The sequence below is a fragment of the Micromys minutus genome (genome assembly GCF_963924665.1).
Source record: "Micromys minutus genome assembly, chromosome: 27".
NCBI classification, from domain to species: Eukaryota; Metazoa; Chordata; class Mammalia; order Rodentia; family Muridae; genus Micromys; species Micromys minutus.
In genome coordinates, this window is record NC_137962.1 from 35,970,918 (window position 1) to 36,041,694 (window position 70,777).

The following is a 70,777-nucleotide window of genomic DNA, read 5'->3' on the forward strand; positions in this document are numbered from 1 at the left end:
GAATGTATTTAACTTGGCGTTTGGAGTATTCTGTATGACTGGAAGTTACCTCCCTGTGTAGTTCAGTTATGCTGTCTAAGGGCACACATGGCTTCCAGATCATTCCCACTGAGGCATGAAGGAAAGAAAAATGAATCAATGGGCGGGATGGAAAGGATTTAAATTTCTTGCTGGTTCAGCGTGAAATGCTGACATCAACAAATCTAACAGAACAGGCTCCCACAGGGAGGTTTCAAAGCAACTCTGGGTATAAGCAGGATCCATCTAAGGGATTTTAAGATTCACACTCATTCAGAAAACCTGTCAAGCCACAAAGCCAGACTCTGGGCCGCTCCTCCATGAGATAAACTGGACCTAAAAGTTAAAACCCTTCCCATGGAATGTAATGTGGCCGTTAAGGGAATGCTCAGCGAGCTGGTGGGAAGCCCTGGGTTCGATCCCCGGCTTTGTAAGAACCAGGCTTTGCCAGCACACACCTGTGATCTCAGCGTTTGGAAAGCAGAGGCAGGAGGACAGATGTTGAAGGTTGTCTTTGGCTACACAGTGAGTTTGAAACCAGGATACATGAATACATGAGACCCTGTTTTTGTTTTGTTTTGTTTTCAGTTTTGAGGGTTTGTTTTGTTTTTAAAGCGGCCAGGGGGTAGTGATATACATAATATGAAGAGGCGTTGAGAGTATAAGATGAGACGGGTCCCTTGTCCGAATTGCTTTATCTTTTATATTATTGGCCATCTTTTAAACTTTGTAAAGTGATTTCTATGATTTCTATTCCTGTTAGAACGGAATGGCAAGATGATATTTACTGTGAGGGCCTATAGTCATATTTGTTTCTTTTTTCAAGACAGGGTTTCTCTGTGAAGCCCTGGCTGTCCTGGAACTCGCTCTGTAGACCAGGCTGTCCCTGAACTCAGATCTATCTGCCTTTAGAGTGCTGAGATCAAAGGCATGTGTACTGCGCTTGGCTGTCTTTTAATTTCTCCTGCTGTGCTGTCTGCCCAGGCTGCCTGGCCTGTGAGCTTCTGAGAGGCTCTCCTGTCTCTTCCTTCACCCTGTGGAGCACTGGGTTTACCACAGGCTTTTCCCACACAGTCGGGGACTGAAGTCAGGTTGATAGGTTTTAGTTCTCCAAGCCATCTCCCCAGCTAGATAATGGTTGTCTGTTTTTTTTTTTTTTTTTTTTTTCCTGAGTCAAAGTAACAACTGTCAATCTCAGCATGCAGGGGGTTGATTTAAGGTTGAACAGCAGAAGGGAAGGGGAGGGGTCTTCTAACACAACCCCTCTCCCAAGGGCCACCCTAATGGGCTCTCTAAAGGGCAGGACAGCCTGCCATGTGGGAAGTACACATGACTAAAGGCCACCCATGTCTGCAGAGGAAGGAGGGCTTCAAGGCACTGTAGATTTCTACAGCTACTTGGCTCCAGCCCAGGCTCAGGGGAAAATGGAGCTCTGAAAGCATTCTAGGGAGAAAGTGTGACCAAGAGTGAGGGAGATGCCACAGTTCCGTGAGCTTCGGTCACCTTCAGACCCCAGCTGGACATCAGAGAATGTGAGCAAGAGAAGGGTTAGGGGTTCAGGATACCCTGGGAAGGTAAAAGAGGGGTGCCAGGACCCTTTATCCTATCTGTGGCAAGAATGGAGACCTTGGTTGGTGGGCTGGGAAGAAGGGCCAGGGCTTAAGATCTAAGGAAGAATTCCACCCAGCCAGGGCAAGAGCATCAAGGGGCACTAACATGGAGAAGTTTATTGGAGGGGCAGGCCGCAGGCAGCTCTCCTTCCAACTCTGCCCTCTGCCTGTGCCTCAGTATCTAATGGGTAGGTACTTCTGTTGGAAGTCTAAGAGGGGGTGAGAGAAGAATGGGGGTTGTCTTATATCCTTCTGAGGTGCACACGCACACACACATAAATGAATGTAAATACATTTAAAGAAGAAAGGACAAATATACTGGTTGCAGACAGAAACAGTAATAGTTTCCCCTGCTTTTAGATACTCAGATACTAGACAGAAGGCAGTCTTCAAAAGAGGTGCAAGGAGCATGCCTGTTCTGGCTGCCTTCAGCCCCAGCCTCTCAGCTCTGCCTTTTGAGAGCACACGCTCGCACGCATGCTCGCACACACGCTCACACACACGCACAGTTTGGCTAGGTACCCTGGGCTGGCCTTGAACTCACTCTGTCCTCCTGCCTCTGTCTCTTGAGTTCTGATGCAACTACTGTCTTGACTTTGGCCTGGAGCTCCGTGGTTTGGGCCTTGTTTGAGCTGTTTCCTACAAGGGGGGTGGGTGGGTTCCTAGGGAGTTGTGACTTAGGTGAGGTGTCAGGCTCTGCCCTCCCTGGTAGGTGATACTTACTGAGGATAGTGTCCTGAATTAATGAGTGACCCAGAATTCCCTGTGGATCGCTGAAAGGGCCCCTGAAAACAGTTGAGGTAAGGCCTATCTTTGCCGGCGTTGGACTTAAGGTTTCTGAGGGTGACACAGATGTGCATGGTGCAGAACACTCTGCAGCCCTGGCAGAGAGGCTGCCCAGCCATAGGGAAAGGAATGAGGGAAGTGGAGAGAAGGGGAGGGGGCAGAAAGGAAGAGCAGGAGGGGAGACAGAACTTTCCTGAGGAACGAGGCTGAGTCGGGGGACAGTCCTGAGAGAGGCCCAGCCTCATGAATCTCACCCTCATGTCTTCTTGATGAACCCTTGTTAGAAGCAACTCCACCAGTGCCCTCCCCAGATAGGGACCTATACAAGAACCAGCTGCCTGCAGAAGGGACAGGGTTCCATGTGGCCTAAGCTGGTCTTGAACTCTTTTGTTCTTTGTTTAATTTTCCCCCCAGACATGTTTTTCTCTGTTAACAGCGCTGGCTTTCTTGGAATTCGATTTGTAGATCAGGCTGGCTTCGAACTCATGGAGATGCACCTGCCTCTGCCCCTGACCACCACCAGCAGCAGCACCACCATGGACCTCGAACTCTTAATCCTCCTGTCTCCACTGGGATCACAAGTGTGCTTTTGTTATGATTTATTTTTGCCAAGTGATTTCACCTTCTCTTTAATTCTTTCACCAAACAGGTTCAAGGTGGAACACACACACACACACACACACACACACACACACACACAGGTCCTGTACCCACAAGTCCCACAGAACCAGAGTGCTGTGGGTGACAAAGCATACCTCAGGGGAGGCTAATCGATTCCTTAATTGTCTGAGACTGCCCCTGGAAAGTCCCCAGTTGCTCCTGCAGAAGGTGGGAGGGGCTTGCCTGGCGGCCAGTGAGCAGCTGGGAAGGAGGCTCCCCTAGAAGAGATTAGAAAGTGCTTCCAGTAGAAACAGCTGTCTGGAAGAAGTAAATTGGCTGCCTGCCCCCAGGAAGGGATGAAGAGCCTCAGAAAGGCACTAGGGGCTGGCTCTAGGTTCCGCAGCCTTCCTGACACATTGTGTACTGCCTGGCCCTGACCTCTGTTCTACTACTCCACCCTGCTGCCATTCACGTCATGGTCTAACTTGGCAAGTTGTTGGCCTCTGTGTGGCCCAGGTTCCTTACAGAGGCAAGGGACACGGGAGTCTTCTTTGAGGGCATTCCCATGCCAGCCACCAGGTGGCGCCATCGGCACAGAACAGTCCTGGGGCTGTCCATCATGGCCAGAAGAGAAATCCCAAGACAGAAGATTCAGTAGGTTGACAGCTGCTCCCTAAGACCTCCAGCAATTAAGTTCCTGGGTGGTGCTTGTTTTTTTTCAGTGACAAAGCCATCCCAAGAGTCCCACAGGGTGCATGCTGTTACGTGGAAGAAATGTTGAAAAGGGAGCCAGCTACCTTTGTCTTTCATTACTTCTCAAATACCCTCATTGAGGGTATTTATCTAACAGGCAAACCCTAGGTGCTGGTCCTCAACGCTCAGTTACCACCTCCAAACAAGTCATTTGTTCTATCTTTCTCATTATATGAGAGTCAGGAGGGCTGCAGGATGCAGGAACACAGAGGGACTAGGAGCCCGAGTTCCTCTCTGCCTGCTTCCTTGCTCTGGAACTTGATTACAGTTTCCTAAACTGTAAATTGGGGGCAATGATAACTCCTCCCACACGATGTTTCTGTGAGAATGGAAGTAGCTCGTAGATGAAAAGCCTTTAAAACTAGGTCTCAAATGGAAGGAACAGCCAAAGATATAGGGCAGCCTGGACTGAGGTGTGATCTGGAGATGGGCCAGCCTGGGCTTCTTGCCAGGGCAGAAATCTCCCATCAGCATTCAGGGGGGATGGGTTCCAGATGGGTTTGCCTGCCTCCAGTGGCAGAGTTCATTCCCTCCTAGGTAAGGAGGTGGCCCAGTGAGGGTCAGCTCATGACTGTTATCCGTGTTTATCCTGGAGTCACGGATGGTTCTTTTGCCTTGTTTTGGTGAGGATCCGGTCAAATGCATTGGCCCGGTGTGCAGCTCAGCAGGAGATCTGCACATCAGCTACACGGGGCTGGAGAGCATCCTCCCAAAATGTGAGCCCAGTGTTCCCAGGGTGGGAATCTTCCATTGCCACTGTTGGACACGTGGGGCCCAGGAAGGACAGGTGAGTGTACCTCTGACACCCTAGACAGAAATGTCCCTGGATCACTCTTGTTTTAATCATCAGGTCAGGACAGAGGGTCACTGTCAGCTGGGGCCTCTTTGCTGATAGGTCTCTCTGGGAGCTGGAGTCTTGGGGAGAAAGAGTGACATGAAGCTGGGTCTGGTCCTCTTGTCCCAGTACTTCTGTGTCTGCGAGGGGACTCTCCAAGCCCAGGTCAGGCAGAGCAGCGGCTGGGTCCAAGCTCCCTTTCTGGGGCACTCTGAGGGCAAAAGTCTGACTTTGGTTTCTTATCTTCACTGCCTGGCACAAAAGAAACATTGGTGGAAGTAAACTTACCATGGAGACTTGTCTTGTTAGGGAAGTTTTATTCTAAGTTTACAGGAGCCCTGCCCCCTCCTTTCCCAGGGACTGCAAGGGGCCATGTGCTTTCAGCCTCCCCATTCTACTTCCTCCTTCAAGGCTGTTCACAAAGCCCTCCTACGAGCCTGCCATCCCCTCCTTCCCTGACATCTCCGCGCCTGAGTCATGACCTTACTGAGGCTGTTGAATGGCCTTTTCACCAGGGTCTCCGGAAGACCTTCAGAACATACAGAAAGTTACATTGGGATTCATAACAGTAGCAAAGTTACAGTTACAAAGTAGCCACCGCTCTATGAGAAACCATCTCAGAGTTTGAGCATGAGGAAGGCTGAGAGGCACTGCTCTAGAGTACTGGTTAGAAATCACATTGTCTTCCCTGTGCCTCAGTTTCTGCACCTATAAAATGGAAGTATTTTTAGATACCAGCTGTGTAGGATTGTCATGCACATTAATATGGAGATGAAGAGAGTTCGGCCCCAACAGCTAAGGTGGACCCTACAGTCACACTGAGTCGATCTGGGTTATCTTTGTTCCCTTTAGACATGCCTCCTCAAGGTGGCCACTGATTCATGGCTCCTGCGTGGGGCACAGGCCAGGAAAAGAAGCCAATGGAATGGCTCCCAGTTGGTCTAAAGCTCGAAGCACTGGGCGCTGGAAAGTCATGGTGACCTTTAGGTTTCTGAACGTGCCTTAGTTTAACTTCCTTTGTATTGTCACCTGGGTTAGAGGGGCTCCTCTTCCCTGGCCTGTCCCTGCCTCTTCTCAGTAGCTCAGGAGCCCCACGGTGATCCAGTGCCTCAACCCCCTCCTTTGCTGTGTCCCATGGCTCTGGTGGAGGAGAAGGCATCATCAGCCCCACTCAGAGTCCGGGCAGTGCTTGGCCTCTGAGCAACTTCTTGTACCTGAGACAAGACAGCTTGCTAGGTGTCCAGCAAGGTCCCATGAGGCCCCACTGGCTGCAGCTTAGATGCAGATGTGCTGTGTGGGACTGACATTTATTTATCTGCCTGGGATGCCCAGCCGTACCAAGCATAGGCAGGAGCAGCGAGCTGGTACCTGGGCTGGCACGGGGACAGCGTTGATGTTGGGGAAGCCGGACTGTGTGTTTCATGCAGCCTGGCACTCAGGCATCTCCTGGTGCCAAGTCATGAAGAGACTCACGGAGGCGCAGGCCGATGCTTTAGAATGCTCCCTCTGTGCACCGAGGCATTAACATGACGTCTATCACCATGGTACCGGAGTGCTTAGACAATCTGCTCCCCGCAGGAGCTGGGGAGCGGCGTGAAGCAGATTATCTATGCTTCGCTGTGACACTTGTGATCATGTATCACCTTGATGGATCAACAGCCAATACTGCCTGGGTCCCAGCCCGCCCCTTTGCGCTGCATCTTTTCCTGTTCATATGTCTTCCTCAGCGGGTGGGTGGCCTGTGGCTGCTTGCCTCTGCACTCCAGCCTCAGGGTTTTTGCTCCCAAACACCCTGCAGCTTTTACTGTTACTGTGCAGAGACCGAGGGGAAGGGATTTAGGCATGGTACTGACAGAAGCACCATGATGATTTGGGGGTGGGGGTGAAGCTCAGCCGCGTGCCCAGCCTCCATCACGGTGACAGAGCAGCAAAAAAATTTCAGGTTAAAAATCTGTCTGTCCTTCTACTTTATGCCCCACAAATTTGTCCGTGTTGTGGACAAATTGCTTCACCTCTTCATGCTGGGGTCTCTCATTGGCGTGGGGGGCGGCTAGTCAGGGCTCTCTCCGGTTGGTGGCTCTAATGAGAAAGGTCAGAACTCAGCAGGTCTGGCCCTCAGCTTCCTTCCTGCTGGTCCCCCCCCCCCCCCAGTCCACTCAACCCTTACCATTCAGGTCACAAAACAGACACTGAGCTCTAGGACATTAAGAGTTCTCCCCAGAGTCTGCTAAGGATTGGCTCATACAGTAGGGCCATCACTGTCCCCGCACTGAGACCTCTAGAGACATGGGGGCTGGGAGAGCAGAGCTGATTAGGAAGGAGGCAGTCAGGGCCTGTGTCTCCTCTTTGAGGGATGGGGGTGAACTCAAGGAGGACCCCCAGGAGGAGGAGGGTCAGTTATGGTGGATCAAGAGGAGTTTTTCCAAAGAACTGTCTCTCTCTCCAGGAGGTATAAAGTCCCCTCTGGAGGCTGGGACAAATGGTTTAGGTCGCTCAATCTGCCACTCCTCTGCCTCATTCTTCCCCTTCCCTAGGCTCTGTCCCCTCCCCCTCCCCCTTCAGGACCCCTTATCGAGGTATTGTAGAAATGTCTGAGCAGGTGGGATTATGGTCATTTTTAGGGTTTCAGACCTAAGGAACATGGGTACCCCAGCTTCCAGGACAGGCTCCTCTACTGCAAGGGACTGAGGAGGACATAAGCCCTCCCCACCCCAAGCTCTTTCCTACTGTGTGGCTTGGATGAGTTGGAGTTCCACGATGCTTATCGGTTGGACAACCCCCCACCCTCCCCCAAGTCTACTTCCACTATTTTAGGGGGAAGTCAGGGTTTCTGAGAAGAACAGCCTTGAGGAAGCAGAGGGGTGTCCAGAGGAGGAACTTATGGGTGCACAAAAGGGAACTGTAGCGTAGGCAGGGGCCTTGTTCTCCAGTGATCTAAGGAGGAAAGAGGAACTTTTTTTGATCAGTGTCCGGTTCATGGTTGCCATGGAGAGCTGGCTTCTGTGGTGTGGGACCCAGGTAGGATACCCCTCCAGCCTGCTCCCGGCCTGGTACTTCCTCCGTTTGCTGCTGGTGCCCTGGACCCTGCAGCTAGCAGGCAAGTCTGTCTCCTTCTCCCGTCCTCTTGTTCGCAGACATCAGAGTGACTTTCATTCAGCGGGAGCAGCTAATTCTCAGGACCTGTCTCTGGGGGATTTGCTGGTTGCCTTTGAACATTGTAGACTTCATGTGGGAAGCCTTTGGGGACTGAGTAGATATTTAGCTAATGCCTTGTCAAGGTGGCGTTTGAAGGGGTGGGAAGTGGGGGAGGGGAGGCAATGCTGTGTCTTCACCGCAGTGTTAACAGTTTTTCCTGACAGCATAGCTTGGGCCTCCTGGTCCTTGAACAAGGAGGGTGTGTGCTGTGTTTGGAGGTCAGGTGTGTGTGAAGTCTGGAAGAGACAGCTCTTACAAGGCTGTTGTGAGGAGGCATTGTGTTGAATCTGACAGGTGGTGGAGCTGCCCTGGGTACTTTTGTTGGTGGTTGGTTAACACAGAGAGGAAGGCAGCCAGAGCATGGCACCCTGGGGCCACTAGAGAGGGTCACACTTCCCACTTTCTAAAATACAGCCAGAGGCCAAGGATTTTATGACCAGCAAATCTCCCCAGGGCCAATACTGGTCCCAGGCTCCCTTGGAAGCTGGGAGGTCTGGATTCAAAACGGGCTGTAGGGTAGGGGCCAATTTATCCAGGCCAGGGCACCTCCAAGGGCGTCGCTCTCAGGATAGCTAGCAGCACTTCCTGGTGGTGCTGGGTAATGTCTGTCAGACCCTATATGTCCTTTTAGTGAAGTGACTAGCAGCTGGCCCGTGGCTGGCCCGTGGCTGGCCCGTGGCCACTCACCATGGAGGCTGAGTATTAACCACTCTCTATTGGACTTTATTTATTTTGTAAATGTGTGTAGGTATGTCTGTGCGCGTGCACTGTAGTGAGTTACAGAGGTCGGAGGCCAACCTCAGGCAAACATCCTTGCCTTCTGCCTGTTTGACATAGCATTTGTTTGTTGGTCTATCTGTCACTGCTGCGTGATACCAGGCTGGCTGGCCTGCAGGCTTCCGAGGGTTCTGTCTCTGCTTCCAGTCTCGCGGCAGGAGCAATAAGATTAGAGACACAGACTACTCTGCTTTATGTGAGTTCCGGGGACTCGAACTCTGGTCCTGAAACTTACACTGCTAGCACTTTGCCCTCCAAGGCCTCTCCCCAGTGCTGCTTTGACTTTGATGAGGTGACTGGGAGTTCTTTCTACCCGGATTGTGTTACATCCCTCTTTTCATTTACAGTAGTTGATCATCAGGAATTAGCATTCATTGAGCCTTTAATGTCCTCAGCATCATTTCACTGACAGGGAGACAAACTCAGGGAGGTCTGCTAACATGTCATGCCCAGTGGGCTCAGCTGATCCTGTTACTTTTCTTTGCGAAGAACGTTCTCCACAGGAAACTTCACACTGAGGAGGCAGGAGCCAGCCTGCAGCCTCTATGGTAGTTTGAGGTTCAAACCTTGTGGTCTGTCACCTTTAGTGTCACCTTTGCTCATCCCACACTGTCCGCCCACCGCAGTCCCACGGAAAGACAGCCAAAAGACAGAATGTACCTGTTGCTCACCGTGTTTGAACTTCCACTAATGTACGATGTGGCTGGTGCCTGTCATCCCAGGACTTGGAAGGCTGAGGCAGGAGGTTTGCTATTAGTTCCAGATTAGCTGGAGCCACAAAATGAGATTGTGCCTCAACAACCATCATCCCTTGATAAACAAAAGAAATTCCCATTTAGTTATTTGAACCTAATGTCCCTCCAAATGCCAAGGCACTGGTTTAGAGGAGGCTTTTTGGCTAAGCTACTGAAACTTCGGGGAAGCTGTTTTGAAAGAGGATGAGCTACAAACAAAAACCAGATTTTCCCCCCTTGTATTGCAACAAACCCTCCACTACAGAGAAGTTCTTCCTGCTCTTACATGGGAGGGGAAAGCCTGCTCCCTGCCTTCTGGGGCCCATCTAGCCTGAGGGAACACACAGCCTCCTCTCTTGCTCCTGCCCCTTGTCCATCACACCCCTGTCTCAGGCTTTAAGAGTTCTCACATATGTGTGATCTCTGTCTGTCTGTCTGTCTGTCTGTCTGTGTGTCTCTCTCTCCCTCTCTTCTGCTTGCTTTAAGACAAGAATTCAATGTGTAGCTTGAACTTGGTTGTATAGCCAAGGCTGGCCAGAAGTCACTGTACAGCCCTGGGTGGCCTCAAACTCTCTACCAATCCTCTTGCCTGGATGTTTCAAATGCTGGGACTGCCACTGTCTTTTGACTGGGGTAACCCGCTTACCCTTTCTGGGCCTCAGTGTCTTTGACTAATGTCGGTCTCTTTTCTCTTTCTGTTTTCAAGCTCAGAGCTTTACTGAGTTCTCTCTCAAATACCCATGGAAGAGGAAGTGGCTTGCAAGGCCTCCCAGGCCACAGATCTCTAGACCCTTCGGGGAACAGAGGTGTACAAGCCCCAGGCCCACTGTCTCAGTTGGGTAGAAATCATGAGATGTGTTCCAGGGAACAGGACCCAGATGGAGCTCACTCGAGCATCTGCCTGTGCTCTCTGGCCTCAGATGTCACCACTCCCTTTGTTCCCAAACATGAATAGTTGCTCTGCCTTCTGCAAGCCAAGGCTTCCTGCCTCCCTTCCTGCCCCTCCAGCCTCTGTCACTACTGGGCTCTGCCTTTTATCTTCGTTTAATCCTAATAAAGAGCTTGGGAGGCAGAGGCCTGCAGAGAGGCAGAGAAAAGTGCAGTGCTGAGGTGGGCTCGGGAGTGCGGGCAGGCAGGCAGGCGTGTGTTGCGGAGAGGCTGCCTGCCGAAGAGGCTATGGGCTGCGGGCTGGACCCAGAGGAGGACAGAGCAGGTGAGGCTGCACACAGAGACAGCATGGACAAAGGCTGGGGACCAGAAGACAAGCTGGGGGAAGAAACAGCGAGAGGTCCTATTTGACTGGAGAGCTGAGTCTCTCCGAGCAGTGGGGTGTGAGACTACTTCCAGCGGATTATAATGCCTGTCAAGTGGAGGTTCAGACACTGTCTCCATAGGTCCTCTTCCTGCTGCTTCTTCATGGTAATTGTAAGTACAGTGGTGGATGATAAATACTTCCAAACACCCATGCTGCCTAAGGCAAGAGAGAGAATATTCTGGAACATTCCAGAACATTCTTCCAGAGATGCCGTTTTCCACCTTAGAAGTATCAATCTCTTCTGCAAGAGTGTGGATGTGGGGGTGCTGGGTAAACCTGGACCTATTAGTGTATCCTGTCAGCACGCAGCACAGCCCAAGTCACCAGTGTGGATGCCCTGAGCCTAGACTGTCTGCTTTTGAACTTGGTGAGACTGAAATGCTGTATATATTCTTCTGTGAGATGTCTCTTTAATTCAACATTATGCCTTTTACGGTCTATCCAGCAGCTGAGAGGTAGGCGACCTTTGTTTCCACAAGGAGCAAGGGTAGAGTCCATGGCCCCCAGGCTAAGCCTAGCCTTCGGCCTCCTAGCTATGGCCCGAGAGTTGTGAGTGGTTTTTCATATTTTTCAAGTGGTCAGGGTGGGACTCAAAAGAAAAATATTTTGTGACATGAAGATTGCATTCCAAGTCCAAATCCCCATGCCCATAACTGAGTTTCCCTGAGACACAGTAGTGCTTCTTCACAGAGTATCTATAAGGACAGAGTGTAGCTGGGACAGAACCAGTATGTCCCACAAGCCCGAAATGTTGTGTGCACACCTACCGTAGAATATCCTGCTAAGTGAACTTGATGCGGTTTTTATAGTCATGCTGAGCATTTCGGGAGCAACCCGTTTGAGGCTCTGAGTATGCACATGGTCTCAGGTGAGTGTGTGTGTGTGTGTCTGTGCCTCTGTGTGTGTCTGTGTATGCCTCTGTGTATTGAGCTCCTGGGCACATGTTCCCAATGAAGCTACCCACTCCTGTCATCCCATGTGGCTGAATGTTGAGTGTCCACAGAATAGCAACCACATGCAGGTCTCTGACTTTACATCTGTGGCTCCCAGCACAGTGCTCTGCACCCAGGGCAGCCTCAGAACAGGGTAACAACAGCAGTGAAATTAAGCTCATCTGCCCCAGATATAGCCCCAGAAAGATGGAGATTTAACTGTTCATCCTGGTTACACATCGGGCTAAATGAATCTCTGGCATAAGGTCTCTTGTGTCTTATGACCGGGAGTTAACAGGGTGTTGGAGAAACACAGAAGTGAGAATGGAATCTGCCCTTCCCCTGTTCCTGGTGATCCTAAACCAGGCTTGTTGTGACAGGATTGTGACCATCAGACCCTGCAGTGGCGGTTGCAGCCAGGGGATGGGGTGGGGGAATTCCAAGTAAGCTTGAGGAGGTCAGGAAAGACTTGAAGCTGTCAGATGGCTGGGCCAGCCTGGATTTGAGTTCTCAGACATCTGGGCCAAGTTACCCGACCACTCTCCACCTCCCTTCCCATCCTGCTGAAATATTCAGCAGCTTCCCATGCAAACCCCTTGCTAACTATGACAAGAGGTCATATCTGGTGCCTCGGACACTCTCAGTGTCAGTGTGAGACCTCAGACACGCTCAGTGAATGGTATAGCTTAGTGCCTACTTCCCAGGGTGAGATCACTGTATACCCTGCCCAGTGGAGTCCTATGGGCCCAGTATTTCTCCCTTGATACCCTGTCATCTGTGCCTGAGGTTTGGAAACCTCATGGTCTGAGGTCTCATTAGAGTCTTTCCAGACCTCCTGCAGGTGACAGAGAGTCAGTCTGTATACACCCATATCAGAGCAGAGGCTGGGCCAGGTCTAGTGTTCTCTCTGAGACTGTCCCCAGACAAGGGCTACAGGCCCAGGATGGAATGGCTTTGATCTAGCATCCTGTGGAGACTCTTGGCTTGGGTCTTGGGAGATCAAGGTTTACTGGGTCTATTTGATGGGTTGCCATACTTGGTGGCTTTGTTTTAGGTGCTGTGGTCTTGCAGGGTGCTTGGAAGTGGTTGACCTGGTTGGATAGCTGCTCCTATCCTGCCTGAAAATGTTGCGTATTCTGGTAGAGACAGAAATGGCAAATCATAGCCGGTCTGCTGCTGGGTGAGCAGAAGCGGGCCATGGAGCCAGGCAGTGGTGGTCTCCATTATGTAGTCTGAGTCTCACCAAGTCAGGGTGGGCAAAGGCCTACATTCAAAATGTACGGCCTTTAACTAACCCTTGTTAGACCTTCTCATGCTAAGGAGCCTGGGGGCCAAAGGACAGTGGCTCTTTTCACAGGCACAATTCCAGGAGTTGGTCCCTAGGGGGATGAACTCAGAAAGAACCGTCCCTTGACTTTCAGGACCCAGCTGAGCCCATCTAGGGCAGGTTAGGCTGTGCCAAGCAAGGATCTTAAGAGGATTCTGGGAGGTGGCCAAGGTAAGAAAAGCTAAGGATATCAGAGACAGCAGAGCAGATGGGGAGCCCAGGGGGAAGGGAAGCCACGGGGGGGGGGGGTCTACAGGTCAGGAGTCAGGACCAGAAAGAATGAGAGTCTCAGAGAAGCGTCATCGTCTTCGTCATCTTCCTGGTTCTCCTGTCACTAACAGAGATGTCCTGCACGGCTGTGGCAAGGGAAGAACAAGAGGAGGCCCCAGGCTGGACACTGAGGACACCGAGGGAGTGGTGGGCGGCAACTGAGAGTTGCAGGATACGGGGTGGGGGTGAGCGGAGACTTGGGAGTCAGGATGAGACTTGTTAAGGACAGGTCTCGGGAAGCTCAGGCTGTCCTTACACTTGTCCTGTAGTCAAGGATGACTTTGAACTCCTGACCCTCCTGCCTTCACGGCCCAAGTTCTGTGATGACAACTACAACCCACCGCACCTGGTTTATGCCATGCTGGGGCTTGAACCCGGGGCATGCAAGGAAAACACTCTGACAGCTGAGCTTGTACTTTAAAAGGAGACCGAAGGGAAGGAGTCCAATGAACTGCTAATGCTGGGGAGGTTTTAGGTGGCCCAGGTCTACAGGTTGGAACTTGGTGGTAGTCTCTTGTCTTCTTTCTAAAATGCAAGGACATTGTCCTTCGAATGTAAAAGCTCCCAGAGGCTATGCCTGTTTATAGCTGCCCCACCCTCTGCCTTCTCCCAACCTCTACCAACCTCTTAAGGACCCTGATGCCCTATTCATCCTACCTGCAAACCTTTTTTCTCTCGCCACCTTCTCTTAGGTGCCCCGACACAGTGCCCTGTGGGGAAACTTCTAGAAGCTTTACCCAAGCTCTTTCTTGTGCATGAAACCTTCCTGCCCGCCCCTCCCCCACCGGGCTGCCTCCCACTCTTTTCTCCCTTCAAAGTTCAGCCTGGTAAAGAGATGGGAAAGAAAGACATCAGAATGTTCGCAGCTGCTCTGTCAGGGTGGTGAACTGCAGACAAGTCCGCCTTTCTTCTTGATCCTTCCCTGTGGTTTCCAGGATTTCTCCGGTGAGCCAGTGAGCCGGTTTCACTTTTATGGAGGGAGGAGGTGGGGAGGAACCTGAGGAATTGTAATTCAGAAAACAATGACCCAGTCCAAGGATCTCCTCCCAGAAAGCTCCCACCTCCTCTCAGACTTCCCCTCTATAGTTTCCTTTTCCAGCTCTGTTTTTCAGCCCCTTCCCAGGACCCCTGGGGGTCCTCACACCATTTTTACCCATCTCCATTCAAGGACAAGCTGAGTTCTGTCACCATCTCTACCCACCCTTTGAAGGTGGATGTGTGTGTGGAAAGGAAAACCCTGGATCCCCAGCCGACCCAGGTCTCACCCGCTTGCCAGTAAAGGGGCTCAAAGGGAGAAAACACTCCAGTGAACACTTGTGAACTTACACCAGGCCAAACCTTCGACAAAGCTCATTTGTTTTATGTCTCCGTGAGGCTTTCCTGTGCTCTGGGGTCTGGGGTCTAGAGCCGAGAGATGAAGCCAGGCTGTGGGAAGGGCCTGAAGCCAAGCCACATCTGCATGCAGCTGTGCTTCAGAGGTGTTGAACAACATGACAGCCCATCCTGAGCGTGCCATTTGGAGAACATTAGCACTAAAAACTCCATAAGACTCCAAAGGTCGCCTTCCAATGCCTGCGCCAGCCACTTGGCAACTGCTTGTCTTGTCATGAATGGCTTGCCGACTGCCCTGAGGTGCCCTGAGATTCACACTCTGGCACATGCCTGGGACTAAGAGACAAACCAGCAGTCAGCAGTCTGTGTCTTCCTGAGGACCCTCTTAAGAGTCGTAGCTCTCAGAGCTGCCAGAATAGATCGGAGGGCAACCCCCAGGCCTCATATAAAGACCGTGGGAACGGCTTTCTTTTGGAGCCTGAAATCAAAGTGTTTTCCTTTAAAATCGACCTGAGTCGGGGCGGATCCCTTTGATCAGCACGCCTGGGCCCTTACTACTCTCTCGCTCAGTGCTGTGGGAGGGATTGAGTTGCAAGCAGAGCTGGGAGCCAGCCAAGGCTCAGAAGGGGCTGGTGGATTCTGGAGAGCTCACCAGAGGTCAGGCAGCTGGAGCAGAGTTGGGGTGAGACAGTGAGGTGAAGCCCTGAACTCTTATTCTCTGCCCCTCGGTAGACATTTTGCAAAGGTATTCTCTCTCTCTGCTTCCTCCTTAAAAGAGCCACCGACTGCCCCTGAGGACTCTTGGTTAGCCTTGTTACAAGACTGCAGAGGGCTCACTGGCTCACTCCCTGTAGGGTCTCCTTGAGCTGAGCTGACAGTAGTAGCTCCTCCTAATGCTTAGAGGATCCTGGTCAGTTCTAATCAGGCCAGTGCGCTCCCTTCAGCTCCTCCATGTTGTCAGCCCTGTCTGACTATGTGATAATCCATCTCTCTCTCTGTGTCTCTGTGTGTCTCTGTGTGTAACAGAACCCTAGCTGCCCTGGAACTGGCTTTGTAGACCAGGCTGGATCCTCCTGCCCCTGCCTCCCAAGTGCTGGGGTTAAAGGTGTGCCCCGCCACCTAAGAATGTTTCTTTCTTTTGAGTTTTGCTTACTTAAATAGTTTAGAAACTAGCAGAATAGGGACTATGAATTGGCAGAGTGGGGGGGTGTGTGATTCAGAGGTAACCAGCATGGGGGTGGGGGGAGGGGAAAGGAAAGGGGGGAGGACAAGGAGGTAACCAGTTTACAGTGCCATCTTTACTTCATAGCCCTGCTTCTCTTGGGCAAACATCTTGTCTCTTGAGCCTTTCTTACTTTGTGAAGGGGGACTATGCCCTGTATCCAGAAGCCAGAACCTGGAAGCATAGCTCAGAAAGTGGACCTGGATGTGAAGAGGGTCACTCCAAAAGCAGGGCCTGTAGGGCACAGTAACCCCGAATCAGAAGCTACATGTTTTAGGGTGACCCTGTCTGAACCAAGTTTAGAATAACTGAAACCCAGTCACACGCAGAGGCCCAGCTCCGTGTGAAATGTGCCCTTAACAGTCTGTCCTTAATAAATTGCCTGTCTTGACCCTGTGAATTGATTTCAGATGCCTTCCTGGGCCTCCTCCAGAGGGGAGGCCCTTTTTGATCAGAAGGGATCAAGGATTAGGGCTAGAATGAGCTTGTGACTCTCTGGGAAAGCCAGAAGGGAGGGTACCCCTGATCCTCAGGGAAGTGGTCGGAGTGGGGTTTAACTGACCACACCAAGGAAGACTGTCAGAATGGGTGCTCTTGGATGAGGATTTCTGATTACAAATTGTTCTCCATCTTAGCACAGAGGTCCCTAGTGTCTCCACCCAGCCCTGACATCAGATAAAGTAGTTACAGAGTTAGAAGAACCTAAAGGGGGAAGGAATCAGGTGCCAGGGGTGATAGGCTAAGTCCTTCCCAACCAGGAGACTGAGCACAGGCAGGGATGAGATCAGGAGACAGCTGTGGAGAGACTACCCTTCCAAAAGCTTGTCCCTGACACAAACCAGACTCGTCTGGATGCCTCCAGGCCCGGCCAGCAGTTGACACTTCAGGGGACACTCACCCCAGTGTTCAGTCAAAGAAAAACCTGAGGTCATAAAACTAGGTCAGGACAGGTCACCTCCTTCCTCTTGCTCTGCTGTGGTTGTGTCTGCAGGGAGCATTCTGTCCCACCATAGCCCTACCCTGTGAGACTGGTGCCCTTTTCCCCTGCTGGAGAAGAGCTACTGAAGTTCAGAGAAGGAAAGCTGCCTGTTCAAGGCTGAATAGCTTTTAAGTGGCCGAGCCAGTGTCCAAGTCTGAGCCTGTTGTCTCTAGGACCTGGGCATCCATACCCCCACCTGTGGCTCTTTGATTCTTTGTGGTGCTTGGAGCTGCAGAGAGCTGAGTGTTCTTTGACTTGCTCTGGGAAGTGGAATGTGGGTGGGCTCAGCAGTGGCCTGTGCTTCCTGCTTGGAAGTGTGGGGGAGGACAGGGAAGGGCATAGAAGACATAGAGACCAAATGAGACAAAGCCAAGGTGAGCACAAAGCCTACGCCAGTGGATCTCAAACTTCCCAATGCTGCAACCCTTTAATACCCCCCCCAGCCACAACATTGTTTTCATTGCTACTTCATAACTGTCATTTTGTTACTGTTATGGATTAAAAATGTAAATATCCTAGGTAACCCTTGTGAAAGGGTCATTTGACCACCAAAGGGGGTCACAACCCAGAGGTTGAGAACCATCAGTCTAGGCTTTTCCTGTCTATGACCCGCTTGTCTACCTCCCTCTGTATGTAGCCAGAGACCTCACTCTCAGGGATACCCCCTTCCTTCCCTGCCCTGTATCTTTCCATCAACTTTGACCAGGCTCACAGGCTTCTATCCAGAACCGTCCCTCTACTAGAGTAGAGGGACATCCTACCTCACCCAACTTGGTTTGTGGTTTCCCCTGCCTCTATCTTTACTGAGCTCAGGGGTTCTCATCCAGAGACCTATATCACCCCCACCCCCATATATATACACACGTATACACACACCTGACCTCCAGTTCTTCCCTCTTCCTGACTAGGTCACCATCACACAGACTGCCAGGCTCCCATCCAGAGACACCCCTACCCGGCCTTTGGTTCTTCCTGCTTCCCCTTTCCCACGTGGGTCAAAAGGAGGTGTCCCTAGCAGCTGTGAGGTAGAAAGCTCATTATCTTCCCCTACCTTCTCACCTACTGCCCTACTCTGCCCTCATGGAACTCTGCCAGGCCCTGTGCCAGAAGCCTTCCTGAGCTCTCGGAAGCAGAAGCATTGAGTCGCTTCCCTTACATGGAGACACGAAAGGTTCCCGGGACTGTCTGCCTAGAAGACCTGTGGAGCTTCGAACATGACCAGAAAAAGCCACTTTGGCTTGTGTCAGGGCCGTTTGGACCCTCAGCAGCTCTGGTCACTCTGAGGAAGTCACAGCCTTTGGTCACTTGAAATCATCAATGATTCCTGTTTCTTCAAATGTCTAACCCCATGACAGCCATGCTGACCTTGACAGCTGCCAAGGATGCTCTCAGAAGCTGGGAGTCTGTAGAGGGTGGGGCCAGATGTCCTCACATCATGTCGCTCCCATTTAGACACCTGCTCCTGCCTTCCACATAATCACCCTGAGAGGAAGTAGAGAGAGGCCAGGGTCACTGTGTTCTGGGAAGTGTAACGACAGGCCATTCCACTCAAGTCAGACAGTGGCAGTGCACACTTTCATGTCCTGGGAACTCCCTAAGTTCAAGGCCAGCCTGGTCTACAAAGTGAATTCCAGGACAGCCAGGGCTACACAGAAAAATCTTGTCTTGAAAAACCAAAACCAAAGCAAAGCAAACCAAACAAACAAAGGAAAAGGAAAAAAAAAAACCAACAAATCAAACAAGCAAAGAAAGCAAAGCAAGCCACTCAAACACACTTCATGGGCTTCTCCCTTCTCAGCTTCTTGGAACCCAGGGTCCACTTGGTCCTACTCCAAAGACAGCTGTATGAACAGAACTGCAGAGGATGCCCAGCCGCTCCCTGTTCTGCCCACATTGTCCCGTGAGTGACGGGCTGCCAAAGTTCAAAGATCCATGAGACATGAGCCAAAGGGCACGCACATAAACACGTGTCCGTGACTGGACTGTGTAAATATGATCGCTGCTGGGATCTGACAGACTGCCTTCAGACGCCGATGGCTATGATGCCCAGCTCCTCCGTGAACACTGCCCTCTCCTGTCCTGTGCCGATGGCACCTGCCCTGCCCCCTCAGCAGATGAGGTGTAGTTCCGAGCACCACTCCACTTTTCTTCATGACTCCTGTAGCTTTGAGCGTATATGACCCCTTTTCTCTTTCTTCTAATATGTGATTACTTAGCGTGCATGCGTGCGTGTATGCGTGTGTGTGTGTGTGTGTGTGTGTGTGTGTGTGTGTGTGTGTATGCTGTATACATGTATGTGCATTCTCTAGTATGAGTTTGGCTGTCAGAGGATAACTTGAGGGAGTCTGTTCTCTTTTTCTACCATTTGGATCCCAAGAATCAAACTTGGGCTATGAGGCTTGGTGGTAATCATCTTCCCCACTGAACATCTCCCTCCCTCCCTCCCTCCCTCCCTCCCTCCTTCCCTCCCTCCCTTCCTTTTTTGTTTTTTTGAGACAGGGTTTCTCTGTGTAGCCCTGAATGTCCTGTAAACGCTCTGTAAACCAGGCTGGCCTCAAACTCACAGAGATCTCCCTGCCTCTGCTTCCAAGTGCTGGGATTAAAGGCATGCACTACTGCTTTCTTATTTTTGAGATTTTATTTTATTATTATTATTTTTTAATTTACAAGTGTCTACCTGTCTTCGGACCCCTTGAATGCAATGCCCATAGAGACCGGAAGAGGGCACGGGATCCTCTGGAACTAGAGTTACAGAAGGATGTAAACTGCCATGTGGGTGCTGGGACTTGAACCTGGGTCCTCTGGAAGAGCAGCCAGTGCTCTTAACTGCTGAGCCATATCTTCAGCTCACACAGAGCTATATTGCCAGCCTGGCTCTCCATCTGTTTGCTTTGTTTTGCTTGTCTGTGTAGTTACTATAACTGCCTCATGTGAGTATGCCTGTGTCATGCCTGCCTAGGGTAGACTTTCCGTCCATGTTCTTTCCCTTCTATTTCTGGATATCCATTTATAAGTCACAGAAGTCTTTAACTCCCAGGTATCTCCTGACCTACCCAGAGAGCCTTGGTGCTCCCTTCCCTCCCACCCCAGGCTTCTTTACACCCATCCATGCCTTTCTCACCACACAGGATGCTGACGGCTGCCTGGTACTTCTTCTGAGTTTGTGTGTGTTTGGGGCCCAGCAAGTGCTGGAGGAGAAGGTTCCATGGATTCAGAATTTCTCTAAGCTCATCCCCAGCTCTTGACCTTAAAGGGGGGGCCTCTTCTCACTGGCAGACAAATGGAGTAAAGTAGGGGGCTGGGCACCCACAGGTAGCTAGGTGGTATAAGCTGGGGTGTTGGCAACCCAGCAAAGGAGAAACAGCAAGAGATTCCATCCTCAGGCCAGACCCTGTGACTACAGTGCACTGAGTATTCCCCCTGGCTCTTGGCTGTCTCCAGACAGCTGTCATTGCTTATATGACATGGAAGAAGCTGTGTCCTCTCTCCCTTTTAGACACAACACAGCACTTTCATCACTGCCTGAGGTTCTCATTCCGAAGTCTCTGTGTACTGTGGCTGGCCAGAGCCAGGCCCTGAATTTTCATGATCCTAACCCTTTACCCTTAAAGCAGTAAATTCTGCAAGGCTGAAGAACAATAGACATCTATTTTTGTAGATGTTTCCAGAATTGTAAAGATCGAGTTAATGACACTGGCAGATTCCATCACTTTCTAGAACAGTGCCTTGAGTGGGGGAAAATTTAAAGACAATGGGCTGGATGTCTTCCAGCCAGGAAGATAGGAAGATGCCTCCATCACGTTGGTAGTAGCATCTACCTTCTCTAGTCTGAGAAAGGCTTCAACTCTGGAGAACTAAAAGGTTCTGGGGAGGAGGCTTGGCCAGTTTCCAGGTCTCTTGGTTGGATTACAACCTCCATCCTCCACTTTGGAAACCCTGGGGAAACCAGCCAGGCTCCACTTACTCCGGCAGCCTAACAGGGGAATATTGAGAGCCCATCGGGAGGATCTGATGCTGGGATCCCCTGAGGACCCAAGACTAGGATCTTAGGAATTAGCCATAGGAAAAAATAGAGACTATAGGAAGGGGGCACAGGTAAAGGGGCCCTGGATAGAGAACTCCCCAGGTAAGGAGGAAAGGGGGAGTTCACAGACAGGCCTCAGAGAGGGTGTGTGTAGGTACCAGGAGATGCTGATAGAGCAGCTAAAGAGGGGCAGAAGGAGCTGTGTGACAGATGAGCCACTGGCAGGGTGGGCGCGCTCTCAGTCATATACTTTCCAGTCCACCAGGGACCCTGGGAGATCCTGCCTCGGCACCTGCTTCACCTCCTCCACCCAGCTGTCTTAGTTAGGGTTTTCCTGCTGTGAACAGACACCATTCGTGACCAAGGCAACTCTTCTAAGGGACAACATTTAACTGGGGCTGGTTTGCAGGTTCAGAGGTTCAGTCCATTATCATCAAGGAGGGAGTGTGGCAGCGTCCAGGCAGACATGGGGCTGAAGGAGCTGAGAGTTCTACATCTTCATCCAAAGGCTGACTTCCACTTGGTTAGGAGGAGGGTCTCCTTGCCCACCCCCACAGTGATGAACTTCCTCCACTAAGGCCACACCTCCTAATAGTGCCCCTCCCCAAGCCAAGCATACCAAACTACCATACCAGCCATTCAGACTACCTGAATCAATCAAGGCTTTTTAATGACAAAGCTAGAACACTGTTGCGCTGGGTGTGTATATGGTGTGTATATGATATGTATATGGTGTGTATATGGTGTGTATACTATAGACAAACCACAGCCGCTCTGCAAAGAGTAAGAGGACAATGTCCGCCTGGGGGAAGCTCACAACAGGGACTGCTTGCTAGGAAAGGGACCTGGGTACCACCTCAGTCAATACTCCCAAAGTGACCATTGTCCCACTCTGACAGTGACCAGGGCTCTGTCAGTGACCCCAGTTCTTTAGGGGGTGGAGTGTCTCTTACAGGTTCAACAGCAAATTTAAAATATCAGCCTGCTCAAAGCTGTAAGGATTCACTAGAAAATCCCCTCCACCCCTACCCTGGAGTCTTTCTGGGGCCCAGCCTCCTCTGAAGGCCCTCCCCCTTCTGCCCCCCCTCTCCCCACCCCCCCCAGAGGAAAGCTGAAGAGGCCAGACAAGACCCTCCTGGCTTCACGCCAGCCCACACCACAGGCAGGAGGTCCACAGCTCAGTTTCCTCGGCAAAATAAATCTTGAGACTCTCTGAGCGTCTCAAAATGTACGATCTTCTCCCGATTAACAAGCCGGCCTGCGTGTTCTTGGCTGCTTGCTGCCGACCTCAATTTAAAAACTGTCTGCTGTTTAGCTGCTGGAGAGGAAGGGCCCAGGAGGCATGGAATATTGAAGCTGAGAGCCCCGTGCTGCAAAAGCGGGGGTGGGGAGGCAGTGGGCAGGCGGTGGCTGCTGACCCTGTTCCAGCTCTGAACAGCATCCCAGAGGCCGCAGGAGCCCCAGCCAGGCCAGTCTGCTGTGTTTGGGGGATGTTCAGACGGTCTTTAGATGAAGCATGTGGGGTACCAGGGATGGCTTCGGTGGAAATGGCCTTGTGATGGGTGTTAAAAACAAAGTGGCCACACATTAGCCGGTGTGTGTTGTTGGAGAACAGCTCCCTATGGATGGCTCGTTATACATACCACTTGGAGATTTGAGAAAGTTCTCGGATCCCTGATTCCTGGAATGGTCTGTCTCTGCCCACTGGCCAGTCTCCCTTGCTGGCAGAACTTCGGGAAGACCTGCTTCCTCTGTCCCTTGCCAGGAGTGCTTGGGTTTTCTGCCTTCTCCCTTTTCTTACTTCTTCACTAGCTTTTTGGTTCCTTAGGTCTATATGTATAAACAAATGGGCTGCCTTTTGTCCTGTAGGAAGGAGAGGGGTTAGGAGCACGGAGTCGGAGGTCCCCTCAGCCTTGGACGTGTCTCTGACCCAGTGGTTGTCCTTCCTGACTGTCAGGTCTTTCTCCATCAAGGCTCTTGCCTGGCTGCTGGGGGAAATGGAGTCTCTGAGAATCATGCTGTGCAGCAAAACATGCGGGAGGCACACATGGGGTGAGGAAACTTCCAGCGAGCTGTCACTTTATCCTGTTGTCCCCCCACAGGAGGGATAACAGTGACCCATATAGGCCCTCCTATCAGGGTCTCCCTGGCAAAGACGGATGTGTCCTTTAGCTGCATAATCCAAGACTTCCAAGGACCCGAGGTCCACATTTTCACTAAGTACTTTCATGTGGATACCCATGGCAAGAAGAGCTCGGAGAAGCAGATGGGCTGCCAAGACAGCTCTGGCATGAAGAACCAGAGCATGGATTGCGCGGTTAAACTCAGCCTGCCAAATGCATCGGCCACAGGCACTTACTACTGCATAGTCAGAGGACAGTTCACATGTCAGAGCGATGGAATCTTCATTCTGGTCAGAGGTAAGGGCTCCTCTCGGATCCTTCCAGGCAGGAGGAAATGCAAAGTCACCAGCAGTTTCTCTGCCTCGTTTTTCCAGCTTTGCAAATAGAACAGAAGCACCCCCAGGAAACCCCCATCCTTCAGGCTTGCCAGGCACCTGCCTTTGTGTTGAAGGAGAAGGGGCCCAGCATGTGGATCTTCTTGGACAAGTGACTCTCAAGAGGTCATCCAGACTGTTGGTGCCAGATCCGTTAGCAGTGCAGGGGTTAGACATGCGCACACATGGACTTGTGTGTCCTTGCCTGAGTGAGTCATTCTGGAACTGATTCCTAGTTATGATTCTCAGTTGTACGAGACCTGCCCCCCCCCTCCAAGTTAAGAGCATGCCATAGACAAAGCCTTGGTTCTCTGTCGACCCTCCTCTGTGAGTCCCACTGGAAGGGGACTGCCTTAGTGCTTGCCTGGGTGTGAACTTTGCCTGACCTTCATGTCAGCACTCTGCCCATTAAAAACTTGAGCAACGTTGAACAGGAGAGACTGAGAGAGCTACAGCCGGGTGGTGGAAGGCACGTTCTAAGTAACTAATCTGGGCCCACAAGTGGGTCATTCCTGGTGCATTTCTGCCAGCCAGATGGAGATAGGAAAGAAGGCTGGAAGGAGGGCTCAGGAGGGGAGGTTTGCCCCTTTTTTACCCTTGGTGTGACTTTCCTTGTAAGCCAGTGTAAGCCTGTCTCCCTCAACCCACACAACACACACTCATATAACCATTATTTCAGATACAGGGGAAGAAGCCCCCAATGATGAGATGACTCACAGGGGATCCCCTAGACAGTCCTCATTGGTGCCAGCTCACCGAGGTGGGGATGCTCACTAAAGGGGCTGTGGCTGTCAAGATATACAGGAGCAAAGCCCATGCCCTGAAGGGTCTCAGAGGGTCCTTGACAAGGTCAGAAGTTGTAGAGAGTTAGAAATGGATCAGAGGTAATGTGAGGCTTTGGGACTCGGGGGCTGGTGGGCCAGGTAGGTGTTTATTTCTCCTGGGAAACTCACCCTCTGCCGTCCTCCTTCTCAGACACAGGGTACCAGCCACCTTTATTCAAGGTCCAGGAGGCTCTGCTGCTCAGCTTCACCGTCCTGCTGAGTGTCCTGGGTGTGCTGGGTATGGCGTTACTGCTCTGGAAAAAGGTGAGGGTCACATGGACATGTAATATGTTGTGTTTAGTCTTGCTCCCCCCATACTATGGAACTGGGGAGGCTTCTGGGACCAGAGGCTGCCTCTGTCACATCCTAGACCCTGGGGATGATAATCTATCAGGCCCACTTTGACCCTACTGAAAGAAATAGGGGCTCTTTAGACTCTTCCAAGTACTGTACACCTTCCATCCAATGCTGGGAGGCAGAAGCAGGAAGATCTCCGAGTTTGAGGCCAGCCTGGTCGGCAGAGCAATCTTCAGGACAGCTAGAGAAACCCTGTGCTGAAAAACCCAAAAACAAAAAAAGAGTGGGAGAAGACACAGGGCTCTTGTGCAGGTCCGAGACAGTGCCCTACCCAGATATCCAGCAATGAACAGGAGACTAAGAGATGCTGTGTGCCCAGCCCACGCACATACATCTCCTGTGTTCCCTTCCACAGCTCTGTGAAGACATTTCTTCCCATTTCATAGCCCCATAGAACGAGGCCCATGGTCATATAGAAAGCACATGGTAAGAGTAAAGCCTGGAAGGCTTATGAAGGACACAGTTTGCTCCAGCTCTTTGCCTGGCTGTTTTCTGTTCACAGTGGCTCCCTGGGAGAGCTGACTCCCCACTGGGGCACCCTCATTCTCACCGTCCCTCAGTGGTCTCTCTGTTCATGCTTGTTCCCTGTGGCAGCGACAGCCTGTGCCATGGGATTCTGTACATAGTAGGTACTCTGTAATTATCTGCTGAAGAAAGTATAATTTGCAGGGTAAACACGTGGATTAACTTCTTAAGTGGACCTTAGCTGAGTACCTACTATGCACCAGGCATTATATTAAAGGTTAGGAGGAGCCCAGAGGAAACAGGAAGACTAAATTCTCAAGATAGCCTGCTTGGAAGTGGGGTGGGGGAGGGGCTTGAGAGCACAATCTCAGGGTTAGGCTTGTATTTGAAGTCTGCTTCTGTAGGGTTGTGGGTCCCCTGTCTGCTCTACTACAGGGTATGGGCTTATTCAGGGAGGCAGATGTGGGAAGTTTGGGAAACTACAGGACACCGCTGGGGGTGAAGAAGCACAGTCTGAGGTACAGGACCAGCCAGAGCTAGTTCGGGTGTGGGGGTCCCCGGGCATGCAAGCAGGTTGGGGTCATCTGAATCACAGGCTCTGCTGCAGAAGTGAGAATGGAGTGGGGGCCCCCAGGCTGGATCTGGCCCGGGGTTGAGCGGGGAGAGAGGGGAGCTCCGGCTGGTCCCTGGGGGAGAGAGTCCTTGGCTTGGCAGCTTGATGCTTGGACTTGGCTTGGTGGTGGCTGTGGCTGGGAGCGCAGAGAGGCCTTCTACAGGAGATTAGAAGGCAAAAGCCTTCTCCACAGCTCCCCACAGCTGATCCGAATGAAAAGAGGCAGTCCATGGTTTTAAGGCATTTATTGTCATGGCAGAAAGTGGATGGGTGAAACCACTTCTCATGGTGGGCCTGAGGTTAAATACCTTTTGCAGGGAGGAGTGTCTGGGAAGGAGAGTTTATTGGCTAAGCCCTCCAGGCTTTTAGGTACCTTATTAAAATAGAGATCCGTCTTGAGCCTACCTGACCTGTGGTCACATTCTTTACCTGTGGAGGGGCTTGGGACATTGCCCTTATGTGACTGATCTATGGAGGTCTGCAGCTAGTAACGGGTCTGGTGCCTGGGAGTCAGGCGAAATGCCTACCATCCCTTCAGGGTCACTAGGGTTTCTAGTCTTAGTTCAACCAGGAACCCGGCTGCCTTTCACGGTCTCACATGCCCCTTACCAGCTCTATAAGATTGGACAGGGTAATCAATTCCTCCCCGCCTCTCTGCCTCATCTGAGATCTCTCCCATGCAGATTTCAAGGAGAGGCAATTCCCAGCATCCTGGCTGTGAAGACAAGGGGTGGTGGTGGGGGGAATGTTAGGGAAGACCTCAGTTACTCTGAGCACCAGGACAGCTACTTTCCTGAGAGGATGACAAGCACCTTGTCTTCCATCACGGGAGCAGGTGTGACGACTCCGCCTGCATGGCACTGATGGGTGGTGGTCCTGGCAGATCCTGGACCTTTCTCAGAGCCCTTCTGTGTACCTGGGTGACTGATCTGCCCTGGGGTTTATGAGCTGCTAGGCCCCTTCCCAAGCTCTGGTCCTTCGTATAGTGGTGACTAATGATGTATAGGACCGATGGCATCTCCACCTCGTGTGTCCAAAAACCCTACTTTTCAGGCCTGTAAGCCTCCTGCCTCCCAGCACCTGTGGACTCAGGACGCTTGTCTACTCCTTCATCCTACCTAGGGTCCGGCCTCTTCTCCCCCACTCTGCCTGAGCCCCATGACCTTCCTCAGGTTTCTTGCTTGTCCTTCCCACCCCAGTTCTATTGTACAACCTCTGGCTTCTATATTTCTGCTGTCTCCCCACCTGAGTGCACCCCCCTTACCCCCCAGGACAGGGACATGTTGTCTCTGGCGCCTGGCACATAGTAGGTGCTGGTGGAAGGAATTATGGGATAGGTACATGCTGATTCCTGAAAGACAGACAGGAGCTGGCTAGGGCCCGAGGAGGGCAAGGTGACATCATGGCTTCCATTTCAAGGAGGGGGAAACTGAGGTTTAACAGGCTTCTTGGCCAGCTTCTGGCAGCATTCAGAGAGCTAGGTCTCAGCCCAGACCTGCTGGACTTCACTGCATCGTCCTGGGGAGAGGGAGCGTGGGTAACAGAGAATTAGGCACTATGGGAGAAACTGTGCTAGCTGGTTCACTTATCTGATCATCGCAACCTAAAAGGGTTAATTTTTGGCTGCTTGGGAGAGGGTCCTAAGGCCAACAGAGCTGGCTCCAAGGGACAGAAAACATCCCCAATCCCCACATCAAAACATAACCCAACCAAGTCTTCAACAGTGCTCCTCCTCTGCCCCTATAGGGCAGCCTAGGCCTCCTGGCTGGCTGGCTGGACAGGTCTGGAAGAGCCTTTGACCCCTCCCCTGCCCATAAGCTTCAGTCCACCTTACACCTACATATGAAAGTGGACGAGAGCAAATCCGGCCATTTCCAGCTCCAGTCCCCTACCAGTAAAGACACCCAAGTCATTTAGTATTCTGTGGCCTTGTCCTTGCCCAACCCCCCTTCCTCTCCCTCTTCTATTCTTTCCTCCCCCTCCTTTGCACACCTCTAACAATCTGCAGCCCCCTATGGCTTTGAGCTTTTTCCTGAGGCCAACAGTGTAGCTCACCCCCCTGAGCTCTCAGGGGCAGCCACAGCAGGCCATAGCACCTCCAGTGCCATCCAGGCCCATGATGGCGGAAGACTGGCACCACTGCCCACAGGTGTCTTGTACCAAAGACCTGTATGTTCCAGCTTTGGCTCCAAAATGCTTATCCAGGTAGCTTCCAAATAGCCACTGCCTTTGACCCAACCTTCAGTTTTGGTGGCATCTGCACAAGCAGGCTCAGAAGGGGAGGGACCAGGACCCTAGCCATCTTGACTAGAAGGAGGTACCAACGTGCTCTGAGGGTCCTAGAGGTCTGACTGTGACAGTGTCTTTAGAAACGGTGCAAGGAGTTACCAAACCAGCGTTCCCTCTATGGAATGCCTCCTACTGGCTTGACAGGCCTCAGTTTTCCTCTCTGTTAAGTGATAAGTCCATGCCCACTCCCATGTCCCTTAAGTGACAGTTGACAAGGACAGGGTTCTTTCTGAAGTATAAACCACACACAAATGGCAGCACTGTCTGTATGAGGCCCACAAATTTTCACAAAACGGAAGATAACACCCTAGGTAGCACTGGGTTGGGTTGGCATCTTAGCGAACGCAGACGTAGGTTCAAGTCCCGCCCCTGTCAAATATGAGCTGTGTGGTCTCAGCCAACCCCTGCCCTCTCGGGGCTCAAGTGCAGAGCAGAGGTGACCTGGGAGCTCGTTTTCAGATTTGACAGGGAGCAGGAACAACAAGGCATATCTCCCTGCCTGGCTGCATGTTCAGAGATGTACAAAGCTGAGACCGGGAGGGGAGGGGCGCCGGCTTCTGCCTGTGAGTTAAGTAGCTCTTGAGTGCTAATCCGGGAGTAAATGGGCTGGGGATTGGCAGGTGGCCAGGGTTTTTAATTAGCTCCTGCCCTGAGATGAGGCCGTTGTTGCTCCACTGTTGGCAGTGTGGTGCCTGTGATGAGGGGGGCGTCCAGACTGCCTCCCTCTGACTGTCACCCCAGCCCTGCACTTTTCCAGCGGGGTGACCCCAGTGCTCTCCAATTCCACTTGCCATTTGCTGCATCCTTGGGGAGTTTCCCAAAGCTGGTTTGGTCCAGGCTCCTACCTAGAGCTCTCTATGCTTCCTACTGTCCATACTACCCTGCCTGTCATCCTGCCCATCAGGGTGTTTAGCCTCAGGCTGACCTCTCCTTAAGTTCCTCAGTCCTGCCTTCCTGACTTCTGTCTGGAGCCCTCTCCTCTGTTTGTGCTGAACACAGGCCGGCCCTCATATTCCCCGACCCCCCCCACCCCCTGCTCTTTATCTCCTCCCAGAGTCCCCCAGCACAGGAAGCTCTGCTGTGGTAAAGCTGCGGAGGGCAGGGATGTGTCCACCTTTCCACATTGTCCACCTAGCAAAGGGTGTTCAGCAAATATGTGGTGGTTCACTGAGGGCTTCAGAATGCCCTTCGAACCCTCCCTGAATTTTTGCAATCGTCTGGGGGGGGGGAGCTATTGCAGAAGACATTGAAGCCAGGGAAAAAACATCTTCCTTCAGGACGAGCAGTCCAGTGAGGGGCTGGCTGGCATCCACTTGGGGCCCACCCACCATTTGGCTTCCAGGTCCAGGCCCTGTTTCCCCAGAGCCAGACACTCTGCCTGTGACAATGGCTCACGCTTGTCTTTTCCTTCAGCTTCAGGCACCGCTCCCTGGAGAGGGTGGGTGGCAAGTGTTGAGTGATTAACTTTTGTGTGGCCCCATGACAATGCTTCCCGCCTGCTGGGGTTTGTAAGGGGAGGGAGAAGGGAGAGCTATTTCTCCGCAGCCTTGACAGCCTTGTGTTCCTTCTCCCCACAGAAACAGATATCAGTTCTGAGCAAGCTCACTGCTAAGACGTGCCCTGGTCCCAAATGCACCATTGGAGCCACAAAGCCTCCAGCAGAATCCATCTACACTGTGAGTTCCCAGGCCCTTCCACCGCTTCACCCAGTGGGGGTTTCTGTGCCTTAAATGCCTAATCTGCAAAATGGACACAGTAATTCTACAGATGTCTGTCTGTCTGTCTGTCTGTCTGTCTCTCTCTCTCTCTCTCTCTCTCTCTGTATTTTGTTGTTGTTGCTCCTCCCCCGCCCCCCCAGACTGGATTTCTCTGTGTCTGGTTGTCCCAGAACTCACTTTGAAGATCAGGCTGATCTTAAACTCAGAAACCCTCCTGCCTCTGTCTCTCAAGTCCTGGGAATAAAGGGGTGTGCCACCAACGTCCAACATGTGTGGAACCCTTCAGGAACATGAGGCAGCTGAACAAACACTGACAAGAATGAAGACACTTTTTTTATCTGACAGACTATCCCCTGACCCAGCAAGCAAGCCTCTTCCTATTTCTGTTTGCTCAAGAAACATTGAAGCGGTAACTGCAAAAGTCACGAAAAGAGGAAAGGGCCAGGAGCCATGCCACGCCCTTGGGTTTTCAGTAGTTCACCCTCTCCTTTCCTTATTTACCCTTTCAGTCACAGCAGCACTCCACATGAGACTGCCAGTGACAAGTGCCATGTGTCACATGTATTCCCCCCACCCCACAGTTCTCATAGTTACAGGGCAAAGCCCCAAAGAGGCTGTGCCTACCTGGACACCTGGACAGTGACTCTCCCTGTGTCCCGAGTGGCTCACAGACTGAGTAGGGTACCTTCAGTGTAGGGAAAGTAAAGGATTTGCCCCCACTGTCAGCCATAGCCACCAGGCTCCTGTCTCCAGGCCTGGCCTGCTGCCTAGCCAAGTACAAAGTTTGAAGGTGTTTGTCAGTTGTCCTTGTCCCCAGAACCCTGATGTACACGTGAGACCTGGCCACAAAACTTCACCCAGAGCATGATCAGAATTAGGTTCTATTCACCAAAGGGTGGGGTGGGTGGCAATGAGGCCAAGGAACATTTCCCTGGGGGCAGCATTGTCAGCTCTAAGAGCAGGACAGTTCTCAAAGGGCCCTCAGTTTCTCCTCCCCGGGGACTTCCCAACAGCTGTTGCAATGTATGCCACGCCAGACTCCCCCACATTCTCTCTTCCTTCCCAGCAACTCAACACTATGAGAGATGATGATGGTGTTAGCTGTTACATGTGAAAATCAATCTCTCTTTCAATCAATCTCTCCCTCTCCCCTCCCCTCCCCTCCCCTTCCTCTCTCCATTTCTCTCTCTTCTGGGAATAAAATCCAAGGTCTTGCTCATGCTCAACAGGAAGGAAGCGACTCACCAATGAGAAGTAGCCCCAGTTCTTACACTGCTTTTGTTTTGAGGTTTTTGTTTCGACACCTTTTGCCCAGGCTGACCTTGAACTCCTAACCCTCTTGTCTCCACCTTCAGAGGGCTGGAATTACAGGCTTGAGCTTTACTGCCCAACTGTACTTCAAGAACGTTGGAATTGCACATTTAAAAAAGAAAAGATTTATTTGATTTTGATATATACTTAAGTGTTTCACCTACATCTGTGTCTGTGACCTGCTGTGTGCCTGGTGTCCAAGGAAGACAGGACTCCAGATTCTACCGAATGGAGTTACAGAGCTGCCCTGTGGGTGCTGAGAATCAAACCCAGGTCCTCTGAAAGAGCAGCCAGTGCTCTTAACAGCTGAGCCCTCTCCTTAGCCCAGATTTTTTTTTAAACCATTCTAAGACATCTCCAGGGCTTTTCCCCACTCAAACAATATCCTTATAGCAGTTTTTTTTTTTTTTTTTTTTTTTGGTTTTTGTTTTTTGAATGGAGAAGACTCACTTTCACCTAGGTCATCTTTCTGGTCTGTGTGTAGCATCTTCTAAGATTTGGACTGACTTCCTGAATGTTGCAAACACAGCCAACTTCATCCAGAGTCATGGGGCTTTAGGGCTTTAAGACCAGAAAGGAGGTGTGGAAAGAGTCAGATCACAGAACTTCAAGCCTTTGAGATACAAATCCACCAGCGTGGCTGGGAGTGGTGGCACACACTTATAATCTCAGCACTCAGGAAGCAGAGGCAGACAGATCTCTGTGAGTTCAAGGTCAGCCTGGTCTACAGAGCAAGTTCCAGAACAGCCAGAGATACACAGAGAAACCCTGTCTTGAAAACAAAAGGTGTATGTTGGGGGAGTCTACCAGTGTGAACTGGACCTGGGTAAAGAAGGTCATTAGCAAAAGCAAGGATAATGTCAGGAGCTATATGTTATGTGCCTACTGTGTGCTGGTAATTGATAGGACATCAGCCCTCTTGGTAAGGATTTAAGGGACAGATGCTGTCTTCATTTTCTAACAGACTATTCCAACATATGTTGGTATTGCATAGAGCGGCCAGCAGAATTCCCTCCCTAACTCTGATGGTTTCTCTGTGAATTCCTTTGAGCTTAAAATGAACCCCACCATGTGTGTCCGATGAGAACTGGAAGCTTCATTTCCCCTTCCGACCCTCCTACCTTTCTTGATCCTGGGGCCACTACCTGGGGCCTCCAGGGTGATGAGGACGGGGCAGCGTCATCCCTGTCTTCTCCCAGCTCCGGGAAGGCTTCTCTTCTCCCTTTCATTTGTTTTACTTTATGTTTTTTCTAAATTTTCATTAATTTGTTTAGCGAGATTGTGTGCCTGTATGTGTGTGTGTGTGTGTGTGTGTGTGTGTGTGCTTATGTGTGTGTGTGTGTGTGTGTGCTTATGTGTGTGTGTGTGTAGGTCAATTTGCAGGAGTTTGTCTTCTCTTTCCAGTGTGGGACCTTGGGATTGAACTCAGGTCTTTAGACTTGGCAGCAAGCACCTTTATCTCGTCAGCCCTTCCCTTTATCTTTTCTTTGCTTCCTTCCTTCTTTCTTTCTTTTTTCTTTTTTTTCTCTTTGTGGTTTTTTAGGACAGGGTTTCTTCATATGGCATTGGCTGTCCTATCCTGGAATTCACTCTGTAGTCCAGGTTGGCCTTAAACTGACGGAGATCCGCCTGCCTCTGCCTCCTGAGTGCTGGGATTAAAGGCATGCACCACCATGCCTGACCTTGTTCATCTTTTCTAACTGGGGCATTTAAGTCTAGGATGGCCCTCTAAGTGGCTCAAGCTGCATCCCATGAGGTGTGTGTTTGTACCACTGGCAGTCAAACCCAGGCCCCTTTACATCCTTGCTCTCTACCACTGAGCTCTACTCCATTATCCCCAGGAGCTAAGCTGTGTAGCCCAGGCCAGCCTTGAACTCATGATCTTCATGCCTCAGTCTCCCAAGTGCTAGAATTGCTAGTGTACTTACCCAGTCCCCTAAAAGATGCTAATATGTTGCACTTTCTTTATCTTTTAGTGCCAACTTTCCAGAGAATTCTTTTTTTGTTTGCTTTGGTATAGAGACTGGGTGTCTTAGTCAGGGCTTTACTGCTGTGAGCAGACCCCCATGACCAAGGCAGCTCTTATAAGGACAACATGTAATTGGGGCTGGCTTACAGGTTCAGAGGTTCAGTCCATTATCCTCACGGTGGGAACATGGCAGTGTCCAGGCAGACATGGTGCAGGAGGAGCTGAGAGTTCTACATCTTCATCTGCAGGCGGCTAGCAGAATACTGGCTTCCAGGAAGCTGGGATCATGGTCTTAAAGCCCATACCCACACTGACACACCTACTCCAACAGAGCCACACCCACTCTAACAAGGCCACACCCTCTCCAATAAGGCCACGCCTCCTAATAGTGCCACTTCCTGAGCCATCTACAAACCATGACACAGGGTTTCTCTATGTAGCCCTGGCTGTCCTGGAAGTCATTCTGTAAACCAGGCAGGCCTTGAACTCACAGAGATCCTCCTGCCTCTGCCTCCTGGGATTACAGCCATGATCCTCTCTTCTGACTCCACAGAGAAGAACAGTTGTCTCACTTAGTGTTCTGTTCTGTTTTGCTTTTTGATAATTTGCTTAATTAAAAAAAAAACCAAAAACAACAACAAAAAAACACCTATGTGTTTGGGGCCTGGAGAGATGGCTGCTAAGAGCACTGGCTGCTCTTCCAGAGGACCTGGGTTCAGTCTGCAGCATCTGCATGGCAGCTCACCGCAACTGCCTGCAACTGCCTGCAGCTCCGGTGCCCGAGGATCCGGCTCCTCATACACACACACATGCAGGCACAACACCAAGGCACATAAAAAAGTCTGTTAAGAATGTATTTATTTTTATACTGGGGAGGGTGTGTATGCACGCCACAGTGTGCGTTTGGAGAGAGCAGGGGAAACTTGGGTCTCTCTTACTCTGTGGGTTTTGGGGTCTGACTGAGCTCCCGAGAGTCCTGTCCTTTGTCTCCTCAGCTGTCTCACTGGGCCCTTGATTTGTTTTTGATGTTTATCATTTTATAATGTTCCTTATCTCTGACTAAATCTATAATGCGTATGTCCGTATGTCCTGACTTTTCTACTCTGAACTCTGCTGGGACTTGTGTGTTTTACCTGATGCTCTACACACACTTGGGAAGCGTCCGTACTTCATTCATGGCAAGCGAGGGTCCTATACATGTCCGTGCCAGTGGGCTGATCATGTTGCTAAATATCCCATACCCTTATAGATCCCTATTGATTTTCTTTGTCCTATCAGTTGTTTAAAGAAGTGAGTTATCTGCCAGTGAGACTGTGGATTCCTGTATTTCTCCTCTTAACTGTGTCAGCTTTGCTTTCTTTCAAATGCAAAAGGTCTCACACATTTTGATGTCAGAGAAGCTGTACCGCTCCAACTTTGTGTTTAGAAACCCAACCTGCTAGGAGTATTTAGAGTGGGACAGAAGCAAAGCCTTGTGTTTGTTTGGTTTTAGACAGGGCCCCACTGTGTTAACTCACGCTGGTCTGGGACTTGCTGAGTCTACTTCTTAAGCTGTCTGAGTCCTGGTCCTGCGGTGATTAATACGGGGCTAGTCACACAGAGCTGCGTTTGCAGCTCCCAGCACACTGTGATACCTTCCGCTTTAAATTCCTCATCTTGAACTGTGTCTGCTCCAGCTGCCCTCCCTTCTCTACAGATGACAGAATGCTCCAGGGTGCCTTTTCTTGATGCCTCTGCTATTTTTTATTATTTTACGTTTAAAAAGAAATCTGTGTATATGTATGCCTGCACAGACCGTCTGTATATGGGAATATGGATCGAAATGTATTGTAGCATGTGTGTGAAGGTCAGAGATCAGAGGTCAGCCTTGAGCACTGTGTTCGATTTCTACCTTAGTTGAGACAGAGACTCCTTGAATTTATTGCTGCATCCTCCAAGGCTAATGGCCTGTGAACTCCTGGAAACTTCCAGGAATTCTCCTATCTCTGCCTCTCATCTCACCGGACAGAGAAGGGCTAAACTTACAGACCATGCAATTGCCATGTCTGCTTTTACATGGCTTCTAGAGATTTGAACTCAGGTCGAGCTGCCTACCCTCCCCTCTCTTCTGCGACTGGCTAGTCCGCCTGTCACCCTTCACCAGAATTTCTGTCCTCAGTCATGTGATTATTTCCAGCAGAGAATTCTGGGTCCTTGGGTCCCTTGATGAGCAGCTTCTGATAGCACAAAGTGCTCCCTCCTCCTTGATTCTAGAACATTCCATTCTCTCTTGATCTTCCCCTGGCTCACTGCCAAACCTCTTCAGTCCTGACTCAACTGATTTCTCTTCCGGAACTATGGAACCCTAATCTCCAAATGTTGGGATAGAGATTGGGGTTCAGCCCTGGGACCCTGGTCCAGTGATCTCACTGGTAAGGGTTCTGAACACCACCGGTGTCTGGACCAGCCTCAGCTTATGTCTCAGACATTCAGTGAGCCTTGGACCCAGCTCCACTGGTCTCACGTACACTTCTCAACCAAATTCCAACTCTTCAGGCACTGGGCGCTTTCTTTTACATCCTCACCCTGGGAGAAGCTGGCTGTCCCCTTTGTTACTCAGGCCAGACACTTGAAGATGTTCTTTCTGTCATCACCTGCTTTAGCTACTGCTATGATGAAACACTGTGACCAAACACAAGCTGGGGAGGAATGTCTCCACATTCTTAGCCTTTCAGTGGAGGAAGTCGGGGCAGGAACCTGGAGACAGGAGCCGATGCAGAGGCCATGGAGGGATGCTGCTTGCTGGTTTGCTTCACATGGCTGGCTTGTAGAACCCAGGGCCACCAGCTCAGGAATGGCCCTACTCACAATGGGCTGGAGCTTCTGCCATCAACCGCTAATTAAGAGTCTTACAGCTGCATCTTATGGAGGCATTTCCTCAGCTGAGGTTCCCTCCTTTCAGACGACTCTAGCTTGTGTCAGGTTGACATAAGACCAGCCAACATGTCACCTAATCTGGTCCACTGTCGACCTTGCTCTAGGCACACGTAGCTGTCCCTGTTTCAGTCTCTCCTGTCTCTTGGTGGTGGTCTTGCAGTTGCTCTCCCTTCTGCTGCCTGTGTTCATCCCTGTCTTCTGCCTGGCAGCAGCCAGAGCCAGCACCTTAAACTGTTGACAGATCACTGTCTGCTTGGCACCTCAGTGACATGGGGACTAACGAGCGGCAATCTTATTAGAGAAACCCAAGGTGAGGAAAGGAGCGGGACTCCTGGTAGTCGTCACACTGGGTGCAGGACCTGTGAAGGAAGAGGAAGGAGGACACCATGGAAGTACCCTGAGCAGCTACATAGTAGGGTTCTCAGGAGTGTCCAAGTCTCTGAGCAGCACGAGGTTGCTCAAGTCCCAGTCTGTTCCTGTTCCTAAAAGTGGAGATGGTAAAGCAATTCTCTTCTTTTCTCTTCCCTTCCCTTCCCTTCCCTTCCCTTCCCTCCCCTCCCCTCCCCTCCCCTCCCCTCCCTCCCTCCCTCCCTCCCTTCCTTCCTTCCTTCCTTCCTTCCTTCCTTTCTTTCTTTCTTTTTCTTCTTTTTCTTCTTTTTCTTTTTGAGACACGGTCTCACTTATCTGGCCTGGACTTCACTATGTAGACCAGGCTGGTCCTGCCTCTACCTCTACCCCCCCCCCAGGATTAAAGGCATTTGCCACCACACCTGGAGCAGCAATTCTTGAGACCACCATACCCGTCCCACCTAAGGTCAAGATTAACAGCCCTGTTCATAGCTAGCAATCTGTCACTGTCTACCTGTTCAAGAGGCCCTTCCTATACCAACTTTCTCCTCAGATATCCCTTTCCAGTATAGTGTAGTGTGGTGTGGTCTGGTGTAGTGTGGTGTGGTGTGGTCTGGTGTAGTGTGGTGTGGTGTGGTGTGGTGTGGTGTGGTATGGTATGGTGTGGTGTGATGTGGTGTAGTATGATATGGTGTGGTCTGGTGTAGTGTGGTGTGGTGTGGTGTGGTGTGGAGTGGTGTGGTGTGGAGTGGTGTGGTGTGGTCTGGTGTGGTGTAGTCTGGTGTAGTGTAGTATGGTGTAGTATGGTGTGGTGTGGTGTAGTGTAGTATGGTGTGGTGTGGTGTGGTGTAGTCTGGTGTAGTGTGGTGTGGTGTGGTGTGGTGTAGTATGGTGTCGTGTGGTGTGGTCTGGTGTAATGTGGTATGGTGTGGTGTAGTCTGGTGTAGTGTAGTATGGTGTAGTATGGTGTGGTGTGGTGTGGTCTGGTGTAGTGTGGTGTGGTATGGAGTGGTGTGGTGTGGTATGGTATGGTGTGGTGTAGTGTGGTGTGGTATGGAGTGGTGTGGTGTGGTATGGTATGGTGTGGTGTGGTGTGGTGTGGTGTGGTGTAGTCTGGTGTGGTCTGGTGTAGTGTAGTGTGATGTAATATGTAAGTGACAGCTTCCTCTTACCCGCTCATGTCTCTCCAATGTCTTCTTGTCTGGTTCCTTTTTCCTAAATGGTTACAGTTCCCCTCAAACCCCCTCCTAGTCCTGCACAAGCCCAGTGCCCCGAAGTCTGCTCTGAGTTGCCAGAGTATCTTCAGTTGTGAGGCTGATACAGGGCAGAGTGAGTGCTCATAGCCAATGCGGGGCATCAGCAACAGTTAGAGATCTGTCAGCTCTGCCTGGACCAGTGTTCCCTCACTGCTGTCCTTGCTGATGTGACTTTTCTTTTTCCTTAAGATTTATTTATCCGTGTGTGCATCGGTGTTTTGCCTGCATGTCTGTCTGTGTGAGGGTGTCAGATGCCCTAGAACTGGAGTTATAGACAGTTGTGAGCTGCCATATAGTTGCTGGGAATTGAACCCAGGTCTTCTGGAAGAGCTGCCAGTGCTCTTAGCTGCTGAGCCATCTCTCCAGCCCCTGGAAGTGACTTTTCTAACACTTAGGTGTGGTGTTGGAAAACCTTTCCCAGGAGTGGGTTGGTGACTTCAAATGTACTGCAATGCTCTCTCCATTAACTACTGTTCCTCTCTGAACTGTGATCTCAGAGCTAGCCCATGACCTCAATGCCCAGTACTCTTGGAGGATGTGGTCCAGGTTCAGACAGCTGGTTTTGCACTGCCCTAAGACAACCTTGAGGCTGGCCCTGACTCTCCCACCAGGCTAATGAGCATTTGCAACTGCCCACTGGGCAACAGGTGGTAAAAGGTCTGTGTATAGTGCCTGAGACAGACGAGTGACCAGGCAGAGCTAAGCCCAGCAAGAGCCCTAGCTGGGAGGCATTGGGCTAGCCCAGTCTAAGCCAGTGTAAGCCCTGCAGTGCGGAGTGGAGGCCGGCAGTTTCTCTCACCATCCCTGCTCCCTTTGCTGGGGAAGGCTAGGAAGACAGAGCTGGATCAGAGGTTCAGAAGTGTCCTGCTGACAAGGCCCTACCCTGCATTTCATGTCTGCACAGCAGGTCATACCCTGAATGTAGATGTAGTCAGTAGGGCAGGACCAGCAAAGGCTCCACTTGGCAGCAGCTGAGTGATGGCTACCCTTGCCTTTTAGAGCACAGACCCCAGGAAGAGGGTGCCCTTCCTCGTCTCTGATGGTCCCTGGCTTCTCTGGGCTTGCACCTGCTAGGGTAGCCCATTGGAGTGGAAACACTAGAGAAAGGGAACCAACCACCTGTGATCCCAGCTCTGTCAGGTTGAGAAGGGTTCAAGTGGTCACAGTGTGATTGGACAACATGTCCCATCCTGTGTGCTAGAAGGAGGCCAGAACTCCAGACAGGCACAGGGACCACACATCTCAGGCCAGACCTTGGAAGTTTCCTTCCCTTGGAAATGAGGCAGGTTGGAAAAATCTGCTGGCAGGCTCCACCCTGCATCTGGCTCAGAGGCACTGTGAATAATCCTCAGAACATTCACACCACCCATGCCTGATGCCCTGCAAGTTAGGGTCTCCCAAGCGCCAAATGGTTTATTACAGGGGTTTTCATACGTGGCTACCTCTGGGTGCTTTCTTCCCTTCTCTCCTCCCACGTCCCCACCCTCCTCCTGCCTCTGAGCACCACCTGTCTCTCCAGCCTGCCTCACCAACCCCTGCTTGACTGTTGCCAGGGAAACCGCCTCCTTGGCAACAAGCCGGCATCCATCTGACAAGTACACCAGGGAAGGGAATGCTTCTGCCTCTTGCTTGGGCCGTTGCAAGCTCTGTTCTAGAGCCCAGATACACCCCAGCTGGGGTCACAGAGGGAAATGCTGTGTCTTCCCTGATGATCATCAAGCACCTGCATATTAAGCACCTACTATTTGCCTAACTTTGTGCAAGTCTCTTTATGTGCAACCTCATGTTTATGCATGTGTTGGGCCTGCAAGGCAGATGTGATAGTTTCCATTTTGTAGATGGGGAAACTGAGGCACAGAGAAACAAAGAAGCTTCCCGTGGTGCAGATATCAGAGTCAAGAATTGAACCCGGTCTTGTCTGTCTTCAAAGCCTGTTTCCTCTCACCATCTTGGAATCTGTGGTTTGGCCTGTAACAACTCTAAAGTGAACTGGGTCCCCACACCTAGTGAGGTGTTCCCTTGCCAATCCTTATTAGGTGACACACTTGGTGTGCCAAGTCTGGCCATAGTCAGGAGCTCACAGACAAACCAACCATGGTCCCTGTCCCCAGGAGGTTCCCAAGACTGGAGGTTATGGATGTGTATTGGGGTGTGACCTGCTACAGAAAGCCCCAGGGGAATCTCTCTCTCTCTGGTCATGGATTTGCAAGGCTGTGTGGTCAGAGGACAGAGTGGGAGCTTGCATTGCCAATGGTGGATATTTAGAGACTGAGATGGTGATCAAGGGCATAAAGGGAAATGACTGGGGAGAGAGAAGCATGCACTGGGCTCTGGAGTTGGACCCTGTTTTCCTCCAGCGAGGCATAGGATTGATGGATGAGGAATGAGAGCCCCTATTGGGTACCTTGGATGTCTGTGAGCACAGGATGGGCTATGAGTAAGAAGAGACCTAGGGGGTGGATGGATTGATTCCTCACGGGCAGAGTCTGAACCAGGGAGTGAGGGCTGAAGTTAGCAGGGGACCTGGGTGTCATGCAGAGGGCTCCCAGCTGCTAAGGCCTCAGGGATGATAGTCCCAAAGAGCATGTCCTGTCACCAGCCAGGTGCAAGTTTGGACAGAGTCCAGCGCTGGGCTCTGCTGGGGGTCCTTGAGGGGACATACAGGCAGAACTGGCCCCATACAATTAGGACAGGGACTCGGGTGACTTATGACTGACAGTTTTAATGGTGTGGCTGTTCATAGTATGGGGACAGCATGCAGGGAGTGGGGTGGGGTTCTGTCTTACCCTCCCCTGGGCTTCCAGGTCACATCAGGTTAACAGGCAGGAAGGATTGCTCCAGGAACCTGGGGGCCTGCCCTTTTCCGTACCTGCCACTGACCCCAGCACCCTGTTTCCTGCAGTCCCTACAGCGTCGAGAGACAGAGGTCTACGCCTGCATCGAGGGAGAGACGGGCAGCCCTGTCTCCAGCCAAAGCTCAGCCACCAAGGTATGTGCTGGGGCTGGGGACCCGGTTGCTCCTTCTGTCTTTCCTTCTGACCCATGTATGGCGATGGCATGTGAACTTGATAGGTCAGAGAACTGGGCCACCTGAAGTTGAATGTCCCCTCCCCAGAAGCTGGCCTAGTGGCTAGGAAGATTGGAGCTTTGAACTCATTGATCCTGCAGCAGCTGTGCAGCTGTAAGGAGATATATTTACCACGCTGTGCTTGAATCTCCTGGTCTGTGATCTAGTCAGCCAGAGTAATCTTTACTGCGCTGAGAGAGCTACCTAGGACCAAGTGTGCCCTCGCACAGTGTGGGGATTATACTCAACACTTGTGAGCATTGTGCAGTCGCTTACACTGGCCAATCAGGTGAGAGTATAAAGCTTCCAGATGTGTGCTAGTACCCTGGCTGGCCTGCTCAAGACTGTCATTATAAAAGAGCTCTGGGCTCATTCTTTACTCACACTTGCTTTCTTAAGCCTCGGTTTGCTCATCCGTAAAGTGGGTGAGTAATATTGACCTGAGCTACCAGCTTTGCCAGAATTTAGGAATAGCAGGAGCACTGGGGCTTTGAACTCTACAGAGGAGCCTCATGGAGAACAAAAGCTGGTCCTCTACCATTTTCAGCCCAGGTTGGAAGTGTTTGTTGAATCTCTAGGTCCTAACTGGAAATACTCTCACCCTGGACCACTGAGGATATGGCACCCATCTCAGTCAATGTCTATACAGGTTCTGGGGTGCTAGGCAGGAAAGTGAGGTACCCTGCCTTCTGGGAGCCTACTCTGCAGAAATAAACTACTGACTCCCAAGGCATGCAGAGGTATTGGTAGCCTAGAGGGACAGGTCCTGTGGAAAGGCCAGACTAGAGTGAGGAGAAGCAAAGGCTCCCTGGTCCATGTATGTATGTATGTATGTATGTATGTAAGTGTGTATGTATGTATGTATGTACATGTGTGTACGTATGTATGTACATGTGTATGTATGTATGTATGTACGTGTGTATGTATGTATGTATGTACATGTGTATGTAAAGTATGTATGTACATGTGTATGTAAGTATGTATGTACGTGTGTATGTATGTATGTATGTAGGTAGGTAGGTAGGTAGGTATATGTCCGGTTGCAGTTTTTTCTCCCTCCTCTTTTCCTGGTGTCCCCCCTCCCACTACCTCTGGTCCTCTTGATATGCACCCTGCAAGGTGAATTCTGGTAGGTAGGCACATTCCAGACCAAAGATCATGGGGGAGAGGCTAGGGAAGCTGACTTGGGGGTAGCCTGGTGTAACTGGAGGGTGGAGGGCAGGCATGGAGAGGCATGGCAGGAGACGAGGTGGACTTGGGGATAATGATCATGTTTCCTGTCAAAGTGACTCTCAGTAAGCTCTCTGTCTGCACCACACCCCCCCCCCCACGTCCCCTCCCAAGCACTCGGGAGGTGGAGACAGAAAGATTATGGTAAGTTCAAGACCAGCCTGGGCTACACAGTGAGTTTAACTCTACGAGAACATTGGTTCAGTTTTGTTCTTTTCCTAATATTTTCCTCTCTCCCCCTTCCCTCTCTTCATCTCTTTCTCTCTTCTAGGAGAAACTGAATAGAGTTGAAGATGACCATGAATTTAACCTCGTCTATGAAAATCTCTAGAAGTTCCACAGGCTCCGAGCCTTGTCTTGGATTAGGACCTCAGAGCCACATCTCTTGTCTAGGGACTTGCTTTGGGCCGGGAGTTGGGCCTTCAGGACAGGTCATCACCTCACGGCACAGTCAGGACTCTTGCCTACCTTGGCCTGGTCTGCTCTCACATTCTGCATCCTAGCCTGAACAGTTCATTTCTCTGGACTTTTGCCCAGGCTGTTCCCTTCATCAGGAAAGCCATTCCTCTCCTGACCCCATGGGCAAAGTGGTCCTCAGTCTCACTTTCCTCTTCGCCCCTTACTGCCACCCCTGCAGAGCTATGCATGTGGCTGCCTTGGCCTCAGCCTACATTTTGGTCCACGGGAAGACTTGTCCCTGGAAGAACGTAGTAGGACCCCTGTGAGGGCTATGCCTGGCCCCTGAGCCACTCCAGCTGCTCAGCGCTCTAGCCCAGAGGCCTGTACAGTGGACTGGAAAGTGGTGTGGAAAGGAGAAATGAAGAACAGGCATCAAAGAAGCGGGGCCCAGGCCCAGATATGGAGGCTACGGATATGGCAAGGGACAAAGCCAGGGCCTGGAGCAGGGAGGGTCCATACATGCTGCTGAGGGAGGGGAATCTAGCTTGTCTTAGGTAGAGGTGGAGGGCCACTAAGCAGGAGCACCCCCTCCCCCAACGAGATTCCTGAACTAGTTTCCCATCAGCCTGTGTGGGCACACACCTCACCGTGCCTGCCACCCCAGGCTCTCCAGACCTCTGTTCCTTATTCTACCCTTAGACCCAGTTCCCCCAGTTTCTCCTTGTGGTCTACCTCCCACCTGCGGCTTCATGCCCTTTCCTGTCTTTATTTGCTTTTGGCCGATCTCACCTCCCCTGAAGATGGAGAATAGCCTAGACGTCTCTTTGCCATTCCTTTCCTCTGTGGTTCAGCCGTGTGCTTTGCTGCTGGGCCTTCCCTGGGTAAGTGAGTGAGTCTCTGTGCTGGAGAAACTCAAGCCAGGGGGGACCAAAGCTCCCCAATGCCTCTCAGCCTTTCTAGCCCTCCAGGAACTTATTCAAGGGACCCCCTCATTCACCCTCTAGGCACCTCTACGATAGGGAAGCCATCTCCTTGGAAGACAGGAACTGAAGGGCTCAGTTTCTGGGGTGCAGGGCTCCTCTCCTACCCTACTTTCCTCCCTTAGCCTGCCTTCCCTTCAGCTTTTTCAGAGTCAGTTTAGCTGTGGAAAAGACAGGCCAATCTACCTCCACTACTTCCCAGGCTGCCTCTAAAGTTCCTGAGATGTTCTCATTCCAAAATCAGCGTGCACCCAGGAAATATGGAAGTGTCCATGAGCAGACACACAATAGCCTGGCCCAAGCAGTGTTGAGCTATTACCCCTCAGGCAGAAGAGGGGTAAAGAGGAACGCTCACACTAATGTCTAGAAGCTCCTGTGTCCTTGGACAGTCGTGCCAGGCTTTTCTGGGTCCAGTGGATGACTTGCAACCTACAAGCCTGGTTCTGGGCCCTACTCTTGAATGTCCAACAAGCAAAGCTCTTCACGGTCTGCCTTCAAGGCTGAGTGAAGGCACATACTCCTTGAGGCTCGCTTGATTAATTCCTGGTCTGTGAGGAGGAGGGACTGCCTGGCACAGAGCTGTCTCTAAGGCTGCTGGCTCCAGAGGTCTGAGATGAAGCTCAGTGCTGGGAGGAAAACCTTAGCCAGCAAGGACTTACCTGTTGTCTCTCTTACCTCCTGGGCTTTGTATGCAGTCTTTGGATTCTCTGACTGAGACTTGGTTTTGTTGTTGTTGTTTTAACCATTTCCAGGGGAGTGAGGGAAGTCTGGTGGGAGACTTCATATTGTGCCCTGGCTCAGCACCCAGCACCCAGGTCTCCCAGCGGTCACTCTGTTCCCACTCCCTTTTTCCTCAAAGCAGCTGGGGGAACCTGATAAAACAAACTTTGTTTTGTTCTTTGTCCATATAAAAGGCCTTCCACGGTTTTGACTTTACTTGGAATAAAATTTCAGCTCCTTGCTTGCAGCCTAGGAGCCCCAGGAAGACTGACCCATTTGCTCCTCCAGAGAGGTAACCGAGTGGTTGGGGGCAAAGATGGGTCTCGGGGAAGCCAGAGGTTATCCAGGGCTCTGGTGATCAAGAAGAGAGACTGAGAAGGAAAGGAGGAAGAAACAGAGGACAGTTTGGTGTGAAGGGTGGGATATAAGGAATTTCCATATTAGGGAGGGTGGGGAAGAACATTTTAGGGCTCCCAATAGTCAACAAAGAAGACTGAGCACCCAGTCCCCTCCCCCGAGTGAGCCTGGCATCCTGCAGAGAGGAACTGATGCAAGGATGAGGGGTGCAGATGGTAATGGTGAAGGAGAAGGAACCCCCAAATGTGAACCCCTAGGGGAGAGGCTCTGAATGGGAAGGGAGAGGAGAGGCAGGCTTGGTGGCCACAGGACTGCCCTTAGGACCAAGCTCCGCTTCCTAGAATTGTAGTAAAGGCTGGTGTGGTGGGTGAGTGTGTGTTTCTTCGAAATTCAAACCGCTAGAGCTGAGAGGAGCCTGCAGAGAGAGAGAGAGAGAGAGAGAGAGAGAGAGAGAGAGAGAGAGAGAGAGAGAGAGAAGAAGAAGAAGAAGAAGAAGAAGAAGAAGGAGGAGGAGGAGGAGGAGGAGGAGGAGGAGGAGGAGGAGGGAGGGAGGGAAGGAGGGAGGGAGGGAGGGAGGGAGGGAAGGAGGGAGGGAGAGAGAGAGCAGATTTAAGCATTACAGTTGTGTAGCAGCTTAGGGACTCCTAACAGCAGGAGCAGGGGCTGTCTCTGACTCTGCTGCCTGCCTCTGGGACCCTTTCCCCCTATTAGTTTGCCTCGTCCAACATTAGAATAGAAGAGGAGGCGCCTAGTCTGTCTTACTGCAACTTGATATACCATGGCTGGTTGACATCCAACAAGGCCTGCCCTTTTCTGAAAAGAAACAGGAACAGTGGATGAGGCAGGAGGAATGTGAAGGAGGGACTGGGAGGAGAGGAGGGAGGGGAAACTGCAGTCAAGATGTAAAATAAATACAATTAAAAAAAAAAAAAATAGAAGCAGCCCTCTCAGGAGGCAGACTGGGGATAGAGGTAGGATGCAGGGGGCGAGGTCTAGCAGCATCCCTTAGATCGGGCACAGCTGGGAGAATACTCAGAGAGGTTGTCCCGGTTGGGAAGGCGAAGGGGAACCTTGGGCCAGCAAGGAAGGCTGATGTGACCGTCTCTGGTGGATCCCTGCCTGGAGGGATTTCTACCCTCTCTCCTGGTCTGGGCTGCTGCCCCTCTGAGGTCTTGCCTCTTGCTAGCTTCTTCTGAGTCTTGGGGCATTGGGAACATTCTAAGGGCTCTGACGCCCTCAGGCTCCACACCTTCAGCCTCTCCCAAGACTAGTAACTGGCTGCGGGCTGATGGCCCCTGCCTGCCCTGTCAGTTGGCTCTGGCTCTCCCCTATCTTTACAGAAGAAAATCACCTCCAGAAACTAAACCCAGGAACTAGGTACAGGAACCATGTCTCCCCTCCGGGGGAAACATTTTTTTCAGAGGATTCTGTGCAGCAGTTTCCATGGGAACGTGTGCTTGTTATCAGTGATTCTTAGTGGGGCTAGAGTGTCCCTCACAGTATCACAGGATTCTAGTGGGTGGCCACTGTGGGGGGTAGGGGCAGCTTCAGTTCTCTGGCCACTAGCTCTCACTAACCTGAAATCGAGTTACAGGCAAAACCTGCCTTTTCCCACCTCCATCTAATTTAAAGGCCATGTTCCAGCCTAAGGATGCCTCTGGGACTTCAGGGATGGATTTTTATGTAGTTCAATAGTTTTCTTGGCAGACAGCTCTTCCAGGAGAGGTGGGCAATTGCCTCAGCCCAGCCAAGCTGAGTGGCGTCAATCTGTCCCTGCTAAATGCCTGGGGAGGTCATTTGCTCACTGGAGGGGCCCCATCCCTGAGTCTACACCCCAGAACTGGAGGCCTCGACATGAGGCTCCGTGAACCTCCGCTGACTCCTCCGTGAACGATGGTTATAATTCCGGCCCCCGGGCCTTGACTGAGCGCTGGCTAACTGCTGCTTTCTGCACTTGGCATTGAATGCTCACTGCGCACACAAGCAGGCGACACAGATAGTGTGGTGAAACCTTTAAACTCCAACGAGGTGAAGTCTGCTCTGATGCACCTGCTACCTTCCTGCCGCCATCTGAATCCCCTCCCTAGAGGTTACCACTGGGCTTCTGGGCCGGCTTTCCTACCTTTCTGCTTCTGTCTCCTCTGTACATTTGGATGGATGAAGTCCCCGGTGTTTGTGGGAGGTTTCTGAAGAGCCTGTGCAGCCAGCCTGTAGCTGTTGTTTGCATTGGCTTTGCTCACAAAGCCCCACGTGGGGATCTGTCCAAGACAGTGTGTGGATGCTGCCAGGCTCTAATGACAGCAGAGGACATGCAGGGTGAATGGTCCTAATTCAGTCAGGTCCCTATCAATGGCCTCTTTAGCTGTTTACAATCTCTGTGTAAGGTATCACAGGGAACAGCCCCCAACCCCCACCTGGATTACACCTACTGAACCCTCTCTGTGGAAAATGATGAAAGGGATTCCCTGAGCTCCCAGCGTGGAGGTTTACTGTTTCAAAAGACACTGTCGGCACAGGCATGGCGATTGTACTGGTTTCTGCCTTTGGACTTTGTTTTTTTTTTTTTTTTTTATCTGCAACATCTTCTCATTTTACATTCTGAAAACAGACCTGTAATCTGGGGTGGGGGGAGAGGCTGATCTCCCTGGTTCACCAAGGCAGAAACTATTGCTGAGAGAAACTTAGAAACATACAAGCCCGGGAGAGATAGGGCAACTTTGGGCTGGCTTCAAATGTGAGCATGCCCTCCTGTCGGTCTGGAGGGATTGCCATACATAGGGATGGAATGGAAGGCGCTATCCAGGGACCCGATGTCGGGGAAGCCCATGGAAAGTCGAAGTCTCTGCAGAGATGGTCCTATCTTCCCCTTCCTCTCCCCTCTCTCTTCACTGCCCCCTGTGTTTGTGTGAGAGAGAGGCCGGGGGAGGATACTTCTATCTGCTGGTGGTCTACACCCTCGGTGGAACAGAGACAGTTCAGTGCAGGTCCTAGAGTGACATTTGCCTAGCAGCCTATACCTGGTAGCTGGAACATTGAGATCCCAGGCATCTCTTAGAAATTCCCAGGCATGAGATGCTTGGAAGCATGTTCTGCCTCTCAGGAGCTTCATAATCCTGGATAATGCTGCTGTAATTGGCACTGCTCTACCTCTACAACCCTCTCCTTGCCTGAAAACTTACTTTGCAAGTGACGATGTCTGGAGTGGGTTTTATTAAACCACTCTGTGGGCCTTCGGGGGCCCAGTAATCCTGGCTTCTGTTCTCTGGACTCCTCATTCCCAGCCCTCAGGCTCTATGGGTCTGATTCTGGCTAAGCTCCTTGCCTTGGACGAGAACATGGCCCCTGCACAATAGGCTTGAGATTATCTGGGGACTGATTTCCTCTTCAGATCAGATCTCTGTCCCCTTTCCTCTGTCCCTTTAGCCTCTTCTTCAGACCTTCCCAGATCCTGCACCAAATCAATATTTCTATAGCTCAAATCTGACCATATTAAACTCATTACCCGCAGCACTTCATGGCCAAATTCATGGCAACAAAGGGGACAAGATCATTCAGTATGTTAGAATGATCTTTTCAACAAATGGTCTTGAGAGGAATATGTATAGATGTGGTCAAGGATGACTCCCCTTGGCCTCTCATAGGTGTAAGACCGAGACTTGATTCCTTTGCCAGACTCAGTCCTCTTTCTACCCATTGCTCTTTCAACCTTTGACAGATCTAAATATGTTCCAGGACCTCTTCTGGGACTGGGATAAGAATAGATTGGTCTTGGGCTGGGAGATGTAGCTCACTTGGAAGAGTTCCTGCCTGGCATATCTAAAGCCTTGGGTTTGATTCCTGGTACCATGACAACAGATACCTGTGGACCCAGGACTCAGGAATTGGAGGTAGGAGGATCAGAAGTTCAAGATCTGAGCCAGTGAGATGGTTTGGCAAGTAAAGGTGCTTTTAGACAAGGCTGAGGATATGAATTTCTATCCTGGGACCCACATCACGGAAAGAGAGAGCTGACTCTCACAAATTATCCTCTGATCTCCATAGGTACGTGTGATGTGGAGTACTCACGTCTGCACATGCACACACAATAAATATGATTTTAACGTTTTTAAAGAAACTCAAGGTCTACTACATGGTAATTTCAAGGCCTGCCTACTTATATACAACCTTGCCTTTAAAAAATAAAATAAAGATGCTGACTATTCTAGCTGTCATTGGCTTAAAGTCACTTCAAGTCTGACCTGTGGCATGGCTGCTGCTCAAAGATACCCAACTTCGTACCTCTGTTCTTCCCGCACCCCCTCCCAATGCTCTGCCAAGGCCCCTCACCCCATTCTTGCTTGAAGAGGAGGATGTTCAGTTACCCCTTTTTGCATGGAGCTTCCCTAAGCCCCTCCCCCCACCAGGTGGTTCATTTGTTCTTCCTCACCTCATATTAAATCAGTTCACACACATACCCATCTCCCCCAGGAGGTCCTAAGCTTTCCAGTGCAGAAGTGTTTGTGTCTCTTTGTCTGCGCCCTGACTCATACCAAGAGCCTTTTGCTTAAAGAATAAACGAATCCTTTCCTGTGCTTGCCTCTCAGTGCCTGTTCTTGTGAAGAAGAATGGTTGGGTTTTCGTTTTTTGTTTTTTTTTGTTTTTTTTTTTTTTTTTTTTTTTTTTTAGTTTCCGGAAAGTGGAAATTGAATGCATGAAGTGTAACCCATTTTCCATCTGTGAGAATTGAGATGGGCATGTTGGGACATCTACACCACCGAAAGAGTCCCTGCAATAAACATGCAGGAGTTCTGGAGGCTGTACTGCCAAGCTTGGTGGCTCTAGGTCCAGCCACGGAGGACAGGCCAGCAGCAAGCCTTGTAACTCACAGCTGACAAGAGACTCTGATGGTATGAGCTGGCAGAACAGGTCAGGGGCCTGCAAGTGTGGTTCTGCTAATTGCTCCCAGAAGCCCCCATCACTGCCAGGGGAAGCCTCAGATGGCTCAGCAAGGTCCTGACCGAGCTCTCACCAGATGGCCTCTCCTCCTGCCTGTAGGTGAGGCCAGGCACCCTTGGCATAAAGGGTCTAGGAGTCTGTGCATTACTAGCTGTACTGAGTTAAGCCATGGGGGCAGATGGTGGGAACCTGGAGAAACCCTTCTGGAACCCCTTTATTTTCTAGTAGACCCACAGCCATCCAGAGTGGCTGACTTGATGTGGGAGGCTCAGGGCCGTTCAGTCGGGATCCAGCCATGCCCCACCACCATCCTGCAGAAGTCCCTTGGCCAATTGCCTCTGTGGGCAGTAACTCTGATTATTGTGTACTGGGGGTGACGCCAGGAAGCTGCTGGTTTCTCTGATGAACAGCTGAGTCCTAGAGAGAAACAGGCATGCTCCGGAGCCAGGGTACCAGATCCAGAAAGAAAAAAATGTGGACCTGAGGTGTGGTTGTTCTGGTAGAATGCCTACCTTATGCTCACAGCCTTGGGTTTGACCCTTAGCACTTCATAAACGTGGTGAAACACGTAATGGAAGAGGGAAGGGCTGTCAAGGAGGGATAGTCAGGGCTAGGCTAGGCTAGCCCTGAGGCTATGTTACTATCCGGACTTCCTTCTTAGTTTAAGACCATAGAGACCTTTAAGGTATTTCTCCTTCTGCCATCCTGCTCTAGGGGATTCCTGGTGAGTATGGAATTCTTTCTATGAGAATATTCTAGAGTTACCCAGTAATGATAGTTACACAGCCTTGTGTCATATGCTGAAGATCACTATACACTCAGAGAGAATGAAGCTCTCAGTGAAGGAATAGGATTTCAATACAATGACATAATAAATCCAAACCACCACCCTGTTTAGACACATTCTGAGTCTCTTGTCCATCACCCCCAGGACAGAAGTTGTCCGCACATGTAAGGTGAGTGTTCTTCCCTTGAAGCTGATGTTGCCCCTCTCCACTCCATCCTGGCCTGCTCCTCCTCTTCCATCCTTTCCCAGGAGGGCCTCTCTCAACCTCGACGCTGGCACAGGAAGTTCCTTCTCATAGTCAAATGTCTTCTATCTGGCAGCAAGCACCAGTCCCATTTTACCAACGAGGAAACTGAGGCTACAAGAGATAAAACGAGTTGCACAAGGCAGTCTACCTATTGGATGTTGCAACTGAGAATTAAGCCCCAGCATGAGTCTGAATCCCTGGCCTGGACCATTTTGCTGAGTGGCTTTCTGTACCCTCCCAAGAGGTTCCCATCCAAATCCTGGAAGCCCATGACGTTCCTTACAGAGCAGATGGGATTAAGTCTCTTGAGATGCAGAAATGATCCAGGATTTTGAGAGTCACAAATGTCTTTATGAGAAGACTACATGGATTAATTATAGGCTCAGGAAGAGGCACAGTGGAATGGGAGAGTAGGTTTGAAGTGCTAGGTTTGAAGATGGAAGGAGGGACCCTGCCCAGGGAAGGTGAGTCTCAAAGGTGAAGAGGGTGACAAAGGGGCTCTCCTTAAAGCCTTTTCAGGCACAGCACTTGGTTTCTTTGCATTGATAATGCTTTGGATTTTTACCACACTGTAAAAGAACGTGTGTTGCTTTAAGCCTTGTTTGTGGAATTAGTCACAACAGCCACAGAAAGCAAATGTGCTTTCCCTTCCGGCTGGGGTTCATCATGTCTTCTCACTCAATGGCAGATGGCTTGCCTGGTTCTGCTGCCTAGGGATGCTCCCTACTGGCTCTGGAGCCCATCTCTGCCACAGCCCCTGTTCATTCTAACTTTGGGCTTCTTCTCTTACTCCCTAATTCACCAGTGGCTTAAAGACAGGCACTATCTCAGAAACATCATGGAGGGGGAAACTGAGAGGAGGTGAGGAATGATTAAATGGCCAAGTTCTTTCTCCTGGGGTGGGGGTTGGGGAAGGCACTTGAGAAATGTGGATGCCAGCTCCAGCACCCATCTGAGCTCTCGGAGAGTTGGACCTTCCTGGAGGAAGGGCTTTGCTTTAGGGAAACGTAAGAGCAAATTTCAGACCAATAAGAGCAAATAAATGAGGGGTGATTACTGACAATGGGAGAGGGGACACAGTGGGGTGCCTCCAAATAGCGTCTCCTCCAGTAAGGCGTAAGTGCTTTATAGGTCATTAACTACTTGACAGAGAGAGCCTGACACTTAAAGCAACGAATTTGGCGCCTCTGCCAGGGAAAATCAATCAGAAATGAAGACGGAGAATCAGCCGCCTTGAGATGTACCGGGTGGGCAAACGGGATTCGATTTGCACATAATTTTAAAGGCCTCTCCATTGTGTAAATTGAGGCACACTGGTATTTGAAGTCATTTATAAATCTGAAACTAGAGTTTAGATATACTTAGCCTTCCCCTTGGCGAATGCCCCTCCCCCAAATCATTAATGAAATATTTCAAAGACGTGGAAATGTACAGAGACAAGCATAAACATTTAGGCTCGTCGCCTGACTGTGTCAAATAAACATTTCAGCTATGGTGGAAGCATCTCCTTCTAAAATATACCACTTGTTTTTCTTCTTGCCTTGCCGGCTCCACCTTCTCAGGGAGACCTTAGGCAACTGCCCATCCCTGCCCAAGACCTCATCCCTACCTCTGAAACAGGCGTGCAATTACAGCCTCTTTAATTAACTTGGCGATTAATCACCAGCTGCTTGTGAAATGGCTTTTATTGTCCTTGTCCATCTCCGGATGGGGTGGGGATGGGAAGGAGGCAGTAGGGTGGGCCAGCGGGGCCCTTCTCAGAGTACAACACTGCGCAGTCTGGTTGGTTGGAAGGTCTGAGAAGTCCTAGTATTTATTTAGAGGAGTGCCTTTCTTCTGGGCTCTGGGTAGACAGCAGCTACCAGGTGCCAGGATCAGAAACGAACTGGAGGTAAGCCCAAGAGAGAGCAGTGGGCAGCTGGGAAGAGATTCTGTCCCCAGCAGCCTCGGGGCTTCTGCACTCACTGTTCACAGATCCAAAGAAGCCTGTGGGTTGAAAAATATAAATGAGCCTGGTTTGGAAATTGGGTCTTCACAGATATAATTGACCTAGGATGAGGTTACGCTGGGTTACGGTGGCCTCTAAATCTAACGACTCGTGTTCATTCATCAGTCACCAAGCCAGCCTTCCTCAATCCCGACTCTGGCTACACACTACATAGGAAACAGGCTCCCCCGGAGCGTTTTTCTGGTCCATTAACCCACCACAATCCAACTCCACAAGCAGCTCCTACACACTCCTTTCTCAATCTCTTCTCAGAAACCACTTCTCAATCAAAAGGACCTTTCAGGGTTTCTCCAAGGACATTCCAATCAATGATCGATATCTAGGATCATGTCACTTGCTCATGGTTTGATCATTCTTGTGACTCCCCCTGGGTACCTGTTATGCCCAAATAGTTAGAGATTAACAATGTGACCTGGGTTAAGCAGGGTGGTTCCTATGGAGGAAGAGGGCTCATCAGTCACTACGATCTTACCATGGAGACAGGAGGGGCGTCATTTCGCTGGCAAGCGCTGCGCTAGGGACAGCAAATTCACTGAAATAACTCATATTATTTCATATGTAACCCACTTCCTGCTTTAGTCCAACACTTGACACGTGAGAAGCAGTGTCCACTGGACATTGCTGTCTACAAAGCTGGAGCCTACATATACGCCTATATGTAACTACGATCAGGCCCGTCACTGTCGCAATTTCTGTACTTCCATTTCCCCCTTAGGACTGTTGCCAGCATTAAAGATAGATCCAAAAACCCACGTGCACCATTTCTATTAATATAACCAACAAATGTGTTTGGTATACCTACTATAAGTCAGGGCCTTATAAGGTGCTGGGGCTACACTACTGAGCAGTAGAAACCCCTAGTCCTGACCTTATGGAGGTGGAGAAGGACAAAGACATGTAGTTGTCATTTTGGGGTGGGATTAAGCATTGTGATGGGACGCAAGGCTGCAGAGTTCAGGAGGAACCCACAGAGCAGCAGCCGCCGCAGGGAAGAAAAAGGCAAAGAATAAAATCTACACACCACTACTACCTCTGAGCCTTCTTCGTCTCAGCCAATTAGGCATCAGCATTGCGAGCTGGCTGACCAATCGTGAGCTAGAACAGGAGCCTTGGTCGCAGGCCACGGTTTCCAGGCGGAGGGAGGCCAGGGCAGGGCCACTCAGCTTTGCCCGCCCAGGCCACGCCCTCTCTCCGCCCAGGGCCACGCCTCCCACAGCCAGCTGCGTCTGCCTGGAGCCCGCAGCTAGCCGCTGTTGGGGACAAAAATTGTCCTAAAAGGAAAAAAAAAAAAAAAAAAAGAACAAAACAACTCCAAAACGGAGAAGGGTTAGGGGCAAATACCATGTGGCTGCAGGAGGATTACAAGATTTCCTTTCGCCATTGACAAGATTGCAAAATGTGTGAACCAGAGGGCACAGCCAGGACGTGAGCGTGAGCGCGCCGGCAAGGTAGGCACTGGGATGAGACACTGGGTGAACCTTGAAGGCATCGCTCATGTGCTGGGTTGTGTAGACCGGGATACTACTGAAGCTGTGTAGAAGCAAGCGACCGGAGGGTCCCCGAGGCGGTTCAGACGAGCGCAGGTGGTGCGGAGGAGGCACCGGGGAGATCTGAAACGGGGCAGACTGATCCCCAAGGCTGACGCCCCTCAGTGGCTGGAGAGTGTGTGGAGATGCGCGCGGACCTGGGACTCGGGGGACCTCCGGTTACCCGAGAACAGGCGAAGCTGTAGACACGAGCTGGTGGTTTGTGGTGCTGCAGAGCCGCGTGCGGTGTAGAAGCTTCTGGAAAGTTTGCTGGAGTGCTTTGAGTAGCTCCCGGAGGGGAAAGGAGCAGCTCGCGCTCAAGCGGACCCCGCGGCGTTCCCAAGAGCTAGGCTCTCCGTCAGGATGACTTGTGCGAGGAGGAGCCCCAAGCCTCTGGTTCAGCAGCCCCCTTTCCACCAGGGTAGTAAGATCAGGGTTGGAGACGCGTTGATCCCGCCGATCAAGTGGCTGCATCGAAAGTGTCCGCGTCTCTCCAGTGAGGAATCTGAGAAAGAGGATAACTTGGTGTCCCACCACACTCTGGGAATCGGAAGACAGGACTAACACCACGTGTTTAGGCTGCTTTTCTCATTCCACCCAGCTTCAGTGAGGAGAAGCGGCAAGCCATGGGGGTCGGGAGGGGGTGGTAGGGCGATATAGATGAGAGACAGAGGGATGTGTTGTGTCGTGTTGGGACTCCTGGATTTGTTTGTCATTGCCTCTGTGGCTCCAGGTGTCTGTGTAGACTGGATAAAAGGAAGCGTGGAGGCGGGAGGCTCGTGGCAGAGTTCTGGCAGGACACGCTAGTGTCTATCTTATTCTTCCCAAAGGTGTCAGGCCTGGGCAGAGCCAGTGGGAAGGGGATTGGTGACCCTCTTCTATAAGGGAAGAAAGACGCTTCGGCTTGCCGGTCGGGGTGCAGAGGGAAGCCTGCTGGAGAAGAACTGAGTGTCAGGGTGACTCTTGGGGGAGGCTCCGGCTCATATTCTATCACCTTCTGCACCCTTGGTTCCCGTGGGACCTTTGCATGCATTGTTTGTTTTTCTTTTAAACAAGATTTATCGCCACATGCTTTAATACCATCATTCAGAAGGCAGAGGTGGGTAGGTCTCTGTGATTTTGAGTCCAGCCTGTTTTACCTGGTGAGTTCCAGGACAGCCAGGGCTACATAGACAGATCATATAATAATTTTACTTTATGTGTGTGTGCGCGCGCACGTGCATGCGCGCGTGCCTTTGGGAGGCTATGTGCACCGTGTGCAAGCAGGTGATCATAGAGGCGAGAGGGCATTAGATCCTCTGGAATGGAAGTTACAGTTGTTTGTGGGCCACTTGACTTTGGTGCTGGGAACTGAACTCCCTTTAATGTGTGTGTGTGTGTGTGTGTGTGTGTGTGTTCGAGTGTTTGTGCAGATGTGCACATGCATGCACTGGAGCACCAGTACCACCATCCTTATGGGGAGATCAGAGGACTACTTGTAGGAGTTAGTGCTCTTCTTCTACCTTGTAATTCCCTGGGATTGAACCCACGTTCTTGGGCTTGGTTGCCAGCGCCTTTACCTGCTGAGCCATCCCCACAGCCTCTGTTTGTTCTGTTGATTGATACAAAACAAAACACCTGCTGTGGCTAGGCATGGGCACTGGAGCAGTGAGTAAGACAGCTAGTCTCATTCCTCACAGGGATTCCAGAGTGCAGGGGCACAGATGACAAGCAGGAGAGGCAGCTTGGGTGGGTGTCAAAGAGAGCCTCTCTGTAGGGCTGACTGGAAGAGGTGTCAAGTCCGTAATGCTCCTCATCTCCTGGGCCCCAAAGCCATTGGCCATTGTCACCACTTCCAGGAAGGCTTCACTGCACTTCCTGACTTGATAGTTCATTCATATCATACGTACACACACACACACACACACACACACACACACACACATGAATGGGAGAAGAAAGACAGTCACTGTTTGGCCCCATCATTAAGCAGAGGATGGCAGAACAACTTTCTGCGGGGCAGATGGACAGCAAAGGTGGGCAGGTAGACCTTCCCAAAGAAAAGGGGCTGTTCAGCCTGGCCGCTATGCAGGGATTTTCCTTTCTATTCTCCTTTTGCCTGGTTGGAGGCCTGGATGCCGCTATTTCAGGTTATGCTCATAGAAATGAAGTAAAAAGAAGCAGGTCTAGAGGGAAAAGCAGACACAGACTGCCCATAGCAACACCAAAGCTATGGTTTGCAGGGCCAAAGCGCCTCACCAGGGGAGGCGCAGGAAGGAGAGCATCTGTCCTAGCCTCTGCTCCTGGCAGCTTCTTCTCCTTCTCCTTCTTTTGGTTGTTCTGTTTAGCCCTGGCTGTCCTGAACTCATTCTATAGGCCAAGCTGGTCTCGAACTCAGGCCTCTGCCTCGTAAGTGCTGGGATTAAAGATGCGTGCCATCCACCTACCCACCCGGCCTGCTCCTACTTCTTGCATGCAGCTTCCTTTAGCACTACTCAGAGAGAATGTAGAGAACGGGGAGCCCCTGATGGCTACATTACAGGGGCATAGTAACTGTATCTCGTTTCCTGTCCTATGGACAGTACTCTGAGCAGCTTCCCTTAGCAGAGTTGGACCCCTAAATAGAGCTACTTAAATGACTCAGATCACCGAGACTCTTGGCTGGGAAGCTGGAATCCCGCTTAGGAGAACTGGCTGTAATTTGATTTTTTTTTTCATGGCTTCTGTGCCCAGCAGACCTGTTCTCCTGGCACCTCCTCCGTGGCAGGTTGTTGGATTCTTGCAGATGAGCCATGAAGCTTTTATGGAATCTCCCTCCAACCCACCCCACTTTAGGGGTTTGATGGGGGGGGGAGCAGGGCTAGAGAGTCCATTTACATACTTTATTCAGGCTCTGGCAGGGACAGAATCAAAGCCTCCTCCCACCTACCCACCAGCCCAGCCAGCCCTCCTGCCTGGATTAGCTTTAAAAAAAAAATTAATTTGCAGTGATTTACTCCCTTCTGTTCTGTGGGGATCACCAGCATTTTAAACGTGTGTTTAAATCACATTCCTGCTCCCAGCTAAACCTCAACTGCCTCCTCCTGCCCAGCACTGCATTCAAAATCAGAAGTTCAGGCCAAGTTCTGTTAATGAGGAGCTGGGTAACCTTGGGCAAATGGCTTAACCTCTCTCTGCTGCTCCATTGGTTCTTGTAGACACAGAGGTTAATGGTAATCCTCCCCCTACCCCCCACCCCCTTCACTGGCTGTTGTGAGGATTAAATTAGATAGCTTTCAGGAAGAGGTACTTCAGTGGCAGACCTGTGGTTTCTCTTCCTCGGTATTGGCTGTCCCCTTAATTAGCTGGGTGGCCTTGGGGCAGGTCACTCAACCTCCGTTTCCTCTTCTGCAAAACATTGGGGCTGTCATAGATGTACATACAACCCCCGCCCCTTCCCCAGCCCTGACTGTCTTCCTTCTACCTTCTGCCAGCTACTGTCCCCTCGGCCACCCCTTTGGCTTGTCATCTGAGGGCTATGGTTTAATTGGAGTTGTGTCCCTCCACAGCTGCCTGTCTTCAGCCTCTCTGTGGGAATCCCTGGGCTGTGGCCCTGAGGGGCCGGCAGTTCCTGGCTCATTTTCAGAGGCAATTAGCTGTGATGTCACGGGCCTGGGAGGTGGCCTCAGAGGGGCACGTGGCCAGGCCACCAGGAGGCCATGGCCTGCCCTGTCTGAGGCCTGAGGGGTCCCTACTGCAATGGTGTGGAAGCAGTTTCCTTGGCCAAGCCAATTCCATTCCCATATTTTATGAGTCCTGGAAGCCCTAGTTGGAGTGTAAATTACTTCTACCCTGTGCTTTTGTTGGCAACTGTCTTGAAAGCTAGGGGCTTTGTCAGGAAGAACAAAGCTGTTCGTATGTTTTTCTGATTTGGGGGAGGTGTGCTCCTGGGGGAGGCTTCTCTCTTCTCAGTGTCAGCCTGAGTCCTTGTTCACAGTCTCGCTGGGTTTGTTTTGGGTTTTAAGTCCTACGGCTTAAGAGTCACATATGGTGTGTGTGTGTGTGTGTGTGTGTGTGTGTATGTGTGTGAGTGTGTGTGTGTGAGTGTGTGTGTGTGTATGTATGTATGTGTGTGTGTATGTATATATGTGTGTATGTATGTGTGTGAGTGTGTGTGTGTGAGTGTGTGTGTGTATATGTATGTATGTATGTATGTGTGTGTGTGTGTGAGTGTGTGTGTATGTATGTGTGTGAGTGTGTGTGTGTGTATGTATGTATGTATGTATGTGTGTGAGTGTGTGTGTGTATGTGTGTGAGTGTGTGTGTGTGTGTGTGTGTGTGTGTGTTGGCTGAGGGATCCCCTCCACCCCCTTCCCACCCCCGGCTTATATAGCATATTCTCTGAAAGCTAATTCCAAGGACTGAACTTTTCAAATCACAGCTTCAACAGCTTTTAAAAACCTGGACCTGGTTACCCCCTACCATCTATGCATAAAGATTTTGAAGAAAAAAAAATCCCACCCCGAGAGAGGGGCAAAGGGAGGATGCTGGAGGCGCAGCTTCTGGCAGTGAGAACTCACTACAGACCTGAGGTCAAAGCCAAAATGCCGAGGGTCTCCCGGGAGGGTGCATGGTCTGTTCTTTGCCAGACATCTGGATATTGAAAAAACATCTGGGTGGCTGGGCTTTTCAGGTTCTGTCTGACATTTAATATCACAAACATTGAGCTTGCCTCCCCCGCCCCCCCAGCCAGGCTCCTCCAAACACATCATATCCCCCATCCCCCACTCCCACTCCCCTTTTTGATGGATAAGAAACATCCATTCTTTCCAATTCCCCAGCGTTTTCTCCCTACCGGAAATCTGATGGGCTTATGACATCATGGCTGGCTGCTGAGCGATGGAGTGGATGCCACAAAGAAATCCGACATGTCAGATGGATTCAGAAATCCCTTTCCCTCCTGCGGCTGGAGGAACAGGCGTGGAGTCGGGAGAATCTGAGCTTTGTTTGAAAAATTATTAAGGGAAAAAAAAAAAAAACCAAAGCAAGTCTTGCCCGACATTAAAGGCAATTTTCTTAAAAACAAGCAGAGCGTTTGGTGATCATCCTCTTTTAATAAAAATGCTGGGTTTTTATGAGACAAAGTGGCTAATAAATCGGACTCACAGCCTCTTGTGAGTTTCTTTTGACTGTGTGTCCTGGTTCACCAATAAAGGAGGGACAAGTGGTACCTTCTCTCGCTTCATTATTAAAATGAGATACCTTTTTTTTTGTTGTTGTTGTTTTGTTTTTTTAGGGCAATAACATTCACAATAGCTGGTAAATAGCTGGTTTGTGTTTTCCGAGGAATCCATTTTTACGGAGTGATCTTGGTCCTGCCTCTGTCTACAAACACTATAGTTCCCTCTGCCAGGTTTCCTGGCTGTGGAGCCCTGAGGTCACTGGTCTGCTTTACTGTCCCAGCTGGGCTCAACAGGGAGACAGTGGGTCGGGCAGGGCAAGGCAGGACCTATGGCCAGGGCACTTCTTGGTGTGAAACACTTGTTTGAAATGAGAGTCAGGAAGACAGCGTAGAGGAACCTGTCTGTGACTGGTACCTGAGGACCACCTAACAGGGGCGTTCATTTCCCTTCTTATTAAGGAAGTTCAAGAGAGAATGTGCTGTTCCTGGCAAGCTCGAAACTCAGGCTTTGACATCCATCCGAGATGTGGATTGGTGTCTCGGATGAAGGCAAGCTTTGGGGTCCAAGGTGTTTCTTCCTCTTGGTTTCTTTCTCTGTAAATTGGATTGGGGGTGGATGTGTTGACCCTGTTCTGCCAGAGGGAAGAGTCTCAAGTGCCTGATGCCTGGCATTGGGATCAGCCACTCTTATGGGCAGAGACCAGTGTGGGTTTTGAGAGGCAAGGTCTGCTGTCTGGGCTTGTGTCCTGGCTCTGCCTCCTGCTAGCTACGGGATGCTGTGAATCTGTACCTTGTCTCCTCATTGGCTAAGTCCAAATAGAAACAGGACCCATCTCAGTCATGGGACTGCTGGGGGTCGTTGGATGATTTCAGAGGTCAGGGAAGTAACCATTGCTCACTCAGCATGTCTCACCAGCCCAGCAGTCAGGCACCAATAGGCCTGGACTGGAAAAGGCCTGTCAAACGGAGCACAGGCAGAGGAGATGAGAGCACAGAACTACCCCTGCTTCCCCATTGCTCAAAGGGAATAAGCTCCCATCGAGAGCTGAACTTCCAGGTGCCTCCTGCCCAGTATGAAGGCTTTGAGTCTTTCCCACCAGACATTTCCAAAGAAAGGGTTTGACCTCTTCAGGGTCTCTCTGCTTCCTTCTCACCCCCTGAAGCACATTCTTCACACTCTTCTGCTCGGAGCCAGGCTCTGACTCAAGAGCGGAGTAAAATCCTGCCCTCAGGCTTCTCTTTGGGCTGACTCCCTCATTGACCTTGCCGGAAGTTTCCTGATGTCCCCCGGGGCTTCTAACCTCAGGAGGTAGCACTGGCTGTTCCTCCTCCAGCCAGGTGAGCTTCCCTCTGCTCTTCACTTCCTATACTTCCTTGAGAGCTCTGATCCTTCCTTCCCCCTCCTCATCCTTTTCAGCTCCATTGCTTTTTATAACACTTATTATCACTTGACCTCCCCGTACAGAGGCATATTTGCTTCTCCGATGCTGGAGCATCAAAGCAGGGCTCTGCCTGTTTTCTCAACTGTTGCATGTATCCTGGGTACCTAACACAGGGCTCCGTAAACGTGACATTACAAGAAAATACTGCTGGGCAGTGATGGCTCACACCTTTAGTCCCAGCACTTGGAAAGCTGAGTTCAAACCCAGCCTGGTCTAGGGACAGGATAACTAGGGCTAATAGAAAGACCCTGCCTTAAAACAAATGAACAAAGAAATATTACAGTGTGTATGTGTGTGTTTGTGTTTGTGTGTGTGTGTGTGTGTGTGTAGGTCAGGGGACTCAGCTCTCTCCTTTATGGTGATTCCAGGGCTTCAACCCAAGTCATCGGGCTTACCCAGCAAGTATCTCTACCCCATAAACATGTCTGGAGTGACAGAGACATGGATGGACGTGGTACAACGGTGTCGGATGTTAAACAGCTGCCTTGTGCTAGTTTGCATGCTGGGTGCTCAGTAAGACACCCATAGGCTCCCCACTCAGGGCCTCCCCCAAAGCAGGAGGACTGAAAACCAGTGTCTAGGAAATGCTCTAGCCCACAGGAGGGCACTTCCTAAGAAGTGGGTATATGAGAGGTTCCCCAGCAGGTGAAGAGGCATTGCTGAGGAACTGGAGGATAGGTGCACTATAAAGGGCTGAGCACTGGTTGGGAAAAGGAGACCTTACAGACCAGTGGGATCCAGGCTGGTGGAGAAAGGGTGCTTCAGACTGGAGTTATGATGGGAACGCCCCAAGGATGGTCCCCTAGCTGCCTCTCCTTAAGCCTTGAATGGTGGAGAGTAGAGGTGACTCTGAGGAGCAGGGTGGCTCAGACCTGGCCTTCTCTTCAGCTGTGGTTCTTCCTTTTTTCTCTCAGTGAGGACCCAGACCTGAAGTATGCTAGGCTCTGCCTTTGAAGGTCTCATGCTGCTGGGCCCCACAGCTCTGATAGACAAGCTTCTCCTGGAGAACTCAAGGCTCAGACCAGAGAGATGATTGACAGCTATATTTACCACACAGCTAAGAAATGACAGATGAAGGACTTGACTCAGACACTTCTGGCCCCATTCCCTGCTGCCCTTAGCAAGGCTGGGTCTTAGCAGGGGTGTGACAGGCAGCATAGGCCTGCCGTTTCTCCCAACACTCAGGGAGGCCAAGGCTGGAGGATCAGAAGTTCAAGGACAGTCTTGAATACTTAGATGGGCCAAATGAATTTGTCTGTCCAGGTCTGAGACAGCCAGGATAGTACAGGTTAGTCACTGCTCCTCTCCTCTTGGCAAGGTTACCCTCATCTTGGTTATAGCTTATATTTTCTGTGGGGAAAGGGCACTGGGTCTCTGGAAAAGCCTTTCCCCATTGTGTTGTACTTCTCTGAAGACACAAGATGCTTCCAGAATGTTCTGTTAACTCATTTAAGGTCCCATAGTTACTTCAGGCTGTGTGATAGGCCGTGCATGCTCTTGTACAGTTGGAAGAAACCAAGGCTTGTAGACAGCAGTTACCTGAGGGAGGCATTGGCTGATTGGCTATGACCTTCTATGCCTGCCCTCTGACCGCTGAAGCTAACTCCATGGGTGGCAAAGAGCTAACATTTGGATGTATTGAGGATTTGGGAAGGGATATCAGAGGCCAACTCCAGCCCATGTTGGAGCACAGCTTTCTTTTGGGGTCTACCCCCCAAAGTGGGGTTTGGCAGTCATGACTTCCCTGTCCTCACCAGAGTTCAAACAACCTCAGCAGTGGGGGATGGGAGTCTGAAAGACGGGTCTTCACACTGAGCACTCCAGGTTTCTTGGGCTTTCCAAGCCTCAGTTTCCATATCTGTGAGGTAGTTATGTTTATACCTAGCTGCAGAAATATTAGGCATCAAGAAGATACCCAGCTCCTGTGACCCACAGACAGTGCTCAGTAAACACCCATCCTGGGCCTCTAAGCGTCCCCTATAACAAACAGAGTGGGAGGAGGTACCTCACAGCTTGGCCCCTGCACAGCATCATTGCAGGCCCTGCTGCCTCTTTGACTTTTGAGGTGAGCGTCCAGACATCTGTCAAGTGGAGTTTACCTGGTACCTGGGCTGGGCCATGGCAGACACACTGAATAGCTAGGAACCCCAACACAAGCCTATAGAAAGCAGGGCTTAACAGCATTCCTGACCTCTGACCCCCAGGAGAGGTAGTATTCACAGGGTAACTCAAAACCAGAGCCCTGCCTTTCACAGCTTCCTGGCTGGAAAGTGGCTCGAGGTTGGGGTGCTCAGAGCTGGGAGATGCTCATTGCTGCAAGCTGTCTGTTTCTCGGGCACTTACATTTGTTAGATACCTACAGGAACTTTATGCTTGCTTAAATACAATTCCCAATGTTTAAATTTATTATTATTTGTAGCAATGTTTACGTGTGTGTGTGTGTGTGTGTGTGTGTGTGTGTGTGTGTGTGTGTGTGTATGTATGTGTGTGTGTGTGTAGTGTGTACATGGAGACAGGAGGACAAGTTTTAGTAGTCTGTCCCCTCCTTCCACCTTTACTTGGATTCGGAGATTAAACTCAAGGCTTGCAGGCAGGCACCTTTATTTCCTGAGCCATCTTGCTAGACCTTGAATAAAACTTTAAACATTTACTTCTTTATTTCTATAGTGCTAGGAATGGAACTTATGGCAAGTGTTCTACCATCAAACCAAAAGAAATAAAAATGAGAGAGGGTCTCACATAAGTCTAGACTGGCCTCAAACTTGTTAGGTAGCCAAGGATGACCTTGAACTCTTGATCCTTCTGCCTCCGACTTTGGAACGGTGGGATTACAGGTATGCACCACCATTTCCAGTTTCTGTGGTGCTCGGGACAGAGCCCTGGGCTTTGTGTATGCTAGGCAAGCACTTGACCCACTGAGCCACATTCCACTGAATAATTCTTGAGATGAGACCTGGTTTCATGAGACAGAAAGCGTTTGGACGTTTGGAAAGAAAGAGGGACTTGGCTGGAGTAATCTCAGAGCCAGGGTTTCAGTCCAGAGCTGTGTACTCCAAAGCCAATGAGCAGGTTCCGTCTCCTGGCCAGGTCAGTGGACAGAGCCCAGGCTTTGGAGGTCTAGGGTATGATGCTGGAATTTCAATCCTGACTCTGTTCTTTGCCCATTCTGTTTCTAGCACTTACCATGCTTCCTTTGTTTATTTTCACAAGCAAGCAAGCAAGCAAACGAACAATGTACACGTGGGTATTATTGTGAGTTGAGGTCAGAGGACAGCTTTTGGGGTGAGGTTCTCTCCTTCAACCTCACTGAACTTGCTGAGGCAGGAGGTGTCCTTCTCTGCACACTCACTCTGGGCCGTTCTTCAGTCTCGATGTGGGAATGCCGGGATTACAGCTGCACATCACTGCATTTAGCTTATTATTTGGGTTCCAAGGCTTGACTCTAGATCGGCAGGCTTAAGCAGTTTTTATCTGGAACCACTTCCCTGGCTCTTACCCTGGCTGACTCATTCTAGATGCCCGGTCTCTTGGGTTCAAGTCTTTCCTCCGTGAGGCAAGACAGTGCAGTAAGAAAGGCCTATGACTGGGATCCAGCAGGTCTGTTCCCAGCAAGCCTGGGATCAAGACACTGGGAGGGACGACGGAAGCAAAGTGGGACAGGTTCAGGGGACCTTTCCCAGCTTCATGGGTTAGAAGGGCAAAGGCAGGACGTGGGCAGAAGAGAGGAGGCCCGACCTGAACTGCTTTTTCCTCACTTCCGGGCTTTACCCAGGCTGTCTTGAGACATTTGGCTTCTTCCAACATTATGGACTCTTCTAAGGATTTACTCATTGGTGTTCTTGGGGGGCGGGGTGTCTTTGCTGAGGCGCAGATCCCATAATCCCACATACGGCCTGGATCTGAGCTGCCGGTCACCAGCCTGCTGTCTTGTGTCACAGTGGCATCACTGGTTTTAACTGAAGCTCTAGCTGTGCCCCTTGCCTGCTGGGTGACCCTGAACCCGTTAATTCACCTCTCTGTTTCTTCATCTGCTGATGGACAACAGGAGCTCAACTTATAGGACTCTCCAGGGGATTAAATGAAGTTGGGCGTCTAAAGCAGCAAGCCACAATGCCGCAGAGAACCAGTCAGCCAGGACACGCGCTGTCACACACATCATTATTGTGATGTGTGAGTTCGGGGCAGGGGCGGGAGGGGGGAATAGGGTGGGAGGCAGGAACTTGTGGCTCGGTGGTGCCTCTAGAATGAACTAAAGTCCTTCTAATAAAATCAATAATAACCAAAGTAGAACATTCAGTGGGTGATCATAGCTAACTCTGCCCACCCTGGAACATGGGCATTCTTAGACCTGCTTTGCAGAGACTAGCAGTGAGACTGTTACAGGAATTGGCTGCCTATCGAGGACTTGTATGTTGGAAGGGGGGGCATCCTGATCCTGGCCTGTTGTGCCCCTTTTTAATGGTCCAGACACGTGCCATTGCTCCCCACTGCTGCCATTTCACATTCCTAGACCTGGGAATGCTGGGGTCCTGGGGTGCTAAGGGAGCCAGGATGTGGGTATGATTTGTCAGTGATTTTTGTGAGTCCTGGTCCCAGTAATATGCACACGTATGTGTGTGAGCACATGGATGAGCAGGTGGGCTCCTGATCTCCACAGCTGCCATGTCTCTCTGGGTCTGCAGAGGAACTGACTGTCTGACCCTCACCGCTGTAAACCTGCAGAAGTCCCTGCTCTGTTGGGATGGGGGTCCTCACTCTAATTGATTTCTTGGCCTTATCCAGGTGGCCATCAGCACCCAGCAGTGGGATGGAGCTGAGAAGCCCCCACCCCTCGGCCTGGCACAGTGACCCAGCAGAGGGAGAACCAGCATTATCATTAGTTACAGCCCACAGTGGCATCTGGGGATGGGGCAGCCCATGGCTTCTAGTTTATGGCAGCTCACACCTAGTTGTTCCTTGTTCCACCAATACCCTACTATCCCTCCCACCCACCTGGAAGCTTAGGGTGCATTCTGAGAAGCCTGTGGCTGGGGTGCACCAAGGTCACCTTGAGAGGGTACTGCTGTGATGACTTTGGACGACATCATCTGCTGTGGAACTCAGCTCAGCATGAGAGAGCCGCTTGTGCCATTATCAGTGGCTAAGAGAGGACAGGTTGCCCTTGGGTTGGGACAGTCCATCAGGGGATGGACCAGGAAGGACCAAAGACCCAGGTGATCATGGGATAGGTTGAGTTAACTTGGGGTGCAGGGTGGCGCAGTCCTGTCCAGATCCAAGGCTGTGGACCCTTGATGGGGTTGAGTTACTCAGTCATTTATCCATTCATTGCTTCATTCTCCACAGAGCTCTGCCTGCCTCTGACTCCCCAGGGCTGGGATTAAATGCTTGAGCCGCTGCCCCCGGCCCTGTTCTATACTCATCATCAGAAAGAACTCGTTCTGGACATGTAGGAGTGAACAGAGGATACCAAAGCCCCCTCCTCCCCTCCTCATGGACGTCCTAAGGGAGAGAGGAGAGAAAGGAGAGAGAGAGAGAGAGAGAGAGAGAGAGAGAGAGAGAGAGAGAGAGAGAGAGAGAGAGAGAGAGAGAGAGAGAGCGCACAAAAACAAGCCGGGAGGGCCCCAACATAATAAGAAAGGAACATATGTTGTTATCAAGAGTGTTAAGTGCCAGAGAGAAAAATAAAACAGAGAAGGGGATGGTGGATATTTTGTTTCTCGTTTATAAATAGGTGTCCAAGGAGGGTCTAATTGAGAAAGTGCCATCTGAGCGAAGACAGAGGAAGGGGGCACCTGGGGGAGAAGAGCTATTCCAGGCGAGATTAAAGCCAAGAGCCCAGGCCCAGAGTGGGATCTCAGTTGCCACAGTCAAGAAGGCAGGGAAACTAGCATGTTTCAGGGAAGGGCAGAAGCCAGGTGGTAGCAGATGAGTTCCAGGAGGAAGTAGGGCCAGATGTTGAGGCCCCTGGATGTACCATTTGCAAGGGTCCCACTGGCTGCGGAGGTAAACAGGATTTGGGGAGGGGCAAGGCAGAAGCAGGGAGCTGAGGCGACTGCTGGAGAGAAGCTAACAGGCTCCTGACTGCTGAAGGACAGAAAGCACCCAGGGTGTTGGTGTTTTCAAGAAGTCTGGTTGAATCTGCAGGGAGGTTGGAGACCTAAGGGTAGGCTGGAACAGGGATCCCCAAGGTGTAGGGGGTAGCTGTAGACAAGCTCTAACTTGACCGCTATGGTAGATAACAGCTGGGGGTCTCTGCTTCCGTATCCCAGAAGTTCCTGAATCCCCATGCGGGGAGGAGGCTTGGTCTGCTCTGGATGGGGGCTGTGCTTATATGGATATTCTTCTACATCTGCCTACCCCCCCCCCCCAGTGTCATCCCTCCTTCCTTCCCCACTCCTGACTCTCCTCTCACCCATCTTCCTCTGCTTCAGCACCCAGCGTCCCATGAACACACACACACACTTTTCTGCCCCTGACACTCATGTGTCTGGGACCAAGGTCACTTTTCTACAAGGTAAACATAATTCTGGACTAATGGATACTCCTAATTGTATCAAGCTGAAGATAATCACAAGTTTGTGACCACATGTGGCTTGATAGTTAAGCATTTTTTAATGTCATTTAAAATTATGTCATAGAGCTGGTTGGTAGACTGCTTGCCCGGCGTGAGCCTGAACTCAATGTCCAGTGTCCTTTAAAGCAAACACAGTGGCATACACCTGTAATCCGGGGACTTAGGGACTAGAGGCAAGAGGATCAGGAGTTCAAGGTCATCCTGTGCTGCAAAGCAAATTGGAGGCTGGTCTGGGTGGTTTGAGGCCCTGCCTTGAAAACAATGTAATTAATTAAGATACTTTTGCCTACCTTTAATCCCAACACTTGGGAGGCAGGGTCAGGTAAATCTCTGTGAGTTCAAAGCCAATCTAGTCTGTATAGCAACTTTCAGGCCAACCAGGGCTACATAGTGAGATACTCTCTCAGAGAGAGAGGGGGAGAGAGACAGACAGACAGAAAGAGACAGAGCCAGAGAGCCAGAGAGCCAGAGAGCTCTCTACTACATAAACCTTCTGGTCAGCTTTACTCACCAGGCCTGTGCAAGGGCTAACAGCCTCTCCTGACCTGTCTCTTGAACTTCACGTTGTCAAAAGACACAGGGGGTGGGAGGTGTCCTTCTGGGGACTCACTCTTTAACTTCTCAGCACACTAAGTTATGGGATGTAGAATTACTTCCTCTGGGTTCCAGAGAAGATGTGTGAAGGTGCAGGCTCTGAGGCTCTGGACAGCCGTTCTACAAGAGCATGAAGTGAAAAGGGTCTGTATACTGTGTGTGGAGGTATGGCGTGGGCATGGAGTGGGCCGTGTATGTGTGAAGGGCAGGCTGCTGCAAAACCAGCTAGTGCATCCATAAAGGAAGAGTTGTGTGCCCACCTACAGTGTCTGGCCTTTGTTGTTAGGGCCAGTAAGGGCCACGTAAAGTTTCTAAGCTGCCGAAAGACCCACTTTGTGGGTTTTTTTTTGGGGGGGGGTTGTTGAGGAAGCCTTGGCCTGGTGAGAGATGAGATTCAACTTCCTGTGATAGGATGTCAAAGGGGATGGGGCTAGGAAGTATCATGGGGGCCAGTGGATAGAGCTGCTAAGTGAATCTGGAACTGCTTGCAGAGTGCCTGTCAGCTACCTCAGTCGGACTCCCACCCAGATGGGCTCCTCCTACAGTCTCCTAGGCTTAGGGACTGTCCCCATCCTCATCTCGGGCTCATTATTCCTCACGCTGGTGTCATTCCTACAGGCTTGGTTTTAGCTCTCTGGTTCTTTCCCAGTGTGTATCTCTTCTTTACCTGTGTGGACTCTGCAAAGCTGAACTGACTCTTCCTGCCTGGGCCAGATCCACTGTCTGTCTCCTGACCTGCCTCTCCAGCTTCTCACTCTTCATCCTCACAGTGCACTGACTGATGGGGCAGAGGTCCCCCTGTAGCCTTCAGCTCTCACCAGCAGCCTTGCTTGGTGCTGGGATCAAGGAAGGTACACTAAGCACACATGATGGGCTGTGTGGAAAGGAAAAATCAGCCAGGGGCAAGGACCAGATAAGGCCTCTAATGGGGATCAGAAACAGCCAGGCCTGAGGCAGGGGCACATCAGGCCAAGTCTCCCAGGTCAAAGTGTGTGGTGTCTGGTAGCTGCTGTTTCATTGCAATAGGATGGTGGCTTGAAGGGGCAGTGGCTGAGCCTGACTGGGTCACAGAATTGGATGGTGGGGATCTGTGGGAGTAAAATTGAAGTGCAAGGACCCCATTTTTAAAAAAGTCATTGAAATATAATTTGCATACCGTAATATTTTTTCGTTTTCTATAACTAGTAACTTTGATTTAATCATACTGTTGCTGTAATGTTCCTTTCTTTTACAGTTACATACACTGATACAATTAGCTCAGGCTGGTCTTGAATTCAAAATACTTGCTTCAGTCTCCCAAGTGCTGGGATTACAGATGTGGGTGCCAACACTTCTGGCTCCGTGTTGTTAAAGTGTGTGTGTGTGTGTGTGTGTGTGTGTGTGTGTGTGATTTGCTGGCTTTTAATATATTTCCAGATGTGTGCAACCACCAGTTTTGTTTACTTCCAAGATATTTTAATTATCCTCCCGAAAATCTTAAACCTATTAACAACCGTTCCCATTCCTTTGTTTCCTAGCTGCTGGCCTGACCACCACTAATTTACTTTCTTTCTCTATGGTTCTGACTGTCTTGAATGCCTAAAAGAAAAAAAAAATTTAAAAATTAAAATGAAATAAAATAAAAATAGATGCAGACAGCCTGTGTCCTCCTGCACAGCTTTGCTTCCAAGGCTCATCCAGGTGACAGCAGGCACCGGTACTTTGTGCCTTTCCGAAGTTGAGTAATAGTCCGAGGCACACACTGACCACGGCTCGCCTGAGAGTGAACATCTGAGCTGCCTCCATCTTTCTGGTGCTGTGGCTTTCCAGAGCTTGGCATCAAGTATCTTCCTCAATAGTGCTCCACCTTAAAGAAAAAAAGGAAAGTATCGCGTACGTATTTGTATGTGCAGGTACACGCATGCCAGGGCACACATGTGAAGCTTGGAGGAGGATCTTGGCTGTCGGTTTTCATCTCTTGCCTTATGGAGACAGGCTCTCTTGGTTTTGGCCAGTGAGTAGGCCAGGCTACCTGGCCTTGTTAGCTTCTGGGAATCCTCCTGTCTCCACTTCCCGTCTCATCATTGGAGGGCAGGGATTTCATGCTGCTGTGTCTGGCTGCACTGGGGTTGGAATTCAGCTCAGCGTGCTTATGGGGCCGGGGTTTTACCCAACAGTCTGCCATCTTTCCCCAGGACCTCACTGTGTAGCTCTGACTGGCTTCAACACCTGAAGCCCTGTCCCGAGAGCTGGGGTCACAAATGTTTGCCTCTAGGCCTGGCTATACTTCTACTTCTTTTGGGTGTGTGTGACTAGGAGTGGAGTTGTTAGGTGACGTAGCATACTGTTCTTGGTGGCTGCCCCTTTTTTCACTCCCGGCAGCATTGCACAAGGATTCTAGTTTCTCAACATGCTCACCAGCACCTACTATTCCCTATCTTTCTTGTTAACAGCCATCCCAGTGGGTATGGAATGACATTTCTTTGTATTTTGATCAGTTACTAATGATGTATATCAATCACTAATGATGGATTTGTATATATATATTTTTAAATCAGGGTGTCATTAGACCAGGTTGGCTTTCAACCTGCTCTGTAGCTAAGGATGACCTTAGATTTTTGTTTAAAAAACTGTTACATTCATTGTTTTTGTGTCCCTGTGTGTGGGTAGATGGGTGTTGCAGTGCCTATGAGGATCAGAGGACAACTTGAACTTGCTGAGTTTGTTGGAAACTGATTCTCATCTTCTGCCATGTCGGTCTAGGGGCTTAAACCCACGTTCTCGGGTTTGTTGGCTAGCACCTTACCCAAAGAGCCACCTCTCTGTGACCTTGAACTTTCCATCCTCCTGCCTACCCTCCTGAGTGCCCAGATTCCAAGAGTGTACCACACCACCGAAGAGGCCACCCAGAGCCTTTGTTCATCACTTTACTTTCTCAGTCACATCACCAGCACCTATCTGTGTGTCTTCTTTGGAGAAACATCTGTACGAACCCTTGGCTCGTTATAAAAGCGGGCTGCTCATGCTTTTACAAGAGCCTTTGGGATTTGGTATATTTGTGTATTTCTGATACAAGTCGTTACTAGGGTAAAGGAACTGGGACACCAGGCCAAGCAGCCAGGCCATCGGAACCAGTACTGGAGACTGTAGGGTGTGGACTGGGAGGTCTTTTCTGGGAATATGGATAACTGCCCCACCCCACAACCCTCTATCTCTAGCTTCCCTGATTCTTCTTCAGACATCTCCTGGCCAAGACTTCCAGGGCTACAGTGTCCTGCTCTCCCAGGCCTGTAAGGGCTGGGGTTGGGAGAAACGGCCTCAGGAGGCCTCAGAGACATGCCACCTGCTCCCTGCCTGCCATGACACTACAGCCACCATTCTGTTAGATCAGCTGCCTCCCCACAGTCCAGAGACCGAGGCCAAGGCCTCCCAGGAGGTGGCCAACAAGAAGAGCGGCCCAGGAAGGAAGCCTGCCAGGGCAGACACAGCCGGGTGGGTCAGGCCCTCCCTCTTCTTGCTT

The 70,777-nt window shown here is 50.8% G+C and overlaps 1 protein-coding gene across 1 annotated transcript; it reads left to right on the forward strand.

The window, feature by feature from the left end:
• Positions 1-10,484: 10,484 nt before the first annotated feature.
• Positions 10,485-42,146, forward strand: NFAM1 (NFAT activating protein with ITAM motif 1; the record flags this gene model as incomplete). The annotated part of the gene is made up of 6 exons (XM_080939732.1): positions 10,485-10,521; positions 22,812-23,129; positions 24,182-24,294; positions 29,332-29,430; positions 40,175-40,261; positions 41,841-42,146. The coding sequence occupies 6 exons, from the start codon at positions 10,485-10,487 to the stop codon at positions 41,898-41,900; spliced, it is 714 nt and encodes a 237-aa protein (XP_080795858.1). The 3' UTR covers positions 41,901-42,146.
• Between the last annotated feature and the right edge of the window lie 28,631 nt (positions 42,147-70,777).